At 42.5% G+C, this 70,237-nt stretch overlaps 3 protein-coding genes across 7 annotated transcripts; 1 reads left to right on the top strand and 2 right to left on the bottom strand.

The window, feature by feature from the left end:
- The first annotated feature begins 13,356 nt into the window (after positions 1-13,356).
- On the top strand, positions 13,357-40,388 carry bcl9 (BCL9 transcription coactivator). Of its 3 annotated transcripts, none has more exons than XM_023415878.2 (10): positions 13,357-13,513; positions 15,491-15,660; positions 29,715-30,189; positions 32,527-32,840; positions 33,505-33,612; positions 33,759-33,945; positions 34,670-34,766; positions 34,877-37,058; positions 37,562-37,834; positions 37,987-40,388. In XM_023415878.2, exons 3-10 carry the CDS (start codon positions 29,903-29,905, stop codon positions 39,024-39,026), a joined length of 4,488 nt encoding a protein of 1,495 aa, XP_023271646.1. In that variant the 5' UTR covers positions 13,357-13,513; positions 15,491-15,660; positions 29,715-29,902; the 3' UTR covers positions 39,027-40,388. The 3 variants fall into 3 exon arrangements, with proteins under 3 accessions (XP_023271646.1, XP_023271648.1, XP_023271647.1); XM_023415880.2 differs by lacking the exon at positions 13,357-13,513 and adding an exon at positions 13,596-13,891; XM_023415879.2 differs by lacking the exon at positions 13,357-13,513 and adding an exon at positions 13,596-13,895.
- A 330-nt stretch (positions 40,389-40,718) lies between these two features.
- acp6 (acid phosphatase 6, lysophosphatidic) lies at positions 40,719-49,134 on the bottom strand. The gene is made up of 11 exons (XM_023415881.2): positions 48,979-49,134; positions 47,758-47,983; positions 47,533-47,661; positions 44,232-44,362; positions 43,994-44,073; positions 43,816-43,903; positions 43,499-43,631; positions 42,715-42,815; positions 42,467-42,559; positions 42,207-42,372; positions 40,719-42,115 (listed from the first exon to the last, which is right to left on the bottom strand). Exons 2-11 carry the CDS (start codon positions 47,974-47,976, stop codon positions 41,981-41,983), a joined length of 1,275 nt encoding a protein of 424 aa, XP_023271649.1. The 5' UTR covers positions 47,977-47,983; positions 48,979-49,134; the 3' UTR covers positions 40,719-41,980.
- A 1,937-nt stretch (positions 49,135-51,071) lies between these two features.
- Positions 51,072-61,719, bottom strand: gja5a (gap junction protein, alpha 5a). Of its 3 annotated transcripts, none has more exons than XM_023415883.2 (2): positions 61,480-61,719; positions 51,072-54,294 (listed from the first exon to the last, which is right to left on the bottom strand). In XM_023415883.2, the coding sequence occupies exon 2, from the start codon at positions 54,267-54,269 to the stop codon at positions 53,130-53,132; it is 1,140 nt and encodes a 379-aa protein (XP_023271651.1). In that variant the 5' UTR covers positions 54,270-54,294; positions 61,480-61,719; the 3' UTR covers positions 51,072-53,129. The 3 variants fall into 3 exon arrangements, with proteins under 3 accessions (XP_023271651.1, XP_023271650.1, XP_087032628.1); XM_023415882.2 differs by having other exon boundaries at positions 51,072-54,366; positions 61,480-61,717; XM_087176502.1 differs by lacking the exon at positions 61,480-61,719 and adding an exon at positions 55,498-55,653 and having other exon boundaries at positions 51,072-54,366.
- Between the last annotated feature and the right edge of the window lie 8,518 nt (positions 61,720-70,237).

Below are 70,237 nucleotides of genomic sequence, written 5' to 3'. Positions count from 1 at the left end.
CCTCCACCCCCTTCCCCGACTCTCAAGAGAAAGAAAGCAAAAAAAAAAGGAAAAGAAGATGATGAAACCTGAAGTGGTCCTGCAGTGTGAATTGTGTGTGTGTGTGTGTGTGCAGATGCTCATATGTGCATCTGCATATTTGTCTGCCTGCGTCTCTGCATGCCAGTGTGAATAGCTTCTCCAATTTAATCTGTTTACTAACAATCTGTGTGTATCCTGTTTGTGCTATTTATGTGTGTCTGTTTCGAGCTCCGTCTGTGGGTGGGTTTTTTGCATGCAATTGTCCCTGTGTGTCTCAGTGTGGTCATGTTATGAGTTTTCTCCCCAGTAGGGGCTGTTATTGTCTTAAGAATGTGTGTGTGTGTGTGTGTGTGTGTGTGTGTGTGTGTGTGTGTGTGTGCGCGTGCGCGGGGGTCAGTCTCCAGTAGCCTGTTGCTTTCTGCTTCTGACTGCTCTCGGCTCTACATCAGGAGGAATGCAGACTGAAATGGATTCCTGCAGGATTCCTCTTCTCTGGCTTCATTATTCCCACTGCTGCTGCTGAACAAACACACAGAACACACACACACACACACACACACACACACACACACACACACACATACACACACACACACACACACACTCATTTTGGCTGGTTTGCTGACACACAAAGCGGAAGATCCTGCAATTTAAACTTACCCTGATTTTAATGATGAACACACGATGAGCAGTTTACTCCTTTTCTCTCCAAACTACTGAAACTTTCAGCTCTAAAATAACTGAACTTCCCATTATCTCCTTTCATTTTCTTCCCTTTCACTCACTCCCCCTATCTCTCTCACAAATGCACACACTTACACACTCTGCTGTTGGCAGTCACAGGGTTTTATTTCCTTGCTCATCCTTTGTTTGTGTGTGTGTGTGTGTGTGTGTGTGTGTGTGTGAGTGTGTGTGTGTGTGTGTGTGTGTGGAGAGGCAGTAAAGTTTGAGAACGTCCAGTCAGCAGCTACTGTAGAGCAGCAGCCTCTACATTACACAAGGAACTGAAAGCTCCTCTCATCCCTTCACCCCCGCTCATCATCTGTTTCCAGCGCTTGTGGTAAAAAAAAAAAAAAAAAGTAGAAAAAAAAAAAATGAAGGCAAGGCCAAGAAATGGGATGCAATTTTAAAATGAATTAGGCCGTGAATAATTTTCAGGATGTCAAAATGTATTGGGGTGAAGGCGTTTATGTAATTGGAGCACTTGGTTCACTGGTATACAGCTTAAGAGAGGAAATTCTTTATTAGGACTGGAATGCACCGCTCACACACAACCCATAATGAACACACACACACACACACACACGCAAATTCACATATTTATTTTGTACATACATGTGTCGGCGCACACCTACGCCAACACCTGAATGATGTGGTTGATGTACTCGACTGTGCTGACCTCATTTACATGTCCTCTTGAGGTGGTGTACTGTAAAGAGGAGAGGAGAGGAGAGGAGAAATGAGGAGATGAGAGGAGACTGGAAAAGAGGAGATGGGATAAGGGGGGAGGGAAGAAAGGAAAGGAAGAATAAAGGAGAGGAAAAAAAGAGGAGAGGAGAAGAAGGAGAGAGTATAGGAAAAGGTAGAGGAGAGGAGTGAACAAGGAAAGGAAAGGGGGGTGTTACTGATGAAAGAGATTAAAAGAAAGGAGAGGAAAAGGAAGGAGAGGAAAGAGGAGGAGTGAAAAGAAGGTTGAATGTTTAGCGAATAGGTGATGATGAAAAGAAAAAGGAGCTGCGCACATTAGGTAAAAATGAAGGTGAGGAAAGGCTAAAACAAGAGGGAGGGAAGGAAGAAGAAATAAGGCAGAGAAAGGAGAGAAAGAGGAGAGGTTAGGAGAGGAGAAGAGAAGGGATGATGAGAAGAAGAAGGGGTAAAAACGAAGGAGAGGAAAGGCTAAAGGAAGAGGGAGGGAAGGATGAGGAAACAAGGCAGGGAAAGAGGAAGCGAGGGAGGGCGTTTGGGGAGGAGAAAAAGATGGGGTGCAAAGGGTAGATGAAAGAGAGGGAAAGTTGAAAGGTAAAAGGGGCGGAGAAATGAATGAAAACTGTGGCGAAGCGAGGCAGGGATGGAGAGAGGGAGGGAGGGAGGGAGGGAGGGAGTGAAGGGAAGGGGAGGAGGGTTGATCTCTGGGGTTTGAAGCACATTAGTATTCATGGGGAAGAGGAGGCCACAGACAGCAGAGAAACAGAGGGACCAGACTGAGAGCAGCACACCACAAACACACACACACACACACACACACATATAAATACACTCACACTGCATGTAAGCAAGGGCTCACACATCTCTCTGTATACGTGCCCACACACACATTGCTTGTGTGTTATGTGGATTTAGATGCTACAGAGGGCCTAACCACTCCTTGTGCAGACACACACACACACACACACAGACACACACACACACACACACACAAAGCATGAGACAATTGCGCTCCATCTTGTCTAATATCTCCAGGTTGCACACATTAATGTGCAAACAGGCCCCGAAAATCCTCCCAGGAGATGGTTTAGTGGTTGAGGCCTCTGAAACCGCATGCACCCCTGCTGGCCTCAGATCGAATCCCGCTTCAGAAGCGTCTCTCCTGTGTTTTCACCGCTTCGCATCCCTTCCCCTCCCACCTACTCTGTCAATAAAAGAAGAACATACTGGAGGGCTGTAGATGACGCCTGCCTGCTTTGCTCTTCCTTTTTAAAAAAGAAGACCTTAAGCTACTGTGTACCTACAGACGCGGAGAGGAGCGGTGGAGTGCAGGTGACTCATTTCACTGTGGGAGAGAAGGGCTGGGCTGAGCTCTGGGGAGAGGGTGGAAGACAGAAAAGATTCCTATCGTGTTGGAGGCCACTTGCAAAACACCGCTGACAGTGGCAGGAGGAGAGCAAAGAGAGGGAAGAGGAGGTGGAGGGAGAAGCGGCAACACTCTCCGGGTGTTCTATTCTTAGTCTCTCTCCTTAGACTTTGGGTGTACGTGTGTGTGTATGTGTGTGTGTGTGTGTGTGTGTGTGTGTGTGAGCATGTGTGGGCGGGCAGGTGGCGTACAGCTGACAGTTGATTTGCTGTGACACCAGACACACTGGCTGCCTTGGACTCCCGTGGCCTAGATATCAGAGTCTCCTGGAAGCCCCTCACACTCGATTTCACACACACACACACACACGCACACACACGCACGCACACATGCATGGTCACACACAAACACAAACACAAACACAAACACAAACACACACACTTAATCACATGCACACGCTCATCTGTGTCACTCTCTTTTCTTTCTGTCTCTCTTTACCCCTCTCTTTCTCTTAGACCTACATATCATTTTCTGATTGGCAAGCAGGTGGTCTCTACTGAATGTTCTTAAAGGTTCTGGGAAAAAGAAAAAAACTTGGTACAGATAACACCAACAGTAAAGCAGCAAACGAGAAGAGCCAGAGAAAGAAAAAGGAGAAGCAGAAAAATTGTGACGAGAGAGATAAATACAGTGAGGAACAAGGAGAAGGGAGAAAAAAAGAGAAGGGGAGGACTGATAGAGTGCAGGAAGCTGATGGAGAGAGATGGAGTGAGAGGGAAGAAAAGAGTGAGATCCCATCATGTAAACAGTCTGAAGCACCGCATAGAGATGGAGGAGGCTGTTGCCATGGCGGCAGAGGCTGCATCCTTTTGTTAAAGATGTCACTCAGGGGGAATCAGGGCTAATGAGGAAGGACTTTGCGCCTGCGTGTGCGTGTGCACACGAGTGTTTAGTCAATGTGTATCTGAGCAACACGGTCTACTGGTATTCTGGAGTGTTGGTGCTGTAATGGTTTTCACTTGAGGAAATAAAAAAGAAAAAGGAAAGGGATGATAGTGGAAAATGGAGCTGAGAGCGGAAGAATGAGTGGGGAATTAAAAATAGAGGAGAGCTGAAGTCAAGCAGGGGTTAGGCAGTCCATATAGAGAAATGTCAATGTCATTGGCGAGGCAGTGAACTACAGATGAATGTGAGTGTGTGTGAGTGTGAGTGTGTCTGTGAGTGTGTGTGTGTGTGTGTGTGTGTGTGTGTGTGTGTGTGTGTGTGTGTGTGTGTGTGTGTGTGCACGCGCGTGTGCACGCGCGTGTTTGTGTGTGTCAGTGTGCCCGGCTGAACTCCATTGAGACTTGAGCAAGTGATGTGAACGTGTGGTTTTGGTGTGGCGCTGTGCTGCGTAGGTGGTTTGTTTTCTGTGTGCTCCTCATCTCGCTGCAAATTAGTGAAGAATCAAAGGGAAACAGGTTTCATTTAATCCCGCCCTCTCTGTCTCTCTCCGTCTCCCTTTCTTTTTCTCCTTCTCCTCTCTTGTCTCTCCGTCCTCGGCAAACAGCCTTGAGCCTCCCACAGAGTGAATGCAGACATCTGCCTGCACTTTCTCTCTCTCTCTTTCTTCTTTCTGTCTCTCCCTCTTTTCTGTCTTCGAATCAACACACAAACATGCACACACACACACACACAAACACACACACGCACACACACACACACACACACACGCACACACACACATCACACACACACACACACACACACACACACACACACATCCACACTGAGCATTTGTTTCGCTGTCAGCACCGTCATCAAAGAGAGTGAGAGAGGTCTTCGCGCCATTCTTCCATTCTACTCCATTTCCCCTCTCCTCACTCGTTTTTTCCCTTCTCTTCTCCTCTACCAACCCCCCCACCCACCCCCACCCTTTTTTTTCCTGATCTTCCTCTCTTCCCCTCTCTTCCTCTGCCTTTATAGACAGGGATAAATAATTTGATCTGGAGGGTTTTGAAATTCCACCACTCTGAGAGGCGTGACGTTAATCTTTTATTATCTGCTCTCTCATTCTTCCTCTCCCTTTCTCCTCCATTCCTTTTTCCTCCTTATCTCCCTAACAGACCCTCCCTCCCCTCTCCTGCCGTTCCCCCAGCCCCGTCCTTGCAGTATTCTAATGATTCATATTTCACATCCACTGCCTTTTCATTTAGCCTGTCTACACCGCTTCAGGGACAGCTACTCACGATCTTAATTGACTGAGGAGATAGACGGGCTGGGTAGGTGGCAGAGGCAGAGCCACCATCCAACCTCCCCCCAGTGTACACAAACAAACGTATGTATGTGTGAGGGTGAAACAGAGAAAGACATGCACACTCTCTCCACCATCCTCTCGTTTGAAACAAAAACGCATCAATGCACGGGCACAGCCATGCAGATTTGCACACTGTGGTAATTAAGCTGTCGATTTTTCTTGGGGTCAAGGGAGTGACGCAGGAGAGCAGAGAAGAAATGATGATGTGAGGGAAAGGATGCTCAGATGAGGAGCAATGACTCCCTCCCTTTCTCACCTCTCTCTCTCTCCATCTCTGCCTCTCTCCTCCTCTCTCTGTCTCTGTACCCCCCCCCTCCTCATCACCACCACCACCACCCACCACCTCTCAATGCACCCTCCCACAACCCATCTCTCTGTCTGTCTGTGCCTGTCTTTGATCTCAGCCTCTGTCCCACACTGCATATTAAGATGCCCGGGCCCCTGTTTGGTATTCTGAGGCGGGCACTAGGATGCCAGTCTCCATATCCTCTCCTCGCTTCTCTCTGAAAGAGAGCAAAAACCCCTCTGTCTGTCTCAAGATGCTTATCCCGCTAAATGGGTCTGAAATAGCTGGAGAACAGGGCGGGGGAGCGGTGGTGGCGGCAGGGTAGAGAAGAAGAGAGATGCATGGAGGGGGAGAGGGCGGTAGGGGGAAGTATTAGACACGCCACAGACGGGTGGTGGGAGAGGAGGGGAGGGGAGGGAGGCTGGGGGGAGTGGGGAGGGAAGGAAAGCGGGGTAAGAGAAGCAGAGTGATGGGGCTGATTTTTAGCTGAGAGGATAATTAAACGCTATTATCACAATGGGCCAGTAATACAGCCAGCTTGTACATAGAGAAGCCAGCCCTCCCATGTTTGCCTCACTAAAAGGAGGGAGGAAGGAATGAGGGAGGAGGGGGAGGAGAGGGAAGCACAGATTATAGGCGGAGGAAGAGCAATAGAAACAGAGAGATGGAGGGGAGAGAGGGAGAGATGGTAAAATAGGCAAACAGAATTAGAACGGGAGAGTGAGTGGGAGAGTTTCGTGGTGGGGTGAAATGCTCAGTGTTTGGGATTAGCATGACTCTCTCACCCACTCTCTCTCCCTCTCTCTCCATATATCGCCCTGTTTCTTTCTCTCCCTCTCCTTCTATAAGCCCTGGGGATGGCACAGCTTTAGTTAAACTGCTCTATTAAACGGCGCCTGCTGAGAAAATCAAATTATAACTTCCTTTAATCAGCGAGTATCAGTGGCCCACACAGGAGCAGCCAGCTCTGACAGCACACACAGAGAGAAAGAGGGAGAGAGAGAGGGAGAGAGAGAGAGAGAGGGAAGGAGACTGTGACTGTGAGACCTGAGGGAGGCCGATATGAACCTGTCTCCCGTCTGCTTTGGTTCCCATGGCAACAAGATAGAGTGAGGGTGAATATGGGTTGTGGAATGTCTGCATCTATCGTTTCCTCTCGGTAAGCATTCATACACAAAGATAGGAGAGGGGAAGAGAATACACTCACTTGAGTCAGGGTGTTCTTCTGTTCGGAAGTACACATTTACTACTATTGTCGTCTTCATCTGCCATCCCCTGTGAGACCTAAACCCTGGTGGAAAGTAACTAAATACATTTACTTAAATACCATGCTTAAGTATAATTTTGACCTGGGAGCCACTGCTACTTCACTGTAGGCTCCTGGTCCACAACAATTCAGAGGGAGGTGTACTTTTTCTTTTTACGTCACCACATTTATTCAGCTTCAGTGAGAAGTTACCTGGTAAATACATGGTAAGATTATAAAATGCACTGCATTTTTATAGATTAAACCATGGATCCCAACCTTTTTTTGGCTTGTGATGGAAAAAAAAGCAAGTTTTACTTGGAGACCCTTGTTATGTTTCCAACCCTTTCTCCTAGAAATTACCTTTACATAATACCAAACTGTTTTCCTGCTTACCTTGTGCTGACAAATGTGATCACTGCCTCCATGTTCACAGGCAACCTTTTGTGTTTGAGTGAATGAAGCACTATATTTCCGAACCGCACCGGAGTCACAGGGAGGTGGTTGGGGTGGTTGGGGTAGATGGAGGGCGTTAAAAAGCGCAGGGCTGTAACGCCAGAGATCAGGGCTCATATCCCGAGTCCCATCTGTGGTTTGGCTTAGGCAATAAAAGCACTTTGGTTTAGACCAGAGAAATATTGCGGTTTTGGATAAATGTTAACATTGTGTCTCGTGATTCCCGTCACTGTGGACCTTTTTGGCCCAGATCATCATCTTTCCTTAACCTTAACAAAGTGCTGTGAGTGCCAAAATATAACCACACACGCTGCTGTCAGTTACAAGAATTTTATATTTTACTTCAGTGTCAACATTTTTGCATTTTACCAGATACCAGGTTAATTAATAATATTATTTCATTATGTTAATAGAGAATATAATGTGATCTTACGTTTTCTTCTAAATGTAATTTCTAGCACTTCACGTTTCAGTTGTCTATGAGTTATAAGCAGTTCAACCGAAAAGACATTTCCACTGTAAACTTCTCAATGGGTTCATTTAACTGTTAGAGGCCTAAAGAAGATTATATTGTTAAATATTTTGCAAAACAGAAAAGTAGAAAAAAATTACTAATTTGTGTAAGAGACTTTGCTTTTTCCTTTCCTGCCCCATTAATCATCTCAGGACCCCTCAGATTTGTCCTGCGACCTTTCGGCTGGGCACGAGCCCTAGGTTGGGAACCACTGTACTAAACTACCGCACCATATGTATAGTTGTTGAAAGTAACTCCACCTCAAGCAGCTACAACAGTAAAGTCAGTATTAATAAATCAGTGTGTGCTTTTACTTTGATGCTTTACTTCTGCACTTGTACTTAGGTAGGATTTTGAAAGAACCAGAATACTTCTTACCGCTGGACCTGAGCTTAGTCTTTATTATCACTGTAAGGGCCTCAGCCATACGGGCATAATGGACTCTTGCAATCATAAATCCTTCTCGTTATGAGGCGATCTAATCGCTCTTGCCTCTGATTAGTCATTAACAGTCCAGTTAGTGAAATGGTGAGATGCAGGTGGGTGGGCAACTGCTTAGATCTCTGGGGTCTGCCTCGACTCGTTAATGATCGGTTAATTAACATTGTTTCAGTCCTCCAGCTTGTTTACACTCACCTGCCAGGGGGAAGAGTCAGAAAACACTGCTGCAGGGGACAGTAAACAAGAGGAGGAGGGAAAAAGACGGCTGGGCAAAAAGGAGGAAATGAGGTGGAATGATGTTGAATCTGCTAATTTAATTCATTACCGTCTTTATGTTTGAAATGTAACAGAGAAGGAGGCGTTGAGAAGAGAGTTGGACTGTTGGAGTGAGTGTGGAGGACACAATAGAAAAGATTTGGAATAGAATAGGCCAAGTGGTAGCATCTCAGTGCATGAGCCATCATTAGGGATCCGTGAGGCAGTGCTTGTCGCTGTTACTCATAGCAACACTGCATACCATGATAATAGGCTGACTGATGATTGGTCAGGCTGCCACACTCTGGCAAGTGACCTCACTGCTGTGTGAGTGAGCTCACTGTCTCAGTATTTCGATAACCCAGCCAGTCCTGGTGTTCTTCTCAGCATCGCCAACATACCTGTTAAGGAACAAACCCTAAGACGAGGAGTCTCTACTGCTGCAGGCCAACACAGGAGCCCTGAAAATACACAGCCCCAGTACTCTAACTCATCACACCTCCCAGTCTTCACACAGTCTGAGTCCAGCTGTGTGTCTGTTTTATAGTATTTCATCTATATCCTACATGTTAATTTGTCAGAGTTACTATCTTTATTCATAAAATGTATTACGCCTCCAACTCACCACCTCATCCTTCCTGTCTGTGTCTACAGTGTGTCTCCCCAGCATAAGACTGTTATCGAAGCTTTAAATAATGCAGATGGTAATATGATAAGTGAACAGTCAATGTTGGTGTCCCGCTTAAACACACGCTCACACATAGATGATGCATGCACACCCACACATGCAGGAGGCAAACGCGTACACACACAGCGCACATAACGTAATAAATAGAATTCCGTTCTTCCAGTTGTTTGAATGTAACATTGGGCAGAGTCTGGATTTTGTTTTCCCGTTTCCAAAGTATCCTGGGTTAGTCATGCCCGAGAGTTGCAGCGCTGGAGAGCCAGAACATCGACCTGAAGAGCTTTGCTAGTGTGCATGTCTAATGCAACTCAGTCTGGGAATACTGCCAGTCTACTGTTACTCCACCAGTGGGGTTTATCATACACACATGCACACACCCACACACTTACACACACACACATACAGATCTAGAGAGGGAGGGAGTGTGTATGTGCGTGCGTGTGTGTGTGTGTGTGAGAGACAGAGAGGCAGAGCTTTGTGGTGTGTCACTGATCTCTGCTAGCATGCACAAACATGTCCAACGTAGCCATGGCCTGCTTGTCAAAAGTCACAAATATGCGGCTCGCATCCCATGATTTTGTGTCCTGTGTACAGTGTGTCATCCTACAATGCTCATTGTCGTAAAAGGCTTCAACGTAGCTGATGCTCAACAGTCATTTACAATAAATGCACAGAGGTATATGGCATGTTAACACGCATGGACAGAAAGAAAGAAAGAAAGAAAGATAGAAAGAAAGAAAGAAAGAAAGAAAGAAAGAAAGAAAGAAAGAAAGAAAGAAAGAAAGAAAGAAAGAAAGAAAGAAAGAAAAAGTCTCTCATTAGGTACATAAAGATGTAGATTCCTGTGACATCACACGGATTTCAGTGTACAAACACAAGTGGATACTCGAGTGGAAATAATTAGTTGATCAACAATTTAGCTATTTGATTTATTGAGGCATTTCTAAGCAAGAAATGTCCCAAACTCATTGGCTCTATCTTCTAAATTGTCAGTATTTGCGGTATTTTCTTTGTCCTCTGTGATCGCAAACTGAATATATTTTGGTTTTGGACAATTGGTCTGACTAAACAAACTATTTATATATGTCAACTTGGGCTTTGGGATATTGTGATGGATAATTTACTCTATTTTCTGAAACTGTATGGAGAAAATGAATAATCAAGAGACAATAACTGGCATGTTTAATAAGTAATGAAAAATAATGGTAATAGTCACAGGCCTAAATGATACAAGTATTGAGCACAAAATATGCAGCCAAAACTTTTGAGCATGCCATCCCTCTCTTGCGTGTGCTCAGTCCCAAATCTGCTGTTGCGATGGGCCTTTTCCCAGCTACTTTGACACTTTGAAGATTGTGAGCAAAAGACGGCCTGTTGCTAACTCATGTCTAGTGACAAAACTCCTCATATAAAAGCTCAATAGATAAAGCACACTCACGATTCTGTCCTTGTATATCGAAACTATTATATGCACATAAAACTGTGCTCTCACCCTCAATACTGTTCTCAGTTTGCAAAAACATTTTCACTTTGAGAGTCTAAATCAGCTCTCACCAAGAGAGAAGCCCCCCCCACACACACTAACACACACACTCACACACACACAAAATCAGGGCAATTAATAATGTGCGCACTTAAACACCAATTCATTCAATCCCCAGTTGTCCTGATTATACATTTGGGTTAGAATTGAAATGTATCTTGATTAAATATTGAGGAGGACCACTCTCACATTGCATGTCCTTAATGTTTCACTCTTCCTCTGAGGCTTGTGATAGTCACTCTCTGAGCAGTGTGTGTGTGTGTGTGTGTGTGTGTGTGTGCTGTAACTGAACATAACGTCTATTTATCAAGTGGCATCAGTCTATTTTTATTAACGCCACGCTGCTCATCATGAACACTATTAAAACAACACTGTGCTGAATGACCTCGTCTTAAAGTGTCTGACAATTTCTGAAACTTTCCAAAACCATTGATCCAGTATTCATACCAACTTTACACCATGACAGGCCATCTGTGTGGAGGTGAGAAAGTACACTGGGTTTGAACTTCTCTGTCTAGCTATCTGTTTTCATTTGTCACGATATGTGTGAACAACAGAGTGCAACACTATGAATGTCTTTCAGGAGGGACTGTCTTAAATTGTGTGCATGAACTGACCCTACTGCACTATTCATTTGTGCTATTCACCCTCTGCAACAGTGATAACTGTTGTATAATGTCTTCTGAGGCTCTGAAAGGGACTTTGTAAAGTCTGAGAAAATAACTACTAATGATGTCATCAGGGTTATTTTGGGTTGCGCTAGAAAAATACAGATTTACAACAGAAAATTTGTTATGAACTGGAAACATTGATTTTAAAAGACATGGACATTTGCCAGGCATGGAAATTTTTTTATTAACGGGAAACCTGGAGTTTAAAAAACATAGGCATTTGGCAAGCACAGAGGATCTCATGAAAATTTGCTATTGGTTTGACTATGGGAAATGTAGTATCCAAGGTTTCTTTTTACTGTTTTTTATACAATGGGTTCTCTTACAGAAAAGCAGTACTAAATTGCTCTAGTAATTCTTTAATAAAGAGGTGTAGCCTAGTAAGTGCAGTAGCCTAACTAACCATAATTTTAATTTCATTTCTATTTATTAATCAACCAATGATTTTTTGATTCATTCATTAATACTTTGTTTCAGAAGATACTGAAAAATTCAAACAAAACAGTCCAAAACCTTAAAGAAAAACTATGAAATGCATGAAGTATTAAAGATATGAAAAGCTCAGTTATCTGGTTACATCTAATTTTCCTTTAAAAAATGTAACTGCCCAATCTAAGATGTCTTTTTCTTCACTGCAAAGTCCATTCTTGGTGTATGTTTATGTGTGCGTGTGTGTGTGCAAGTTGCATGTAATTTAAGGTGAAGAAGCTTTCCTCCTTCAGCCGATAAAAGCAGTGAAAACAGTTTTCTAATATCAAACTGCACAAGAAAGGTCAACCATCATATTAAGGTAACAATAGGCAAAACACAGTTTTGAATAGAGGGGGACTTAGAAGTATTCAGTTAACTGTTCCTATAAAAGAACAGCTGGAACTAGAGATAACTGCCATTTTTGATTGAAAAATAACATCCAGTGAATAAAAGATTATCAAAATACTTGTCAGTTGACTATTCAATCAACCATTCAACAATCACTAAGCACTCGTCCTGCTGTTTTAAGATGATTGGACTGATACCATATATGTATTATGAGAAAATGGGCCCCTGGGCACAGACAGGTAAAAGGCCATCCACCCCTTCTATATACAGTGATCCCAAGACTGAAAGTCATGAAGAGACACAAAAAAAACTGTCTTTTTGTAGTTATTTTGTCTCTTTAAGGTGTCCTTTGTGGTTGTTTTGAGTCTCTCTGTGATTGTTTTGGGTTTGTCTGTGGTCACCTGGTGTCTCTTAGTAGTCATTTTGTGTCGTTTTGTGGTCGTTTTGCACAATGTCTGTAGTTATTTTTTGTCCCTTTTGGTTGTTGTGTCTTTGTAGCTGTTTTGTGTGTTTGTGGTCATTATGAGTCCCTTTATGGTGGTTCTGGGTCTCTCTGTGAGCCTTTTGTGGTCGTTTTGCATCTCGTAGTTGTTTACATTGTGTCTCTTTGTAGTTGTTTTGTGTCTCTTTGAGGTCGTTTTGAGTGTCATATGGCCTTTTTAAAATCCTTTTGTCGTGGCTTTGTCTCTGTAGATATATTTGAGTCCATTTGTGGTCGATTTGCATGTGTATTTTTTTGCATCCCTCATGCTTGTTGTGGCTCTTTGGAGTCGTTTTGTGCTTGTTTGCAGTTGTTTTCTCTTTCTGGGGTTTTCATTGTCTCTTTGTGATCGTTTTACTTCTCTTGGAGATAATTTAGAATTCATTTTAGGCAATTTTGTGCTTTAGTAAGCTCTGTGACTTTTAAACAAGAAATATTAACTCTCAATTCATACAGATGCTGTGGCCTAGGGGTCTGAGAGGTCACGGGGCCCCTGGGCCTGTGCCTGGTAGGCCGGTTCCGTGGTCCATCCCTGGCTGATGCCGACGTATATCCTGTAAGAACTTGCACAAGTTTGATGCTTAACTACTCCCACGTTCTTTCACGTGGGGAAGTTCAATGTCACCAAAATTAAAATATGTGAATTTTAAACCACAGTTGAAATGTGTTTTTATATAATATGCAGTGTTTACCGTGTCACACGGAGGAGGACAGTGATGTCTCTCGGGTCGGTTGTCCGACAGTAACGTTCTCACTGGCACACAGACCTGACCTAGAATTGCTACTTAGAATTCGGGCTAAACCATTGCGCTGAAACCGAGGGGGGGGAAGAGACGACAGGAAATCTTAACTGGGATGTAATGGAGTAGGACCACTGGAAAGCTCGGGCGAAAGGGGGGAGACACATTTCTATTTTATAATGTTACCGTGATAATGTTGTGATTTGTTAGGTGTGCGGTATACAACCGTCGTTCGAGGAAAACGGGAATTAAGCTAACATTCCAGGTGAGTGCTCTTTTTTTCAAATCCAGGTGGAAAGTGTCGGTACCACAGCTCGCCTCCTGGCAACGGGCACACGCGGGTCCTCCTCCCGGGGACATCTCACTCCGGTATCCGTTCTTCTCTGCCTCTGTCCCCGAAGGCTGGCTAGCAAACCCACGTCGTGTCTGGCCTGGCAGACAGTGAGCACCCTTTCAACCGTAAATGCCGATTTTTCCAGCGTAACAAAAGCGGATTATTCACGATGTTTTCGGCATGGTGTAAAACCCGCGGAGAAATATTGGTTTTTACCCCATTATACTGGAGGACCGCCCGTGCTTCGTGAAAACGAAAAAAGGATACAATGCAGCATGCATGTTTTGCATTCTTCGGGAGTACCACACCGTTGGTATTGTATTTCCTTTATTAAAAATGTGCTTGATATGATTTATAAACGCGTAGCGAGATTATAGGCCTCGGCTGCTGATTGTGTCGGCCAGCCCTATCATCTGCCGAGCGATTTAATTGTTACATTGTTAACGGAGCTAGCAGAACTTGAAAATGAACGTTTGCCTAAGGAGGGCCTGAATTGTTTTATCAACAGACAAAGCCTTAAAATGAAGCTCATTTTCTATGTGGTTTTTGTGTGCTTGTGACCGACGTCGTTGTTCTCGCTCTCAGCCGCCGTCCAGTGCCTCCCTCTTCGGGGAAGACTTTGTTTGCGCTGGCCGAGGCTCCATGAATGCAAGTGCTGAAGTCCTCCCTTCCCCCCCAGTTCTCTGGCGAAACAGGAACAACTTCTTTTAGGAAAAAGAAAAAAAAGTTCCTGGAGTTTCAAGCGCCATGGAATTACTTTGTCCGCCAAGAGTTGTCCAGTGAGGCGCTGAGATTTCTGGGGGAAGTCTAGTCTGTGTAGTTGTGGAGTGCTTTACCTTTATTTGCAGAGTTTTAGCTCTGTAGATGTCTATTTTAGGACGACTTCCTCGAGTAGGCCCGTTTGTGAGAAACTTGTGTGGCATTGTGCTGTGTTACCTTGGCAAGACCAGAGAGCTAAACATGGCAAAGAATGTGTTCAGTCTTTTAGTTTCAGCAGTCTTGTATAACTTGACTTGTGTGTGGAAAAAAAATCCACAGGTACTGTAGTGTAAAAACGTTTAGTAAAAGACATCTGATACTTTGGAATTTTATGACTTTACTTTCCTAATGAATAGGGTCTTATCTTGTTGCCTTGCATGACTTTATTTAGCAAGTCATTTATTTGACTTAATTAAACATTTTGCATGGACTCCTGAAATTTACAATAAATATGTGCCCAGCATTACATTGGCTGGATGTTATGTCGTCTCAATTGTAAAGGGAAAATCTCAGCAGCTTTTGTGCTTGGTTGCAGTTTTCCTTTTAGTCCTTTAGCTGATGCTGTTATTGAGAGCGACTTGTGAGTTAGCAGGTAGGGGTTCACTGTCTTGTCCAAGGACAGTTTCGAAGGCATACATGCCAGTTGCTGAGATTGAACTGCAGACCTTCCTGTTACAGGACTCTGGTCTCTTCAATTGCTAGGCAACACTGCTGTCTGCCATGAACGTGCATCTGTTGCATAGTCTTGAGGCAGTTTCATATTTGTCTTTTCTATGCTCACTTCTTGTACCTTATTTCCTTTGCATTGTTGACATCTAAAAAAGTCACTTTTTAGCTCCCACAGTCGATAATTAGAGGAAGGAGGGAGTCCTCTATGGATGCAAAGAAACAAGGAAGCTCTTGACAGAGTATCATACGCTGTCTTGTAGTCCCTTATGTGCACATTGGTCGATAACTGAAGTATAAATGAGTGTCTGGGTTAAAAAGGCGAGTGTACACTGTTACTGTAGCCCCTAATGACCTAAGCTTTACACTGGTTATGTGTTTGCTACATGTTGGTCTTGTCAACATGAGCAACTGAGTGCTTTTTCTTGCCTTTTGCTTGTTTGTTTCACCCATTGAGCAAAGTTCTCTTTCTCTCCTATCCAGGTGTGAATGACTTGTGGCTGTAGGTAGGGTGTCGTGAGTGGGCCAGGTTGCTGCACAGCCTCCGTGGCTGACTGGGAGGAGTCGAGTGGAGAGCAGACATCAGTGCCCAGGGGACCTGAGGCCTGGTTCTCCATATGAGGCCCTGCTGAAAGGGCAGGGGGGCTTCTGAGGTAACCCAGCTCAACTCTGGCTCTTTCTTTTTTTTTTTGTTTCACACTTTATCACCCAGTTTGTTTTATGCATACATCCAAGACACACCGCATGTAAATACAGTTTGGTCATCCTCATTTCTTTCATTGCTTTTCTTCTCTGTAAATATAACTGTTGAAATGCTAAAAAGCAAATACTATAAGATATGGCAGGAACCTATGGGCTTTGTCTGAAATCACTCCATACTTACTATAATGTGCATGTTTTTTCATTGTCTCTGTGTGAAATTTATGCACCTCATTATTGCCCTTACAATTCCCACAATTTTCAGTCACGTGACACTATACCTGCTATAGATGATGGAAAATGGTGATGATTATTAAGTTTCTGAAATCTTGATTTTCACAGCTCACTTTAGAGTGAACTTACTGAGTTTCTACTTCCTTGGGAGTGGTGAATGAGTGAACAAAGGAGTGATTAGGAAACAGACGTTGTGTGGCAGTAAAGTATTTGTTTTCTCCATACTTAGTAATAAAAAAAGCCGAATGAAAAAGAATGGGACACCTATAATCTCCAGATTTTCCTCACTAGCATTTCATGCATTTTCAACTTTTGTTACAAGATAAAGCATAGCAGTAAACTGTTGCACTCAAAGACACACTGCAATAACTTGATAATTTAACACTGTTATGATGCAACAGGGTCAAGCCAAGCGTAGGCTCTTCCTATAACAATGGTCACTATCTCTTTGACATTTATCTGTAGAAGTGCCTACATTGATAGCTGCATTTTGATGAGAGAGGCCTTGAATTGTAGAGCGGTTACCCTGTACAACTGCTCTTGATGCTCAGGGAATCGGCTTTAGGGAAAGGACCTCAGAGCTGCGCTGCTCTGGACTATCAGTGCAATGTTTGGTCTTATGCTCTGATCTGCACATGCTGAGGACACAACACGGTCAGGGCGCTCTTCCTGAGAACGCTGTGCACACTGTTTATTTATCTGCTATCTAATCCGAAGTGTGTTAACCAAAAACCACAGTGAGGTGAAGGATGCAGGGAAATGGATATTGATGTAAAGCGGCAAAGGATTTATTTTCTCCTCTGTGTATTGGCCTCTCATGTTTCTGTGCATTTGTTTGCTTCATGGGTTTTCTAATTAAAACTCTCAAGGCTTGTGTTGTGTATGACATGGAGGGATGTGTTGGAGGGGCGGTTTGTCTCATCGTCTGTGTAGTGGGTGGCAGGGGGCTCCCCTCCCCATTCATACAGTAGATCATTTTTTTTCTGTTGCTTTAAATGTTTATTTTTTCACTGTAGACTCATGATATTTTTGTGATGGTTTGGTCCCAAACTAACTAATTTCCCATTTACCAGGTATAGGGATTAAGACATCCATTCACAATTAAGGAAATTAGTTCGTCCCCTGAATGACTCCCACAATAGTCAAGCCCCCAAAGTACAATAATTATTTAGTGTTCCCCAGGGAGCAGGAAAAATACTACTTTGTTTTTAACATGTTTATTTGTGTTTTTTTGTTTGTTTTTTTAACTTGATCTACCATCGTAGGTCTGTAAGATTACGAGACTTGTTTGGAAATGTAAGTGATGGTGAATTATGTCTGTAGTGCAATACAGCCATTATCCAATTGCTTGATATACCAGTACTGGGGCTTTCAGCTGCTGAATTGAAACACTTTAACATTCCTGAATTACTGTACATGAAATCATGATGTACAATTATGTACAGAACTATGTAATCCTATTTTAACATTCCCCACAGAACATGAAAATACATTTGTGTAATACAAAAAAATGACACTTCACAAATTGTCTTCATAGAGAATATTTAACTCTTTTTGTTGAAAAACAAGAAAGATTCCTAAGTTCCAAGAAATAAAAGTGTAGAAGTGTGGCTATTGATTCATTGATTTCTGCAAATATTTGTCTATTTTCCCCTCCAGCAGTCATAATGGGCATCTGTCATGCCTTTCCCGTCATTAGAAATAAGAAGTGATATGATCTGATACATCAGATCTGTATTGGTGCCTTTAGTGACTGATCCACATTAAATATTGGCCATGCTAGGAAGTGATTTTACATGGGAGAAGTAAGTTAGGGCCAATTACAAATAAAATGGGAGACAATAATACAGTAAAGTACAAGATTAAGATGAATGGATAATAGTGTGGTGGTATAATGCAAATATTTTCAGCAGCGTTCAATGAATAAGGCTCTTTTGTTTTAGGAGAACAACACCAGTTATTAAAAAACAAAACTACTGTTAAGTGCTTTAAATAGCTCAGATAACTGAAGTCAACTATCACTGTTACTATTATCTATTACTCATTTTAAAGTCATTCATACCACAGAGCCTTTTCAGCAAGTATAAGAACAAGTGCATCGGTTGTATTTAGTTTATTATTCGTTTGATCAATTTCTGCGCTGACCGTTACGGACCAGTCATCACTTAGAAACCTATTAAAGACAAAATAAAGATAGGACATCATTTAAAAACAAATCTAAGGACCAGCTCTGAGTAGTAAATCTCCACAGGCTAGTGTGCCTTTCCAGACAGTTACTGCTGTAAATATGAATATGTTTTTCTAATAGCTGCATTTCATATCTTTTTAGTGTAGGAGGTCTTGGTCTCATATGTGTTGATCTGTGGTGGGATTGTTGCCCACACAGGATCCTCAGGGATGTGTCTGGCTGAGTCAGAATGTACCTATCAATCTGCTTTCATGTTTCTTGGCTGTGATTGACAGTTATGGCACAGACGGGCTGCTCCTCCTGCTCCGAGGGGAGGGGTCCTCGCAAACAGAGCTGCTCTCAGGTGGAACCTGAGGGCCGCTGTGACCTGCAGTCACCTCAACTATTTTTGCTAAAAGCCGCCAGCTAGGATGCGATGCTCTCCAGCTAGTTGTTATTATTTAGCCTAGTTTAACACAGCACCACGACATAATGCTAACTAGCAAAGGTTCAAAAAGAGTAACACCTTTTAATGGTTTTCACAGGTGCAAAAGCACTGAATGGTGATGGCACTCAAGAATAATCCAAATCTGTCCACCGCATTGTGGCCTTTACACCTCCTGGAATTGAAAATTTATTTTTATTTTTATTGATTTATTTTTGTCCATGTGATTTATCCAACAGGAAGAAAACGAGATTCCTGATATTTTCCACTTTGTCAATTTACCATATAACTTGGTGCATGTGACACAATTCAAAGAGCTTGTTTTTAATTTGAAATCACTCTGCTAATTTTATGAGCCAGTGATAAGCATCACCCAACTGTGTCAAATCGTCATTATCAAGTGTTCTTTGACTCAAATGTCAGTGTAAATGAGAGGAAGCTTCTGGTATGTTAAATCCTTTATGTTCTTCGGTTGAGCTTCTGATTAGTGATGGTGTGTATGTGTCAGTGCTTTGTAGAACATCTTCTGTCATCTTTCACATTAGTTTGTGAGAAAATTGAAAAAGCTTTACAGAGCTGAATATTGTTTGTGGAGCTGAAATGATTCATAGTCTACTAATCAATTAGTCAATGTTGATAAAGTGTTAATTGTTGAAGTCATTTTTAAACAAAAATACCATAGCCTTCTCAGTATAAAATGAACTTTATTCATCTCATGGGGGGAAATCTGCATCATTACAGAAGCAGCAGGATGTAGACGAGGGTATGCATCAAGCGTAGTTAAGAGAGGGAAAACAAAAGCTTCTCATTGAAGATGTGCTGCTTTTCTTTGTCTTCTGTGATGATAAAATATCTTTTTGTTTTGCAGTCTTGCTGTAATGAAACATTTGAAGACACCTTCAGGAAATTGTAATAATCATTTTAACAGTTTTCTGACAATCTATTGACTAAATGATTCAATGATTGATAAAATAAACGGCTGATTGATCAGTAAAGAAAATAATCATTAGTTGGACCCTTATTAGTTTGTTCACTATCTGTTAAATACAAACTTTTATTCTATTAACTAGTGATCGATGGAATTTTGAAATATGAATGTAGGAGTGATTTATTCAGATATGGTGAGCAGTTCAAGAGAAGTTCAGTTTGAACTTTTGGGGCCATATCTTTGCGTAAATGCATTAATAGGCTGATGTCATTAAAAATGGGAAAAGCAGAATAACCTCCTGTGATTCCATGTGAATTCTTAATTCCAATACAGTCACTTCCATTGCTAGTCTTGTTGTCACACCATAGAAAGAGCCAAAATAAGCAAATTTTATTTTCACATTTGTCGTGGTTTGCTAACGAGTGAAACCAGATACAAGCATTAGCTGAATTTAATATTGTTTGGTAAATATTGGGTTAAATTTAGATACAAGCAATAGTAACTTGCTATAGTATAGTATAGTAACAAGCAATAAAACTACAAAACTATAGGAGGCTGATGTGTAACTTTTTTTTCACACTCAGCTGCTCCTAACTTTGGTCTGAACAATTCCACGTGAACATGTTACAAATTGCATGGTATGTGTCGTCATATCAGGACACCACAAAGGGTGGGACTCATCAGGGACCTAATAAAATATGTTGTTTCCTAGGATGCTAACTTCACATGAATTGGGATTTCTGAGCAATTCTATTGTGTTTTGAGGAATTGTAGTGTTTTCTGTTGGGTTGCATTTGATGTATTTAGTGGTATTCTGTATTTTATGTAGATGGATGCATGAAAAGTGGAGATGTGTAGCAAAAACTGTGTCACAACAGAGCATGCTACCATGTGTCTGGAGTCTCTCTGTTGGAGAGGCAAATCAACAGGTTCCTTCCTTTCTGCTTCTGCAGCATTTTGTTCTGGTGGTGTCTAGCTGGATGCACAAGCCTGTTGGTGTGCTGTACTACTATAGTTTTTGTTTACAAACCACTGTAGTCTTATCAAGATTCACATTATTTTTTTTTTTAGAATTGTGACATCCAAAATGGTGCAACACCTTGGATTTGAACTCAACTTACCTCAACCTGTTTTTTTTCTCTAACTATATGGTAATTTGAGCCACTGCCTGTGCTAATAAACAAAGGGAGGTGAATGTTTTTGGTGGTGCCTCAATTGATCAGTTTAACCCACCTTGAACATAATGAAAAAACAACTATATACCTCAAATATACAGTGTAATAAATGTAAATTCAAGAGTCATTTGAGAGCAGCTACCAGAGCTATACAACTATACAGAGACGTGACGATAGGGTGTGTAACAACATTATCATCTCCTCCTTCCTGAACAGATAAGGTGTTAAGAGTATGGAAGGAAGTTCATTGTGGCTCTAACACCAGGATTAATTGGCAGAATACATTTTACATGGGTTACATGGGCAATACGCTGTATGCTTTCAACATGTTACCCTGGGGGTAAGGGTCAGAACATCTTGTGTAAAGCATTCACAGAATCAGAGGGACCTAAAGGAGGCTCTGAGAAATGCAAAGAGCCCTCACTCATGGGAACATTAGATGCCATGAAGTAGCGCAATTTTCAGTGCATCTTTAACATTATTAGAACAGCTAAGTACTGCCGCATGTGGGTATTTCTATGTGCAATGGTATGTGTGGGTATATTGCTCTCTCCCTGTATATTTAATTGGGCAGGTCTTAGCCAGTGTGTTTAAAATTCCATGGAAATGACACACCAGTGCAAACTGGGGTAATTCAGGGACACAATCTGGCTCGTATTCTCTCCAGAGTGCTAATTTTGTTGTTTGATAGCAGAGAGGAGTCGGCACATGTATTGTATACTCTGAGTGTTCTGCTCTGAGTTAAATATATTTTTGTCTGTTGTTATGCCAGGTCAGTAGAGATGCCTGAGCTGTGTCACATGGTTTGACAGGTTGAGAAGCCAGTTGTTTGTTGCTTAGTGATTTTTTTTAATGTACTAAAAGAATCTTTTGGGAAGCACATGTTAACATTTCATTCCTTTCCTGCTTTATGCTCTAACTGCTCTAAATTGAGGTTTTGCACAACGTGGGTTGTGTCGACTGCTGCTTGAAATGTGGATATATAGTCTTTCTTTGTTGTTTGTTCTGAGGTTCAGTATGAAGACATTAATGACAAGTTTTTTACTTGCAGCAAGTGAGTAGTATATTGGCAAGTGGCTTGCATAAAGAGCCCTTTGACCAGCAAGCCAGAAACGCAAGTCTCCTTTACACTTCTCCTCAGTGGTCTGCATGGCCTCTGAAGGGCCTGGCCGTTGGGATTTCCCACAATGCTTTTGGCCACAGGGAGACGTCCTCCCAGCATGAGCAAGGGAGGAATGTGGCCCGAGTGTGGGAGCGACCGTCTGGATGGAAGGAGGGAGTCACGGACCAGAGAGCACGGTCAAGGGAAGGGAGGAAAGAAGGGGTCTGCAGAGAGGGCAGCAGAGTTTCTCTTAAGCAAATGGTGTTTCTGTTTGGTTTGTCATTTGATCCACAAATGAGAGAGACCTACTGTACGGTAGAGCTTTCCATATTTGCTCTGCTTGTATGCATTAACACTAGGAATGTGTTTTATTATATACTGGTAATATTACTTTAACTACCGTTAATTACAGCAGGCGCAATTAACACAACACAGCACTTCCACGTTTTAGCAGTTTTATTTTGAGTAGCTGCTAAGAAGCACCGTTCCAGATGTTGTCTGTTCATGGGTTCCACATATTGCTCCTGTAGAAAACCAACCTTAACCCATGTACATAAATTAATATTAAAAAGATCCAATCCAAAAGTGATCTGAAACAATTTAAACCCAGACCTGAGGATAATTAGGAGCGGATTTGAAATACGGTTCATCTGAACAGACCCAAATAGAGACCACCAACAGTTAATTGGTCGTGCAGCATGATGTGCCACCAATTAACAAGCAGCCGTAATCCAAAACAGTAGCAATATATAATTTGCCCCAGTGCGTCAGCTTTCTCTCACATCAAAAACACATTTTGGTCTGCAGTGTGACACACACCCCATAATCAGAGCTGATGGCAAATTTGCCAGGATCCATTCGTGTATCAGACATAGTCATTCACATACTTATTCTCCCTGGTCTGGGTAGGTTTTTGGGTCTAAGTTGGACCTGGCCCAGCATGGGTTTGTGGTCTGGTCTGTAGTCTGTTCTGAGTTGACCTTTGTGTTCTTTCTACCAGAGAAACCTGCTGCTTCACAGTAGGATGGTGAAGCAGAATCCTTTTCCAGCAGTAGCTACTGTGGGATGGCTTGCTATGCTAACATTAGCTAGTCGGCCTACTGAAGCGCAGCCTAAGTTGTAATGTTACGTGAAAGAGAGCATGATTTTGTGTGCCTGATGAGAAAGAATAAAATCTTAGATGGCACACATTAAGTAGGTGTTTGTCCTCATTGCTTGCATTACCCCTACTCGCGGAGGAGCACAACACCAATAACCTACTTGTTGCGTGCTTCTAGTGGCAAAAGTGTGGGCAGTGTGAATGGCTCATAAGAGCCCAGTGTAATCGTGCCATTGTCTGTCACGATTGCATTTTGTGTATCTTAACTTGTGTTTTTAAAATGATTTCAATTATTAACACCAAAAAGAAATAACAACACACTTGGAACATGAATGGATGTGTAAAAAACACATTGTCTGTATTTAGTTGTGTGTTAATTCAGACGTTGCAATAAACAGTTTACTGTTCAGTTTCACATCTAATGAAATGAGGGTAAAAAGTGTGAAATAATTGTTCTGTATTTGGCACTAATAGCAGTATTTTGGGACAGTGTGAAACGTCATGAAATACCCTAATATTTTTGGCCACAATAATCGTAGCATTTGATACTAGCACCCCTAATTTGCACCCACGCGTGTTGTGTCAGAGTAATAATGGCACATTGTTACCAGTTACCCAGTCTTTGTCTGTTAGTGAGTGAAAAGGTGTGTGTGTGTGTGTGTGTGTGTAAACAAGACACACCCACTTAACCAGAGATGCAGAGACAGGGGGCAGATGGACAGAGATGGAAGTGCGGGGTGAAGTGTGTGAGACGGAGATCAGAGCAGGCTGGAGTGCTGAGTGCCAGTCCTGCTGCTGGAGCTGGCCGCCACACATGGCACTGTGCCCAGGCTACGCCAGCAGATGTGTCAGTAGTGAGTCAGCTGTGTGTGTTTGTGTGTGTCTGAGACACAGACACCCACCCATACTCTCTCTGAAGAGATCAACTTGTGTAATAACCCCCCTTCCTCCTACGGGTAAATCTGTATCACACCCCTTTCCCATCCTCCTGTTTTCATTGCCTCTTCCATCATTGTGATGGACATGGCAAGGCTTCTGTCACCATGATATGATATGACCAAATGTGACATTACACACATGTCGCCTCCCCAGGGATGGAAGGGCATCGTCTGCCGACCAGAGGAAAGGATGAACAGAGGATGGTGGAGTGGTGATGGTTGTTGTAGAAATGGACAGACACACCAGCAGAGAGACAGCTGAGACTGGGGGTAACAGTGTGAGTGAAAGGGAAAGCGTAACACAGATTACAGTGAACAGAAGAGAAAATCTGGGCAGAGGAAGATGGAGATATGTAGCTATTGTGCTTTGGGAGTAGTTAAGAGTTTGGAGAATGTGGAAAGGTTTAAATGTTCATTGTAAATATCTGTGCAGCTTGGTTTCAGTAGAAACAGCAGCTCAGTCATACTTGTGTAAGTATCATTCCTGTCCACAGTAGATGTATTATGTCAAATGTTACGTCCGCCGCGTCACAGCTCTATCTTTAGTGACACTCGGCATTCCTCACATTCTGTGTGTGCCAAGCGAGTCATGAGTGCTATCTGCAGGGTGTGGCATGTTGGGATAGTGCTCTCAGGAAGTCACCTTGGCAGGTGAGCATGCAGATGTTTCCTCAGCTACGGTACTGTGGGATGTCCGAAATATACATATATATATATTTGCTTGTAGGGCAGTGGAAGTCTTGCTGCTTTAAGTAGAGTTAATACTTGCTCTGTTTGCAGTTAGCTTATGCTTCACTAGCAGCGAGGCAGGTATGTGAAGGAACTAGTTGTATAAGGGAACCTGTTCTGCTCAAGGAAGTGCTGTGCTATTGTACATGGTTTAATACTGCAGAATACATACTGGATCACATTAGCCTTTTGGTGGTTAATTATATAACTAAAATGTAGAGCTGAAAAGATTATTTGATGAATTAATCAGTCAGTTGACAGCTATTTTTAACAAATAACCATTATAGTTATTTTTTCCAAGGGAACCAGTTCCCCGGTTCGAGCTTCTCAGATTGGGGGGGATTTGGTGCTTCTTAGTTATATATGACAATAAAGTGAATATTCATCTGTTTTGAAAATTTCAAATGAAACAAATGAAATGAATACATCACCTCAGGCTGTTAGAAACCTTTCACTACTGTCTGACATTTTATAGACCATGCTTAATTGATTGAAAAAATAATTGGCAGATTAATTGATAATGACCTATTGTAAGTTTTCAGTAATGGTTTAGATTTAATAGATGTACATTTAAAGCTAGCCTTTGCAACTTAAGAATGAAGAAGTAGTGCATTAGTTTCCATATATATTAGTGCTTTTTTGGTAATTTCTAAACAATAAAATGCACCAGTCTCCAATGCAATACACTGTTGGTTTCTTTGTGTTGATTGTCTACAACCAGTCACTAATATTTTCTGACTTCAGCTCGATGTTACTATATAACTGATGTTACTGACTTGATGACTATTCTTTCAGAAAAGGTAGCTTCAGTTACATTAGATCAAAAACTCCTGCACACTGTCGATCATTTGTACCCACTTAATTTTCAATGTTTTGGTCCTCAGGCCTTCAACAAGTAAAATTTATAATTCATATCACAAGACGTAAAGACACAGAAGTACCTCGCAGGAAGAGTCGAATGTTCTCTCCAGCTTTTGGTCCTGTTACACTCACTTGCTCTCAAGACAATGACGGTGTTAAAGCGTTCACTCAGAAGGATTTGTGTGGAATTTCATTGTGCCATTTATCCCATTATTACCACCTGTGGCTTCTTTTCAAAAAAAAAGTTACTTGGCTTGCCTAAAGATTTGTAATTATTCCAGTCTTTCAAAGCAATTTAAAAAAAAAAAAAAAAAAATTGGTTTGACTTAGCCTTTGTAAGGCAACAGTGCTAAAATGACCTTAGTTTTGCATTTTCAGAACAGAATTTGAGGCATAATTTAAGACTAGAAGCGTACTTCAGACCTATCAGATTCTAAAATCCTTTCATTACGTCTCTTTTGCAAAGTTCTGACTTTAGATTTCATACGTGTTGATTTGATTTGAATGAATATTGGGTACAGGTAAATTGTGCCCTTGTGTAAGGTGATGGAAAGCCTTTTCTGTTTGAGAGAGCTGGCTGCCGCTTCTTCAGACTGCACGGTTCTTTGCTGATGGCGCTGAGTTTTTGTATATTCTTGCAGAAAACAGCAAGGAGGGGTGGAAATAATGCTTCTGATATTGCCCTAAACAAATAATGGGCTAAAGAAATTCTTGAGATGGAGGCCGAGCAGACGGAGAGCGGGTAGGGGAGCTAGAGAGCGAGAAAGAGAGAGCAATACTCCATTGTGACTGAACTGCAAAATGGGATTTGCATAAATAAGACTGAAACATCAGCAGGCCCTTTTACAGCCAACAGCAGGGCTGAGATGAGGGAAGAGAGATTGTGTGTGTGTGTGTGTGCGCACGTGAGCCCCCCCCCCCTTTAATGTTTTTTATTTTAAATAATGTCTTTGTAGCAGTGTTGTGTTGAAAATTTAATCAAGTGGACTAGGTTTGCAGAAAGGTTAAGGTGCCTCTCGTTGATCCCACTCCTTGCCAGTGGAGTATACCAGTGGATACTACACTGGTATAAATCCTCCCATCTCCCCCTCAGAGGAATTTGGGTGACGTAGCTGGGAAGGGTCTACTCTATACCCTGCACTCAGCCAGCGTACGATGACTGTTACATAAGCATGAAATGAAATGCTCCCTTTTAGTGCCACCCGCATTGGAAAAACCCAAATCTAATTGAATTGAACTATTTTCTGGCCTCTTTTCATGTGGAACCTCATATTTATATCAGAGGCAAAAAGCTCAATTTCAGAGCCTCATTATACTGTTTTCCCATTAACTTGCATGCACTGCAGCTCCTCGCGTGTGCTGTGATAGACGGTTCAACGTCTTTACTCGAGATACAGGAAGAGAAATCTCTGTGAATACCTCTACATTGCTTTGTTGTGTGTATGTGCGTGTGAGTGTGGCTGACTGCAGCGTACGTGCCAGATGTGTGTATGTGTGTCAGTGCATTCCTTGACAGTCATGTCAGCAAGGTATCCAATTAGTGTCTCATTAGCATGTGATTGGAGGGAACAGGTGATTGACAGGGCATGCTGTTAGTTTCTGTGTGCACGCACATACACATATTACATGCATTTGTGTATGATTGGGGTTTAAGTTTAGATAACAACCCTTGAGGGAATACATGCTAGTTGTGGCTGAATGATGTTGGAGGCTGGCTCTTTGACTCGGAGCGGAGAAAGTTCAGCAAAATGAACAGATTTCTTCATGGATTCTATCGGTGTCTCTGGACAGTTGTCCGCCACGTTGTTCACCTCGGTCAAGGCTCTCCTGTCCTCGCCTCACATTGGAGCAATCATCTCTCTCATTTAAGTCAGGACAGAAGAGTCTCTGTCCATCCACATCTGTCCACAGCTGGCCAGGAAACTAACATTTTAAATACACCTAGCAACCCCATGCTAAAGGGGTCTCTATGCTTCAAGCAAACTGCTTGCTGGTCTCTGAATAGAAGAGGCTGCATCTGACAATTTTTGTAACTTTCCAAAACTGACAGTCTTGCCCATTTCATACAAGAACTGGTTGGGTGCGCAGAGCCGAGAACGTTTTTTTCACTGCTATAACTACTTCCATCATTTTTGTATGTGCAAATGTGACTTTGAGGAAAAATTTGGGATTTGGGATTTTATTGGGGTCTCACCCTTCTCTATGACACCTGCCTTTGAGTTTGGCCATTGGAAACAGTTATAAACACTTCTGCCTTCAAAACAACAAAACTCTAAGTATGTGAACTGTAGCACCAGAGATTCTTAGTTTGTTTGGGAGAGAGCTACGCGCTTACAGTTATGTTTGTGATGACATCTTCATATTGCACTAACAGAGATTTGAGTGCATTTTTATTGTAAGTCGCTTTGGGCAAAAGCTTCCCCCACATGAATATGATGTAAATGTAATATATGATTATGATGTCTGCTTGCGCTTTGTCAAGTTTGTCCACACTGTCCGTTTGTGTTTCTGTGTCTTTGACAAAAGCTTAAACCCCTGCATGTTCTCATTGACGGTGTTTTGGTTCCGAGCGGCTCTCTGGCAGGTCTTTCCCCACTGTGACTTACACAAGCCAGTGCTTCACTTTGATGAGCAAACAACAGTCAACAGCAGAATCAGACTGCATCTCTGGTTTTGACACTCTTTCATCTCGACCTCCCTCATACATTGTCTTCCTTCCCACAATCCAAACTCTAGGAACAATAGAAAGGGTAGTAGTAAATGTTATATTCTTAATGTCAGATCTACAGTTTGAGCAAAAGCTCTTTAGTGAAATTTAAGTTCATTTCTGTGTGCTGTACATCAGGGCCGCAGAGTTACTCATGTATAATTGTGAGTTTCAGTTCTTCTTTCCACAGTTATATATCAGAGAATGCTGTATCGCAAAATAGAAACATGTCATTTCCCTTAGAATGGACTTCTTTCAAGCAGCTCAGCCAAATCACTAGATCAGCGATCAATAATCAGCACACTAAAGCCTCCACTTGTGACACATAGTGTGTTCTTTATATTTAAAGGTTTTAAAGTCTAATCAGTGTAATGTGGATACAAAAGGCTCCTAAGTTTTTCGCCCCTCTCTATTCTTGTATAGAAGCCAGCTTCTGCTCGTGAGCAGTAGTGATCTGTGGCCCCGAGAGTTGTAAATCACTTCTCCTGTAGACCAGTGAGAGACGAAAGTGACCCCCCCCCCTCCGTAACCCCCCAAACTCTCCACCTCCCTCTCCCCAGGGGAACTCTGGAGCCAGTTACAATGTTGAGTGTTTTTGGAAGAGCTCCTAAATATTTTCAGGATGACAATGTAATCTGACTGACTGGGCCGCTCTCTCGAACGGGATTCTCATGCAATTCTTGTGCTTACTCACTAAAACACACAAACAGAAACACACAGCGGTTGGTTGGTTTGGACCACAATACTACCTATCCCTGTCCACCACCACACTTCAATGTTTGCCACACGTACAAAGTAATCCTGGTATTTGTGTAGTTAACATGATACCCCACCCAAAATCATTATAGTTTCAAAGCCAATACCAACTTTGATATGTGAGAGGTTAAATAGTCATTATTTTGCATAAACACATAAAATAAACAAATATTCTTGACAGGAATCATTGAATTCCATTTTTTTTAAAGAAAAACCAAAATATTTACTGAGTGGGACGTTTTGCATAGGAAAAATGTTCCAGTATGTAATGGTGGCACTGTTTCTAGTTGACCTCATACATAAATATTTTGCTGCAGTTTCTTTTTAGTTATTGGCGAGCATATACACTGATATGGCAAATGTGCAATAAGCTAATATTGGCCAGTTTATTGCTCTAGCTCCATCAGAAGTTCAGTGGAAGGTTGAAAGGAGGCTGATGTAAACTGTCGGTTTTGTATTGTCAGTATGCTTAAAAACACAAAATGTGGCTCAATACACCGTTTACATTCTGCTGTTGGCTGTTGCTGCTGGTCACTTGTCATACTAAGCACACGTATGAACAGTCCAGGTGGAGATTATGCTGAAAGAGAGTTTGTGTGAACATTTGAAAGTGTATCATATGTGTTTTTCAAAGCAGATATTTTGACTGGTCATAGCAGGAAAAGCAGGTGCTACTAATAACATAAATAATGGCTGTGCTTTATTGAAGTGTCAAGTTTTTTATTTTATTATTAATGTACTGTGCCACCTGTCAGGCCTACACTGGTAGATTGATACTAAAACCATTTAGGGTGGGGTGTTGCTTTAAGTTTGACTCCCTTTTTCAGTTTTGTTAACTGTCCCTTTTCCTCTCTTTTCTCTCAACAGTGTGCCCAAGGGCCGTTGAAAGCCCCCTTGGGGGAGTTTCGTAAATATACACTGAACAAGAAAAGACTCCTGGACTATTGTTATTGTTTTTACACACTTTCGCACTCACACACACACACACACACACACACACACACACACACACACACACACACACACACACACACACAGACAAGGACATAGAGAGAATGTTGGAGGTCCAAGAGGAGAGGCCAGCGGCGGCAGGTACAGCAGCGACACATTTCACCAAGAAGGAGCGAGGGAAGAAAGAGCGAGAGGAGGCCAAGGACGGTCGGGGAAACCTCTCGAACATCGGGAATCCTGTTCCTGGCTCAAGGAACGTGCGCGCAAAAGCGCCGCTCACACACACAGGCAGTCCTCACCAGCTCATCACTCCACCCTGTTCCGTAGTCCTAGGAGCCCCATCAATGCACTCCAATAGGCTAAAGAACTCCCCGTCCACCAACACGCAGAGGTGAGGAGAAAACATGTGGGTCTAATGCAGTGATACAGTGCTGTGATGGTAATTATATGCTAGTGCGTGTATGACTGTTTTAACAGCCTATCAGCCAAACACTGATCTGAATGCTGATTGAAATTGTACATTTGATCCAGAATATCTATGAACAGCAGCATAGCATTTTTAACTGCACACCAAGCAGAAGTAAAATTTCACCCACATTATGTTGAACAGATTGTTCTTATTGTTCTGCACAGCATTGTTATTACCTGTAAGTGACACTAAATCAAGTTTTTATCCTTCATTGTTTTTATGTACTACTAACAGCTGATGACTGAACCACTTACTCGCATCTTTCCACATCAATAAAATATAAACAGACTTTATTGGGGAAACACAAGCTTCTGTCCCGTACATAAACCTGTTTCAAGTAATTAAAAAAATGATCACTCAAAATCAGAAATGAATAAACATTAGCCGCCACCGTTTATTAACAGTTGGGGAGAGGGAAAATACAAACACTCAACCCTTTGTTCAAAACAAAATGAAGTGAAATACCCAGGTCTCGCTCAGAAATCAGAAACACTGAGGCTACTTAACAAATGCATGTGCCCATTTTCTGGAAAAAAAGGTTCTTATGCAGTTCAGCCAAGTACAGATGCCAATTTAAGCCGTCTTGTGACTGATGCGATTGGTTGCAGAGTGATCAGTCCATCCCTCATTCTAGTGTTTGGTATGTTGTGAAAACTCTTGTATCTTAGTAGTTGCAAGGTGCATAGTGTGCTGAGTTTTGAATTTTGAAAAAGCTGATCAGGAGAAAGTTTACAGAACTCCAACCACGGCCCTTATACAGCATTTTTTTTTTGTCATATTTTATTAATCCCTGTGGGGAAATTTTTACCCATCCCAGCTATTTAAATACAGTGAGCAACCATTTCTAATGCCAGTGGTTTGGTCAGTAGCAGAAGGCTGTATATTACCTTACATGCATGTTATTAATTTTGGGTGGTGGGGGTTTGGGGGTCAAACGACCTGGAGGAAACCCGTGTAAATTAGAGGAGAACGTTCAGTCTCCACATACAAAGGGCCAAGGTTGAGACCTGCTTGTTTTAAAGTGACGGTGTCAATTGTGTAGTTCTCGTGCGGCCACGGAAAGTTGTCACCAAGTGTACGTGCTTTGTGATCAGTAGTGAAACCGAGTCCTGGCGATGTGTGGATGGACACAAACCTGAGCATGTTACTTTGGCCTTACCGGAGTGTTTTCGAAAGCAAGTGCTGGTCGGGTGTAATGCAGATCTAAGATCAGTTTCTCTGCTCCATTATTTTACCTGAAAGGTCTTGATGTGCGATCCAGAGCTGTTCTAGGGTCAGGGAGTACACTGTGCTTGGAAGTTTTCCCTGCTGACTCATGGTTCTGGAGCCTCGGGAAACGGCTGTCTGGACTGCCAAAATTCTGGCTTTGCCTTCTTTTTCTGCTAGCCGTGTTTCTGTGTGTACGCACATACAGTGTGCTAGGTTGCGGCTGTGCTTTTTGGACATGTTGGCATTTGTTTCATGCTACTTGTATGTGTGTGTGTGGGAGAGAGAGAGAGAGAGACAGAGAGACAGAGAAAGAGATTAGGGTGTGGTAAGGGAGTTCTCTGCCAGTTGGATGTGTCCTGCTTGCCTGAACTGAACTGCTCTCATAACTAGTAAGCAGCAGTGATTTGTTTATGGCCCATGTCTCTACAGTCTGTTCCTTTAGGTTTAACTGTGTGCATTGAATTCTCAGTACTGGTAACCTGATATTATGTTCATAGACATGTATGCCAACTGTTGGATGTCATAATGATATTTCATTCAGTCGCTGCAAAGAGAAAAAAGAGGCCAAAAAGAACAATAACACTTTCCTTTTGGTTCTCTCCCTTCCACTTCTCCCGGCTACCACATGGGGTAACAAGGGTACATGTTATAGTGGGGAGCTGGGGGATATCAGACTTCATGGATAGCCAGCTGCCTGAGTATGTTTCCACCCCCCTTGTCTGGATTGTGCCCAATTCCAGAGCGTGATTACTGGGTAACCTAACTTCAAGCCCCAGGCTTTTTGCTTGATATGCCCCATTTCCTCCTTGTTGTGTGTGTTTCATAAGTGGAAACAAGGTCACAAATATATGTAGGAATACAAAACATAACATTTTAGAACTGTGGCAGAATGTCATGTTGCATCTGAGGCATTTTTAAATTAATTATATTAACAATTTGAATGAGTTTTTTAGCACGGTTTATTGAAACATGCTATGTTTTTTGTTCTTCTCTGAATGCACAGTGTAAATGTATTAAGTATCCACTTTTTCTCCATCCTTTGTCCGTCAGCCCTAAACCTAAGACGGAGGCCATGGTACGATCACCTCCCGTCATGTCCCCCTCCACTGCCGCCCAGATGGACTCTAAAATGCCCAATCAGGGGAAACCAGGGAGCACTGGCAGCCAATCACAGCCCTCACCCTGTGATCCCAAGACCCTGGGCACTAAAGGGGCTCAGAATGTGGCAGGGGGCATGGGGCTGAAGAATGGCCAGGGCTTGACCTCTGGTCCAAGCTCCAAGGTTAAAGTCAAAAGGGAGAGAAGCACCTCAGTGGAGTCATTTGAACAGCCAGAGAGCGGCACACCCACCAGTGAAGAAAAAGGTAAGAACCACTCTAGCCAGTACTAATTATTAGCAGACTGTCTAATTCCAGCTGATAAGTGGGGTCAGAAATTGTCAAATAGTCTTTGTCAAGTTAGTTTTGAAGTTTGACAGTATGAATTTAAATCTCTGAGTCTATGTTAAATGTTTTGTTTTTTTAAATTCTTTTCAGATTGATTTAAATCGTTGAACTGGGCAAGGTGCATGAGTTTCTTCATGATGTGTTTAGGAGTATTTAGTGTACCTGTGCTTTCATACTTTGTTACTGAAGGTTATATAGAACTGCCCCATATAGAAAGAATAGCTACAGTGCTTAAACAATGTCATGTCTGCAATGCTTATGTCATAATCGTTCCTGTGCATCTAGTAGTTACACACATACAACTTCCTGTAGAGGCAGTTCTTGCCCTGATTAATGGAGGAAAAAGCACAGATAATTCCTGATTGCAGCACATGGTTGGTTGGTTGGTCGTATTCCCTTTGTGGTGTACCACTTCTTAAAAAAGTTCTGTACATATAGTTATTTATTTTCTCTTTGGTATACAACACAAGCCGCCCAGAGAGGGCAACAGTTGGCCCTGTTGCAAAATATACTTTATAGTTCCTCATTGTCACTCAAACCGATAGACCCAAGCTCACTGAGGGCTGTGTGTGTGTCTGTACAGACAGTAGCAGGGTGAAGAGGATGTGTGTGGCAGAGAGGAGGCAGCCGTATAGTGGAGCTGACTGGTGCTCTGGGGGAGAAAGTGACGAAGATGACAAAGGATTCTTCAGTAAGTGTGTTAACGTGTGCATCCAAGCATGTATAGCAGTCGCCCCACTGATCAACTTGACTTATGACGGCTCCTCAGTAAAACTACATTGCCCATAAGCCTGTGCTGGTCCTAAAGCCATGGTTTTTCCTGTTGTCTTCCTGTAGACTGTAACTCCAGTGATGTGAAGCCCCAGGACTCAGTCACACATTCTACCTCCAATGCTGGACTCAGTCGCTCCTCCACACCCTCCCACAATACACTGGGAGGCCAGGGCTCCACGACAGAACCTGCTAGTGGCCAGAAACCAGGCTCAAAACTTGTTTATGTCTTCACCACGGAGATGGCCAACAAGTAAGGAAGCTACATAATCATTAGTATTTACAGTTAAAGTTTATTGCTACAAGTTTTAAATACTAATGTGTTCAGACGGGCTAATTAAATCATCATCTCAATGTGTAGACCCTTTTTTTGTACCTAAGCAAAACATACACCCACAGAGAAACCCTTTGTGGAATTGTAGTTCAAAATTAAACGGAATTACTAACAATGTCAATTGCCTTAAGTATAACTCTGTGCCCCTGTCATCAGTGGTTGTTGTTGTCTTTGATGTTTGTTGCAGATGTTTGTGTGTATGCCACTAAGATACTTGCTTCCCATCTCTTCTCTTCCTTGCCCCAACTTTCCCAGTTATAGCCTAAATCCATTTTGTCTGTGTTCACAAGCATGTTTGTTTCGCAGTGGGAGCATATACTTGGCTTAGATTAACACTCTCCTTTGGGAATCAGAGATCAAAGCTGTGGATGTTCAGGGAAGGTGTGTGTGTATGCGCACAATAGTATGCCTAGTCTGTTGACCTTGGGATTACCTTCATGGTCCCATCTAGTACTCATTCATCTGGCCCACTGTATGCGCACACACACACACACACACACACACACACACACACACACACACACACACACACACACACACACACACACACATGCACGCACGCACGCGCTGACGCACACACACACACATTTGTACTTATTGTGTCTGATGAGTGATAGCTGACTGTCTGCCTTCTTGTCCTCAGGGCAGCTGATGCAGTTCTAACTGGCCATACAGAAAATATCATTGCCTTCCACATGAAAAACATCTCCAACAGCAAGGACAAAGCTCACCTCCTCCTGGTAAAGACACACAGAAGCTTTTTTTTTTGATAACACTCATAAGCTTACATACACCATCATCACCTGAGAGTGTCACAACTTAATCCTATCTCTGTTTCTCTCTGTTAAAGAACAATGCAGCAAGCGCTCTCCGAAATGACTCGAAGCCTCCCCAGCAGCCCCCATCCCATGCCCAAGATCAGAGCCACCAGCCTGGATCCAAGCCGTCCTTACCTGGCATGGCAGAGCCAGCCCCATCCCAGCCTTCAAACCAAGGGAGCCAATCGGTTGTTCTTCCACAGGAAGGGTCATCCGCTGCAGGCATGGAATCCAAAAATCTTCCTGGCAGTAGTCCCAGTAACACTACAGCTACAGTTGACCAAGCCCCTGTCACCCAACCTGAGGCAGGCCTCAACCCTCCAACAGCAGGTGAAGGAGGGCAGGGTGGAGGCTCTGGTGGAGCAGGTCTGACACCTCAGCAGCAGCAACAACAGCAGCAGCTGGCCCAGGAGCTGTTGAACATGGAGGCCAACACAGAGGGTCTGTCCCAAGAACAGTTGGAGCATCGGCAGCGCTCCCTGCAGACCTTGCGAGATATCCAGCGCATGCTTTTCCCTGACGACCGTGATGCCCCACCAGCTGGTCCCCCACAGACCCATGGTGGACCCCACGATGGAGGACCTGATGGTGCACCCCGGAGGTCTGAGCAGGGCCCCCTACAGGCTATGATGGCACAGTCGCAGAGCCTCGGGCCACCAGGTGGGCCAGGAGGCCCTCGTCCACAGGGTCCACCATTTGGCCCACCCCATGGTCCCAGGGACATGCCTCCATTTCCACAAGATGAAATGGGTCCACATATGGGGGGTCCAGGGGGCTGTGGAGAAGGAGATCAGATGACCCCAGAACAGGTGGCTTGGTTGAAGTTACAACAGGAGTTTTATGAGGAGAAGAGGAAGAAACAAGAAATGCAACACCGGCCACTTCCCCCAGATATGATGATGCACCCACATGGTCCACGTGGCATGATGCGAGGGCCCCCGCCTCCCTACCAGATGGGCCCAGGAGAGATGTGGGGAGGACCAGGTGGTCCACCAGAGCACTATCAGGAACGCATGGGCATGGGCCCTGGCCCCAGAGGTATGCCACCACATATGCAGAGGATGCCTGGGTTCTCTGGAATGATGAACCCTGAGATGGAGGGACCCCCAAGACCTGGAATGGGCTGGCCTGATGACATGCCTCCCCGGATGGGAGATGCACGCGGCTTCCCTGGAGGACCTGGGGGAATGTTTGCTGGTCCTGGGGGTCGTGGTGAGCGTTTCCCAAATCCTCAGTCAGTCCAAGAGGCAATGTTCCACCAAGGAATGGCTGGAGAGAAGGGCCTCCCTCCTGGGATGATGATGGACATGCAAAGGATGATGGGGCATCAAAGAGGTGGAATGGAACCTGGGAACGGAATGGGCATGTTTCCCAGAATGCCTGGTGACGGTCCTATGAGTCCATCATCTAGGCTCCAAGGAATGGGGGGTAGGGAAATGGGGCCTGAGTTTGGCATGGGTCCTGGCCCTGGGCCAGGACCTCATATGCACCCTTCCAAAATACGAGATCCTTCCATGAATATGAGTCCAGACGAGATGATGAGAATGAGAGCAGGTGGAGGACCTCCAATGGAGAACATGGGTCCACAAGGCAGGCCCATGCAGGGTCCTGTCTTCCCTGAGCAGACACAGCCAGGAGAGTTTCCTATGGGGCCTGGACGGCCCTTCCCAGGGGGTCCTGGAGGAATGAGGGGTCCACATGCAGAGCAAGCCTTTGGTCCAGAGCACAGATCTACACCAACAGGAGGTAATGGCCGTATTAACCACCTCCCCTCTGCTGGTGGCCCTTCACAAGGTCAGAGGGGCCGCAAGCCAGCAGATCTGAATGTCCAAGCAGGAGGCGGGAACTCTCCCAGTGTCAACCCACTTAAGTCCCCACCTCTGAGGCAAGTGCAGTCCCCCATGATGGGATCTCCCTCGGGAAACCTTAAATCCCCTCAGACACCGTCCCAGCTGGCTGGCATGCTCACTGGTCCCACAGGCCCCAATGCCCCTCCAGCTCCTCCAGCTTCAGCACCAATGAAGTCCCCGCACTCCATGATGGGATCAGCAGGTGCCTCTCCTGTTCATATGAGATCTCCCTCTCTTCCTAACCCCTCCCCAGGATGGGCCTCCTCACCAAAACCACCCATGCAGAGTCCTGGAGTACCACCTCAGGGTGGCAAGCCTCCCCTCAGTATCACCTCACCAAACATGATGGGGAATATGGAGCAAGGTACAACAAGCTTTTTTTCTCTTTTTTGTGTTCATCAGCACGTGTCTCGGCTTTTTCTTTCAATATTTAATTCTCCATTTTGCAGTGCATATCTATTAAAGTTCATTCAGTTACTATTGTCTTTTGTAAATAGTTATTGGTGAAAATTTTGGTATTCGTCTTGGTTATTGTAAAATATCGGACTGAAACTACCAGACTTTTAATCCCTTGAAATCAGAACAGGTCTGCAAAGCTGAAAATAAAATAGATATGGAGGCTGTCTATCATGTGCATCACTTGAGTGTTAACACATCTGTATCAAGGGTGGGGTTGAGTAGGTTATGGTCCAGTGGCTCCCTCTTGTGGCCACTGGACCATAACCTAGTGGGTTAAATAACACATATTTCAAAAGGTATCACTTTCACTCATCAGAGAAAAAAAAATCTGCTAGACAATGAAAAGTCTCCACTGCAAAGTTTTATCATCTTGTCACATCATATCTTTCTCGTCATGTCGTCCTCAAGGTGGTAATGGTCCTCCCTCAGCCCCTCCTTCATCAGGGGCTCCATCTGGCTCCATGTCGCTCCCAGGCAACGTCCCGTCTGGCAGTCCATACACCATACCCCCTGAGCCAACACTATCCCAGAACCCTCTCTCCATCATGATGTCACGCATGTCCAAGTTTGCAATGCCCAGCTCTACCCCACTCTACCACGATGCCATAAAGACCGTTGCCAGCTCCGATGACGACTCACCTCCGGCTCGCTCCCCTAACCTGCCCTCAGTGAATAATAATGGTAAGACATCTGAAGTGTTTTGTGTTTGTTGTTTAACTTTTTGTTTAAATTCCATTTAATTTGGATCATATTTATATTAATCTTCTTTTGATATGCTTTACATGAAGTTGTGCTTAATGTATCATAATATTCTTTTTCTCTTGCACGTACAGGTATGGCAATGAACCACCAAGGCAATCCACGTATGATGGGACCTGGAAATGCAGGACCCATGCCTGCCCTCAGCCCTCTGGGTATGAATCCAATGGGATCCCAGCCCCTCTCCCATGGCATGCCTCCGCAGATGCCCTCTCCCAATGCCCCTAATATGGGCCCAGGCATGATGCCTCATGGTATGATGATACCACCAAATCCACAAGATCCTGGTATGGCAAACCCTCAAATGATGCCCCAGGGACGCATGGGTTACCCTCACCGAAGCCAGGGATACCCCCTCACCCAGTCCCCTTCCCAGCAAGGCCCCTTCTCCCCACACAACGGTCCTGGTCCTCAAGGTTTCCCTGGCCATCCTATGGGCTTCCAGGGAGAAGGTGGACCTATGGGAGGACGGATGGGGAACATGCCTCATGGGGGAGGGGGTGATGGGGGTATGTGCAAGCCAAATACCCCTGGAGGGCCAGAGTTCAACAACATGCAAGGTGGATTCAGTGATGCAGACCTTCATGAGGTGATGAGGCCGGGAGCGTCCGGTATTCCTGAGTTTGACCTGTCCAGGATAATCCCATCAGAGAAGCCCAGCCAGACTCTGTCTTACTTCCCCCGAGGTGGAGGAGACAACCCTGGGGGGAAACCACCACACCCCTCTGGATTCCCCATGCAGGGCATGATGGGTGATGGCCCACCAAGGATGGGAATGTCCATGCAGGGGATGGGGGGGATGCCAGGGGGGCCTGGCGGGGGAATGGGCCCACAAGACATGCCAATGGGCAACCCTGGCCACAGCTCGATGCGGCCACCAGGATTCATGGGCCAAGGCATGATGGGCCCCCAGCATCGGATGATGTCCCCTGGGGGTCCGGGAGGGATGATGCAGGGGAGACAAATGGCCCACCCAGGCCCTGGTGGCTCACCTAACATGATGATGTCACTGCAGGGCATGGGCGGCCCCCCACAGCAGACAATGATGATGGGGGGTCAGATGAGGCCACGTGACATGGACATGGGATTCAGTCCGGGCCCTGGAATGTTCTAATCCAACAGAAACCTTGTATCTAGAATGTTCTTGGACAAAATGCAAGGCTGGAGTAAAGATCATGGCATTTAGAGAGTGTTCGGAAAACTCTGATGGACTCAAAGAAAGGAAGTATAATACGAAACAGTAATGTCCTGTGGGAACTATTCCAATGGAGACTCGGACAAGCCCAGATTGGAGTACTTTTGCCACAAGAACATTTAATTTTGACTCATGAACTTCAGAATGTATGGGATTGTTGTGCATCAATTTCGCAAAACTGTTCTTGTGTTTTTTGATTATCTGACTATAAAGATGACTTCATCGTCAAAGAGGAATCAACCTAACTAAAAGTCAGCGTGGAGATGCTACAGTATATGTCTACTTTTTTCAAATTTAAAAAAACAAATTTGTCATGAAAGTGGTATGGAACAAGAGAAAGGAAGAAGAAGAATTTGTGCTTTGTGAAGACTTTAGTGGAACTCCATCTTGTCTCTCGCTCCATTGTTTTGACTGTTTCTGTACAGTATATACGTGTGAGAGTGCGTATGCGTGCTTGACAGACTGTATGTTTGTGTGGTATGTATGTATGTGTCTGTATGTATAGGCATTCTATCAGTGACCTCTCAACTCCTCTTACCCAACTTTCATTGGGGGAGGAATGCCCCCTAAAAATACTGTACTGTTTACCATTGGTGGGCTATTCGAATTTTAGTCTATTTTAATTTCCTTTGTAACTCCAGTGTATAACAAACCAAACTATGACCTCATTAAGATAATAGTATTATTAAAAAAGCACAAACATGGACCGTCTGCAGAAAGCGTCTTCTTTCTCTATTTTTACCATTGAGAGCAACACATTAAGTGTGAGGATCCTGGCAGCTTTGCAGCACAATGATAATCTTCAGTCCATTTCAAGTTGTGGATGATATTTGACTTCGTGCTCCAAAACTTTCAGGACTCAACTTTCGCCAGCGTGAATAATACTGCTAATACCCAGATGTGCTATGTGTGTTCTTCTTGTTCCTGTTGTGTTCCTGTTTTGTTTCGACTCTCTTGTTGACTCTGGGTAATAATCATTCCCACAGCAATAAACCCCCAATGGTCAGCAGAATGGGACAGGAGTGGCCGAATGCCACAGCAGGTATGCCAGGTATTATAGAACTAGAGTTAGGTAGATCTGGTAAAATTTAGTAGGGCAGGTGTGGTGTCCAGAGTGAGACACACTGAAATGTAAACACGTACTGCTTACCATCCAGTTGACTTCCTCTCTTTTCTCTATTGTATAAGCTTGTCATGTGTTTCTCCATTGGCTTTGGTGCAGAATAGCCTACCAGGGCTGTGGTGATGGACTACAAATAAAAGATATTGTTTTGGTATATACATGTTGTCCATGTAGTGTGTGCGTGTGCATGTGTCCATGTGGCTCTTGGCTATTCACATCTAGTCAGTTATGCGGACTAGGTGATGTCTTTGTCATTATACACGTCAGACCAGCTTACCAACATTCAGCTAGAACAAGTCATACTAAGATGCAGCATTGCCAAGTTGACATTTTATCAGGAGGCACTTAAGTGAGAGCTATTTTCAGAGGACACCACACTTTCAAAATAGATGCAAGCACGTAGATGCATTTGAACTCCACTAAACGATTTACTTTGCTGGTAGGAATATTACAGAGCCCCTGACGTGACGAGCCAATAAAAGAGACAATGTTCATCAATTTATTTATTTATGCCTCATCAATCCAAACCAAATGTAATATTTTAGGGATTAGGTCATGGGAAAATCCGCTGATGAGGTATAATACGTGTTATTGTAACACAGTAAAAACTCAGGTCTATGTAATGGGCATGTATTCATGCATACATTATACTGTGGTCTGAAACTATCATCAAATCCCCACAAGAAGCCGATCTAAAAACACTCTTAAATGTACAGTTGCATCATAATTCCCTTCCTGCAGGTTCTACATGGTTATTAAGACTTCTATCTAAACACTAATGTACAATCCACTTTCTGCACCCCTTTGTTAATAAACATCAGATACAGTATATGAAACGCTTAGTATTCCCCTGAGGAATGAAATGACTGAATTGCACCAGCAATTATATACAGGCTGTTATGATGCCACATTGTCCATATAGTTCAGTGTAAGATTAAACTTTGATGACAAAGGATGATAATATTCTGTATTTTTCTTGACAACAAATCCAAAAACAAAACCAACAATGTTTATTCTACTAACAAGTATTGCCTATGCTGGCAAAGCATGATTTAGTTTATCCCTCTGTGTCATCCACGACTATTGTTGTCTAAAAACTATTATAACATGCAGAAACCACACAACTTCAATGGGTGACATGTCCCTTCATTACAGTGAGCATGGGCAAAATTTACTCTTCCCGACATTCAAGTAGTGTTTGTGAAAACTAGTCCAGTCATTTTAGGAAATTACTTTTTACAATTAAACTATGTATTTTTTGATTAGTTCTTAAAGATTTCTGAAGATAATAAGAGATCGACAAACATTTCTGGTTTTAGTCTTTTTAGATTTGTTGACAATAAGAGAAACAGAGTAACACCACCCTTCATCACTAAACAAAAAAGGCGCACCCAAAGGAAACCTATGCACATCTGATATCAGGCATACACTGAATAGCAAAATCATTATGCACATGCACTTGTTAATGTGCCATTACCATTAAATTAATTTAGCTATAGCTGGAACGTTTGACTGCAATGGCTACATGGTGATGAAGAATCATGCAATGAAAAGTCTGATGTGAACTAAAAGATCTCCAAAAGAGGCTGCAATCTGGGACTTTCCTCCAGTGTGGTCTGACAGTGAGGTATAATGACGGTGGTGACTGGATGGAGTGAAAACTGGACGTTAAAAAAAACATGATGAGTGAGTGTCGAGAGTGAATTGTCACAGGTAGCACTGTGTTCGGATGTGAAGGTCTGTTGAGGGTTCAGGGCTCTGTCAAACCCTCTGTGTTGTTACAAAGTGAATGATAGAGTTCAGAGCTCAGTGTGTATCCTGAGAGGGCCTGTTTAAACTCCTGCAGGGGGCAGTAGACTCCACTACAACCTGGAATAAGTTGATCCTGCAGAAAGACAAACATTTAGAATTAACCACAAAGAAAAAAATATGGCAACAGCTTATCAAGTAAATATAGACACATTCTCGCCCCCTACCTGGCCTATGTATGACACTTTGACGAAGGCTTCGTTGGTCTGCTGGTGTTGATGCAGCTCCAGAGTGATATCAGCTGCATACGGTGGCCATCTCATATCAAAAATCCCCAGTGCCATCAGACAGGGAATCAAAGAGGTGTCATGTGCAGAGTACAAAAACAACTTCCTGTTTGAGAGAGGATTTTAACAGCGGACCATTTAAAGACCAAATACAATCGAGTATGTTTAAGAATGGGTGTGCTCATCCTAAGCTGTCCAACCTTTTTGACTCTGATGATGTGTCCTGTAGTTTCTCATCAATGTTGGCTAACAATATGTGCAGGAGTGGTCCCACAGACAGCTGCAAGTTCTCCCTGCCAGAAGCACAGCAAAAGAATTACAGGTGGCCTGTTGAACTTGATACATAACTAGTAAATTCTCCTTATTGACACTGATAGAGGGTTATTGTTAAACCCTGAATCTACCATTTCCCAACACTCTGCCCTCTGCTGACTTTGTTTAATCTTACCTCTTGCTGGGTTCATAGATATGGCAGATCATGTCAACAGCTCTCTTTTCTACTTTATTCCTCCAGGTGTCCAGCACTGGTGGGCAGGGCAGGCCGTGTGTCTGTTTAATGTGCGGAAACAAGACGCAGTCAGTATCAGCTGTGAAGTGCTGAAGTGAAGTTTCTGCTCACTCTTTTCCAGCGTTGTCATCACATTATGACATATTTGCCATTTTCCCCTTCATCATAATTATTTTCCAAAAGGCTGTCTAGTAAACAGTGTCAATATTGAAGCGTCTAAACCATTTAAAATTTTCAAGTAGCTTTATTTTTTATTTAAGTGGATGATGGCTATAATGTGAAATGTGGTGCTTTAATCTGTCTGTGAATTTAAATAAGTTTGGCTAGTGAGGAGAAAGGAAATGGTGGGAAAAAAAAACAAAACATTGCTCAATTCCACAAGACTCAATAAAGACTCCCCTCGTGTCTTGTTTCAGATCTTGTGGACATTTCTAAGATGGTTATTTGAACATATAGAAAGATGACCCTCTGGTATTACCCTCCTCATTCATGAATTTCTCTCACTGACTGTTTTAAGATATCCTCAATTACGGCACGAGTAAATACAAAACTTAGTAAAATCTCTAGAAACTTTGTGAAGTCTGTTATGGAGTTTCATCTTACATAAGCTTGCTAGGTTGTGCTGCCTCAGGTAGAGCTAAGTCTTAATAATAATCATACATATTCTGATAGCTAGTGGTGAGACCTAATAAAAGTCATATGAATCATGACGTGGCAGTGTCACCTCTCTGGCAACCATGTCGTCCCTAATGAGGATGAAGTCGACGTGCTGGTGAGCAGCGATGCCCAACGCGTCCTGGATTCTCTGCAGGTCTGCTGCAATGTCTGGCAGAGTGGACGACTCTGCCCAGCGGTGGCTGCACAGAACACACACCGTGTCAGCCACGAAACACAGATAGACCACGACAACCTGTCAGAGGCATCTCAACTCTGCTTATAATTTTGCACAACACATTATTCAAGATTCCAGTTTTGGGTAGCGAATGCATAGGATGGTCCGGGCCTGACTGTGTTCCAGGTATGAAAATTTACTCTACGTACCTGCCAAGGATTTTGAGCAGCTTGCATCCATGATAGTTAGGATACAGGATTTCAGATTCTGCCTCCGTTGTTAATATATGCACAATTTCTACAGGTAGAACAGAAAATTACACAAACAGATGAGATGAGAACTAGAATAGAATAAATAACATCATACACATATGGGTTTCTACCCTACCTTTTTGTTTTTGCTGGAAGAGCCCTGCTATCAGGCACTTAGCAGATTCAATGGTCCTCACAATGTTAGTGGAGCGCACACTAAAAATGGAAAAAAAGAGGTCATGGAAGGCAGCCAACTTAAAAGTGGGAAAGCATTTAGGCTGATATCTTTTTTCCCTGCACTCATAAATCCAATGTATCAAAACCAGAGTACCGAATAGTGTTCGTTGCTACCCATCATGATGTGCGACACTTACTAGACCTCAGCTGGGCTAAAGGTGGGGTTGAGGAAGGGAATCTCCTCTACGTATCTCCTCCTTAGCCTCTTGCCCAGCTCATACAGCTGCTGCATGCCCACTGTGGTCAGCTGGCCGGGGAACGTGCCACCCTGCCAAACGTGACAAACAGGATTAAGTTTTACTCTCAGGTGTGCCTTGGCCTAACAGACACACATCTGTGATTGCATGCAGGGATTCAAAGTGAATGTGGTACAAGCATGGCAGGAGTCCAGACTGTAGGATTTAGTTTACAAAGCTGAATCTGGTGCAGTTAAACCTCCTTAGCAAAGCAGCTAACTCAGCACAGGAAACTAAGATTCCCATGGACACGGTGTCTGACAAATGGGACACAATATCTCACTGGGAAGCTCCACACACAGTTCAGCAGTATCACAGAGAGAAGGTGAATAAATGAACCCGGTTTAGTGCCGTATGTCATCTTTGTAATGAATCTTAGTGGCCACTAGAGGGGGAAAGCGAATAGAGTCAATGAATTAATATGGGCGTGAAGCCATGGGGTGCTTCACATCTTTTGAATCTATTCATCTAAACTCACTTCTTCCTGGCATTTTTCACAGCAGATATTAACTTGTCATAGCGAGAAAAGGGCGCTCAGAGAGCACAGACCTCTGCCATGCTGATATCAAACCAGACTTCAGGGGAAAAAAAAAAAAATCTAATTCATAGTAAATGATGCAGATCTGCCCCCAAATTTAATGGATTCTTCTCTGGCCAAGTTCGGTGCCACTCGGTTCAGCACTTTTTGTATAATCCTGTTGACAAATAAACCTCCTTGGCAAAGGTAACTAACATTATTGATGACTCTGTGGTCCCAGTGAGTGTCCAAGTAAACTATGCCAGATTGCACAATGTGAGGGATCTGGCGCAGGCACACCTAAATGAAATAGAATCGTTATGTTACTCATTACAGCTGTGCTTTTCCGGCTATGTGTCTAAATGTCTGCTTTGACAAACACCTACTGGCTTGTCATAATTACCTCCACCAAGGAGGTTACAGGTTGCCATTTTATCAATTTGCAGATGTTTCATTTCACATTTAAATCTCCACTGGAACACAATAAAGCAGGGGTGGGCAGACTTCGGCCCGTCGGGCATTTAAATTAATACTATAACTAATTTCATCGAGTGGTATTCATTTCACTATTTTTCCCTGCAAGGCGTGACCTTGTGGTTCCACTAGATGGCATGCTGCAAATACAACTGACCCTTTCTAATGAAGAGGCCAAGAGTCACTCATCTCTTCACCAGACCTGACCTTCACTTCTGCTGTTGCATTGAGCACAGAGCAATCACCGGCAAAATGAGCAAAGTCGACAGCGAGTGCCGGGTTTTTAAGAAAGGTTGGACGGCAAAATATTTTTATACTGAAGTCTGATCAAAGGCCATACGTCTGTTTTGTCGAGAAATCGCTGCGGTATTCAACGAAAACAATATCAGTATACACTTTTCCACCAAGCGTGCTAACGATGCTAGCAATTTGTCACCCCAAGAAAGGGCGAGTACAGCTTCGAGGTTAGCAGCCGCTTTACAGGCTCAGCAAAGATGTTTTTACCCGACAGTCTACAATTCAGGAGTCCAACACAAAGGCAAGTTATCTGCTGGCATATAAGTTAGTAAAGCGAGCAAGCCTTTCTCTGAAGGAATGTATGGTGAAGACAGCACGTGCTCCGTGTCCAGAGGAAACAAGCTTATCACGTGACTCGCCGAATAGAGTAAATTGACAAAGACTTGGTTTGTGGGTTAAAAAAAGAAAAGAAAACGGAGTCCTTTTAAATTTAATTCGTCAGCTCTGGATGAAAGCAGTGACATAAAGGACCCCGCACAGCTCCTATTTTTTTTTCCAGATGAATTAATGACAATTTTGAAATCACGCAGGAGTTTTTATCCATGGAGTCCATGAAAGGCAATACGAGAGGATCGGTGTCTGGTTGCATTGAGAGGCTGAAGCTACCTTGGTGTAAACTGGTAAATTGTCACCACAGATGGATCTCAAAATTTAACAAGAAAAAATGTCAAACTGCTGAAAACAATCCAGGAGAAGGTGAAATTAGAGAACCCTGAATTGGAGGTAATTTTCCTACATTGTATTATCCACCAGGAAGCCCAGTGCAAGGACAGTGATGCAGCTTGGCCATGTAGTGAAGCCAGTCGTAAAACTTGTGAACTTCATACCGGGACTTAATCATCGTCAATTCCTTGAAGAAACAGATGCTGTCCACCATGACTTACTTTAACACTAATGTCCGCTGGCTAAGTTTGAGGAAAGTGCGTCAGTGAGTGTGGGACCTCCAGAAGGGAGATTTTCCTGAGTTGAACGATGCAGACTAGCTTTTACGATTTTGCGTGTGCTGTGGACATTTTTGACACACCTGAACGAGTTGAACGTGAAGCTACAAGGGAAGGATGTATTTGTGCGTGAACTGCATTTGAACGTGAAAGCTTTAAAAGCCAAATTGACTTTGTTCTCAAGGCAAGTGATGAACAAAATGATTCGCTCCTTTCCCGACACTGGCGACGCTGGAAGAGGACAACCTGCACGGACAAGACTTTGAAAAGAGTCAAGAAAACAACACTGTTTCCATTAAATCAAGAACTCAGGGGTGAGTTTATTTTCATTACTTTTTGGTAAACAGATTTCACATTCATGCAATGTATGTTAGTTCATTTCCCCCCTCTACAGCCAGTGTGAGCCAAAATGTTTGCCCACCCCGCAATAAAGCATCAAAATTAAGTTTTTTTTGTTTGTTTACATGCATTCAGAAAGTATTCAAACCCCTAAATATTTTTCACACTTTATGTACAGTCTTATGTTTAAAAAAATACTGTGCCTTTCCAAATCATATTTAATCAGTTAAATTGACCATAGGTGGACTCAAATCAAGGTGTAGAAACATCTCAAAGAAGATCAAGAAAAGTGGGAGGCACCTGAGCTAAACTTAGTGTCACAGCAAAGGGTCTGAATACTTATGTGATATTTCAGTTCTTCCTTTTTAATAAATTGCAAACATTTCTAAAATTCTGTTTTCCCTTTCTCATTATGGAGTATTCAGTGTAGATTGATGAGTGAAATTTTTGTTGTTGTTATTGTTTTGGCATAAGGCTGCAACATAACAAAATGTGAAAAAACAGAGGAGGTCTGAATACCTTCCCACAAAGCCTCTTACCAGGAAGCAGCTACACAAGTTTCTGCACCTGAATCTGTTCCATCATTGCTTTTGCCGTCTGATTTAATTCAACAATACAAAACACACCTACTCACGGTCAGTATGTTTCTCCGATAGCTGTCTTCTACAGGAGCTGTGGGTCTGGGGCCACCATGTAGATCTGTCACTACATAGTTGATGTGGGTGTGTGCTGGAGGCTCCAAGAGCGTTGGCACCCACTGGACCTTAGATGAGACAAACAAGGAATTGTTACACAGTTGTTATTTACAGATATTATGTGGCACTGCTTTTAAAAGACACAAGCACAAAATGAGTTTTACCTCCATCACGTCAGGTATCGACTTTAGCGGGGTTCGAGCACCATGTCGGAACAGGACTTGGACCAGCTTTAGTTTGTAGGGAGAACTGAGATTTCTGTCAGCAGGGGTGCAGCTCGGAGCAACCTCGTCTGAACTTGTCTTTTTCTGTGACCACAGCATAGAGCCAAAAGCTATGGACACTGAACCTAAAACACCTGCTTTGGTCCAAAGACTCTTCATGGCTGTACTGTGAACAAAAAACAGATTCTCGTAGTGTGTCTGAATTAATTAAACAAGCCTCAGTGTTAATATTAAAAGGAAGACGTACATAATAATGTCAGCAATACTAACAGAATTAATAACTTTGCTGGTGGTGTTATGAAAGGCCCTGTCGGCCTCACTTTTGCCCAACAGTTTTGTGACACATCCACTCAAGCTTCCTCTGTGTCATGTAGTAACAGACTGCAATTATCGATTGCTTCAATTATCAATTCCGTATCAAATGGCTTGTTTTGTCCTTCCCAACAGTAAAGTCTCTAAAGTGTTTGTGTTTGATGTTTTGGATGTTTAATTTGGAGAAAAAAGCACTCAAACATCCAAATCAAACACCCAAAACATCAATAAAATGATGATATTGTCAAAATATCTGGTTGCATCTTTACATCAAGGACCACAATGGAAGTGGGTCTTGGACTTCTTCGTAGTTTTGTGTGATTTTATGTCCTCATTCTCACAATATAAAATAAACTAGTCAATCTTCCAAAAGACAAGGTCCCCCCATTTGAGATAATATCAATATCAATGACTTTACTTCCAAAATATGCCTTGTGGATCATAACATTTTCACATCAAACAATTCATGACCCCTTGTTAATGTTTTATCACTCATTTACTATTTTTTTCCTTTAATGTGTCACCTATCTGTGGCTCTCGTTTCCTCATTCTTTAAATATATTAGTTTCATAAAAACCTAGCTGTGCCACCAAACTGCTAAACACTACGAGATTGGGACTAGGCCCTGTTCACACAGCGGATGGAGTTTACCAACAAACTCTCTCAAACACAAACTCATTGCTAACAGAAAGCACGTAAAAACAACACTACTCGGCTCACTCTTTCAAAACTGGCTAGCCGCAACACAACATGATAACGTGAAGTTTAACCTTCGTGTCAATAATAAAACGGACTAACTGCACCATAGCAGAGAAGCTCGCTTTAGTGACAGGTGTAAGTACTACTTACTTTTTCGCAACGGCAAATAAAATGAAGTTCTTCTGATGCTCTCGATGGAAAACACCGTGTTCAGTTAAATAATGAATTCACTTCTCAATCGGCAGCTTTTACAACCGGTTAAAACCGACAGACATGTCGGGAACTGTAGGGCAACAGATGCAACTCTGCAATAGACGTGAACGTGAGACCGATAAAGACAAAACTACATTTCCCGAATTCTTTATTAAACGCTTGGGTTTCCTTGTCCTCCTCCTTCGTTTATAGGATTTTCGGTGGAGGAGATGTATCAAAACAATGCTGCTGACCTCTACACGACGTACGTGTATCTGCATATCGACGTGCCCCTAGTGACCGTGACCGACCACGAGGTATTAGAGCTGATTAATCAGACTTATAGAAAACTGGTGGACAATTATTTGGATAACCACTTCTTCATTTGGGTGATTTATTCTTTCGAAATACCTAAGAGTTTTTGGTTGCAGCTTTTTAAATGTGAGGATTTGCATCTTTATCTAAATATCTTATTGTTTTGGGACTGTTTAGATAAGTAGTCTGAAGGCGTTACTTTACCCTCCTGGAACTAGTGACTGCTATTTTTTTTAATTCTATTTTTGGCACTTTCTTACAAATGATAAATTCAGTGGTGAACCAAAATCATAATCTACTAAATAATCAATGATGAATAACTCATTATCTCATCATAGTTACATACAGATTTCAATTTATATCCAAATGTCATGATATGCTTAAACCTTATTACGCATTGATGTACCATCAGATTATAAAGTAGTGAGAAATAGCTCCTACTTGAAGAGCTGCAACATCACTCAATTTCATTGTGCTGGTACTTAACTTTGAGTAACGACAATATAGTTGAGTCTAATGTAATTGAATTAAAATGTTTCTCACTTTAATGCATTAATAATAATTATCCACTAATATGATATATAATACTACTATAGAAAAGGCCCCAAAGTTATAGGTTAGAGTGTTAATTGCTGTTCAGAGTCTGATATGCTGACTACCTGGTTATTTAATGCTGGTAATGTTATAGCGTGAGCGAACTCACGTGATCATTTTATTGTAAGTGACATCACGCAGCAAATCAGTAATTAGTAACCGTTAATAATATTTTATATTTGTGTGTTATTGAAAGAGTGAGTATTATTTACTGCATTATTCGGTTTGAATTTCTTTATGTTGATGAAGCTGTGGATAACGTTTGTTAGTCCATGAGAAGAGATCGGAGTTTATTTGCTCCTTATGTGATCGCTATGCTAATGAGCGCGAGGCTCATGCCGGCGAGGTTACACCCTCTTTTCACCTGTCTCGGCTCGTCCGATCCAAATGTGTCATATCGAGTTTAAACCGTGTTCATACAGGTATAACCTGTTGTTAGTAGTGTTAACTGTGTTTGTAATTGGGTTAAGGTACGAAGTGGTTAGTGTGAAGCCAGATATCTATACTAATGTTGAAGTTACGCCAACTCCGTGACCGGATGTAACTTGCCGGTAGTTTCAAAATACAACCATCCTGCGAGTCTTCAGCTGAAGGATTTAACACAAATTATAGATAGCAGGAAGTGTTATCCAAACATTACCAGCAACTTTATACATTGATAATGTAACAGAGAAACCTGTGTAATGAGTGATCTGGGAGAAGAAATGTAATTATAGCCATTTGATTATTTCTTGCATTGTTGTTCATGGTGTGTTGGTAATTGAGCATATAGGTAAACTAATGTATGCATATATATTTGTTGTACTTTATTCAGCTGTATATCTGTTATTCTTTCTTTAAAGAAACCACCATAATATTCAGCTGTTACTGCCTGTGCACTGGTATGTATGCCTCTGCTACAAACAGTAAAGTAGTAAAGTAAGTAAAGAAACAAGCAAACAGCATCTGCCTCTCTCAGCCTTTTATTCATCCATACTACACTCTGAAATGTCTCTCTGCATACTGAGTGGTTTTACTTTTGATATTGCAGTAGATTTAGCTAATTAGATTTAAATAATTTTTAGATTCACTTTCGATGAAGTAAATGATCTTAATATTTCTTCGGTCATGTGAGGAAATATACTCACCATACCACTTGGGTGCAAGTTCTTCTAATTTATTAACCCCTGTTGTCAGTCACTTTAAATAAATCTTATACATGTTTATGCAGCGTTGTACAAACCAAGAGAGCCAGAGAATGTGAGAGATGAATGTCTACCTCATTTTTTTAAACAAGAACAGGAACCCCTGACAGGACATGAACACATCACCTCAGCTTTGTCCATGGATGATTTACAGAGAATAAAACTTTTTTTTTTTTTATTGAACAGTAAGACAGATGTACGACTCTGGCTACTGCTGTTGGTTCATCTGTGATGAAGTGAGGGTAACTTTGCAGAGGAGAAAAAAAAACAATAAGAAAACAAACAAAAAGAACAAAAGGGCAGCATCTACTGTAGCTTCCAATTCAGTTTCAGCTTGTGAGGGATCAAGTTGGATACCAGCGCTCGGCTTCCTGGCAGAGCTTTTGTTTTGTGTAAATACTCCACGTCTTCTCCAGTCCGTCTCCTGCAGGCTCTTTCCAGTGACAACAGGCGGGAAAATGAAAGTAGCGATGGGATATTGATTTAAAAAAAAAAAAAAAAAAAAAAAAAAATACAAGAAACCTTTTGTCTATGCATGTTCTCTATCATCTTTGTCTTGACATCCACTTATAGTTGTACCCTCATCCCCATATTTACCACATGATTTAGTTTGTCTAATAAAATGTATACATATTTATATGTTGAAGTAGAAAACGGTGAAATCTAAGAACAATGCCAAAATACTTGAAGCACTTGAATTAATCACACACCATGATAACAACAGAGCAGACTATACGGTTGATGATTTATTAATTTGTGATGAGTTAGTGATGACATGTATCGCATAAAGGTCTGTGTGACAGAACCAACAACTGCAGTGAAAGTGCAGTAGGCTGAACAAGATGTCTGTTTTCTTGTAAGAATTATTGCTGTATAGATCTGTAGGATAAAACTTCAAACCACCATTTGCAAGGATGATCATTCACAAACGTTTTCATATACAAATCTTTCTATATACAGTAAGAACAGACAACAAAAATAAAATACATTCAAAGACTTCAATGGAAACACACATTGCATAGGGACAAATTCAGTATTTACACAATGGCTCCAGGAGTAAAACTGAAAAACATAAGTGCAATGTTGCCACCAAGTGGCTGGATCTGCTCATAACCACCATCCAAGCAGGACCTCTTCTTTTTCTCTTTCAATAGGAAAAGCCTCAAACAGGCTACATTCTGTCACCACCTCTCTACACCGCGGCTCCTGTCAAATAAAGTCTTACTGACACTTTTTCAGAAGATTAAGTTATTACTCTTGAGTTACATTTTATGTTTGTTGACCTGCAGTTCTGTGTACTGCAATCACATTAAGTCGACAAGTGGCTTCATTTAAAGTTACAATTTTACTGTGGCTTTTGGAAGAAAAAAAAAAAAGTGTTATGTTGAAATAGATGGTTTTTTGGGGTTTTTTTTACACTTGATAAGGCACTTTACCTTGATTCACTGCAAATGTGCAGCAAGCTTCACAGTTTATTGTATCTCTTAATTTTTTGCATCGGTAGAGTTGTGCTATTTAAAGTCATTGGCTAATCTATGTTTAGTTGAATAGTTGAGATTTCTTGGAATATTTTGCTTTATGATGAATGAATCAGCTCACACCAAGCACCATGCGTCACGTCATTCTCGTCCCTTTCCCTCACTTAGTTTTTTTTTTTTTTTTTTTAAGTAAAACATAAAATGTGCAATAGTCAGGTATCACACCCTGTTACCCTGCTCTCATTACAAAATTATTTTCCTTTTGCAGTTTGGTTGTCAGTTTTTCAAGCTCTTGGACGGACTGTTCACAGAGCTCACACACGTCAAGTTTACATGGTCCACTCACAGATATCAGTGTATATTTCTAATGTGGTCCATCTTCCATAGTCAAGTGTCAGGACTAAATGCCAGAGTCTGCGTTCTGAAATCTTCATTCAGGAATAACACTTAGTCTCGTATTTGTCTCTTGCTAAACTGATGTTTCTGTTGCTTCTCTTTGGTTCTTTAGGTCTGGCCCTCCCTCCTTCTGGCCATGGGCCTATACTGCCAGGTCATCTTGGCGAGCCCGGCTGCTGGTACCGCTGGTCTTGCTCAGGCGGCGTTTGTCCTTCATGTAGCCGGAGTGCATCAGAGGTGACGGGGAGCAGCTGTTAGGCAGCTCCGTGGGCGCCTGGTCGTATCTCATCCTCAGGAAGTCTTCCTCGTCCTCCAGGTTGTCGCAGCTGTGATGCAGCTCGGTGGCCATGTTGACTGAGTTCTGCTGCAGCGCCATCCTGGTGTTGAAGGGGTGAGAGGCCATGGAGGTCATGGGGTTCATGGAGCTTGGGGCCGCCAAGCACTGGCTGAAATCAGGAGGTGGGGTGCAGGCGGCTGAGGGCCGCGGTGGGCTGCTGGGTTCCAAAGCTGCAGACACGGACACGGTCACTGCTTTGTGGTTGTCCTTCTGCATCATCTTTTTGCGTACACACCCTCGGGCACTCTTCCAGCCAAGGTGGTAAAGCTCCAACACAGAGAGCAGTAGAGACACACCAGCCACCACCAGCATGAAGATGATGAAGACGTTCTTCTCCGTGGGCCGGGACATGTAGCAGTTGACTGGGTTGGGGCAGGGCCATGACTTGCACAGGTACAGCGCTTTGAGGAACACCCCATAGATCAGGTACTGCACTACGATGAACGTCACCTCCATCACAGTGCGGATCAAGATGCTCAGGATGTAAGTCTGCAGCAGCGCCCCTTTCAGACGAACACGGCCAGTCCCATCAGATGTCATCTCCTTCTGCTGGAGGTACTTCTTCTCCCCCTCCAGGTCCTCGCCACCCTCACCTCTTGCCTCCTTCTCTTCCTGCTCCTGCCTCCTCCGCTTCTCCTCCCTGCGCACTATGTGCATGGCATGGCCCATGTAGATGAGGGATGGTGTGGAGACAAAAACAATCTGCAGCACCCAGTAACGGATGTGTGCGATGGGGAAGGCGCTGTCATAACATACATTAGTGCAACCAGGCTGCTGGGTGTCGCACAGGAAATCGCTCTGCTCGTCGCCCCACGAGGACTCAGCCGCTGTGCCCAGCACCAGGATGCGAAAGATGAAGAGGATGGTGAGCCACACCTTCCCCACCGAGGTGGAGTGTTCCTGGACCTCCTCTAGGAAATTCCCCAGGAGACTCCAGTCCCCCATCACTGCTCACAGGCCGAACACACACCTGAGACACAAAGATAGAGGGTGGAGGGGAAGGGCGAAAGAAGGGTGCAGTAGAGGTGAAAAGTTGAAGTCACTGAGGCGGAGAGGATCGACAGAGCAGCAGAGAAGGGCAAAAGGTGGTAAAAAAAGATAAATACAGACAATCAGTCATAGACAGCTGTAGGTCCTCTATATTCCTGCCGATGGAATGACCTCAGTGTGTTTGTGTGTGGCATCATACGTATAAAAATAGCTTCTCTGCCTGTGAATTGCTTGAGGACTGGACACTGTGGCATGAGAACGACTATTTTCCCATGAGAGAGAGAGAGACAGAGAGAGAGGGAGGGAGGAAGAGGAAGTTCAGGAGTCATGCAAAAGTAAATAATGAGGTTTTTATTATATGGTATTATGCGTGTTTTTATTCTCTCTCGTGCTATTCCAGATTATACTTGACAGAGAGACAGAGGGTAACCTGCTGTCACGGGGCAAATCAAAGCTGGGAGACTTTGTCCTTTTAATGCTGTGACCCGGCGTGAGCTACATTGTCTCCATCTTGCCTATAGCACATAACCAGCGGCCGTCACTCACATCAACAGAGCAGCAGCTTTGATGTCCACTGCTCTGCCTCTCTGCAATGATGAAACCATCACAAATCCTACAACCTCAAACTATCTCGAAGCGTCAATCAGATTTCTTCATCTAGCCACTGTGTGTGTGTGTGTGTGTGTTTTCTCATTTGGACTCCAGCATTAGTAAGATTTTGGGAAAGACCCAAACATGGCAGTGGCAGGCTGGCGAGTCTCAGCTGAGAATGACCCTATAAGGCGGTTCACCAGACAGCTTTATGGGTGCTGTAAATGACCCCCATCATCGAGGGGTTAAGAAAACCCATCAAACACCATCAAGGGGAGACCTGCGACATCTACATGCACTATGTTGGTCTGCCTGCGTCCAGCTTTTACTATGCAACTACAGATGAAAGACAGGATGACATAAGGAAGGAGGACTGAAAGTAACAGTTTGACAGGTTTTTCCGACACGTCACACGTCTGAAATTATTGCCCTAGTTGGCAAGGTTATAGAAAACATATACATTCCTCAATAGCTGTGTGTTAAGACAAACTGTTACTTTAATGGGGTGCCAGGTAGGAAAGGATATACAGTATAATCACTACAATCACAGAGCGTGAAAACAGCCAAACAGGGACTTGATGTTCTCTCTTACCACCCCTCATCTCCCTCCAAGTGTAATCCGTAAGCGGTTGCTTCCATTTCCCCACAGAGACAAGTTACTGCTACTGCTTAGTCCACTGTGCAGGGCTCTGAATTTCCTGGCTGACACTGGTTGTGTGTGAGAGAGAGATGGTCTAAATGACCATGACCATCTGTCTCTCCCCCTCCCTCAGTGTCTCCATGAAGTATATATATGGCAATAAGATGGAAAATCAGAGCGTGGTGCTCTTTATCTGTAAAGCGTGGAGAGGCAGGAAGCAAAACACCCCCACGACAACACGTGGGAGAGGAAATGTTCAGACTCCCTCCACGCCCAAGGCTGATAGGCCAATGCATAGCGTAGGAAAGTCTGCGCTCTGATACTTATTTTCCAGCATGCACCTAATACCCGCTGACGTCAGACAGGTCACAGTCTGAGACCAGTTGGATCATTAGTTAGTGGAGCGGGTCCCCGTCCCACTGAGGGAACTGGCTCAGAGCCTTGACTGGATAAAGCTGATGATGATCTTTACTGGAATTAAATCACAAACAGACTGGGAGATGGAGGAGGAAGGGTGAGAGTCCAGCCAGCGCAATAGCAGGAGGCACACGTTAAAACAACCATGTTTTTATCAAATGATAGTGACAACAGATTTTCTTCACCTGTGCAGGTCCTGGTAACAATACATGTCCCTCTGGACTAATTCAGAGTTAACATTTGTGATAGTTTCTTACCGCCTGCAGTATCATGACATACTCCTAAATCTTAACTAAGTGAAAAATACAGTCTTTAAAACCAAAGTGATCTAGATGGGAGATTGTTGATGGTTAGTTTAATCTATAAACAATAAAACATTTCTTTCTCAAGTGTAGTGGATGTAAAGTATAAAGTGACATAGAAAATACTTTTAATTATATTTGTGATGTGGTTTGTTAGTCTGGGCACATATATAGAAGAAAACATACATCACACACACTACTGTTCATACCCAGTGGTGGGAGTGAAAGCTTTCCTTTTCGGAGTGAAGCAGACAAACTGGAATTCAGATCTGCCAGGGAAAGACATCGGTTTAGTCTCTGTCTCCTTCCCTCGACTACCTCCTCCTGTTGTCAGAGGAAGCAATCTCAAACTATGATTTCCGAAGGACAAAAGGATCAAGGTATTAAAAGGAGTGGGGGGGGGGGGGGGGGGTTACAGCTGAGCTATTCCAGTCAACTTCTCTGCTCTAAAAGCGTCTTTTACCATCGCTGGCTCTCGATGATACCCATGCTCCTGTTGGCTTTCTGTAAGCCTGGCAATAACCTGGGATTTACTGAGATACATTGTGCCCTTTGCTGAGCGCTCTGGTTTGCCTGTAGACCATCATGGCTGTCATATTTGTTTATAATCTCTGTGGCAGAGTGAAGGAGAAGTAATGGACAATCTGGTTATGAGGCATTCACAACGGTGAACTGCACAAATGGAATATAATGCACCTCTCAGTTATTTCTCTTGACGTTGATTAAAGCATCAGGGATGATCTCATTAGTGTATGTGTGTTTGCGTGTCCAGGTGTGTGTGTGTGTGCCTGTGTGTTGGTGAGTTTAAATTTCTGTGGAAACAAAGCGTATGATTGGTGTTTCAGATCTATTACAATAAACTAAGCGAGAGACTAGACTCTGTATGGACTATAACCAAGAGCAGCAGTCATTTCCCCCACTTCAGGGTCTGAACGTGGCTGTATTCGAATCTCCAGTCAGATGTGCAGGCACCAACACTGAGCGGGTCTGGACAGCGGCCAGGCAGCTCCGAGAGGTGAAGAGAGAAAGAGCAGCTTCTAAACTGCATCAGTGCGAGGTGACGGCTGCTGCTGTGACTCGCTGCAGAGCAACAGGAATAAAGGCTGTGTGTTTCCTCTACCCCGTAACACAGCAATAAATCCTCCGGGCCTGTTGGACCAGCCTCTGTTTTACCTTAGAGGGCAGTGACTCTAGTCCAATCAGAATCGGATGAGACAGCACCTCAGGCTGGAGAAACCCCCAGTGTGAAGCTTTATAGGACCATGAAGCTAGGTTTTTATTGCTGTACGGAGCCACGTAGAGCAGTGGTTTCACCTTTGTGAATCAGGAAAATGTGTAACTTTTAATTGTGATAACAACGAGTTTAGTTTCTAACTCTCAGAATAGAAAGAACATAAAATTAAAAGGTGCAGATGAGGAAAAAAATTTTAACTGTCTCTTCTTGTCTTTGCATCCATGTCCCAACCCTGGCTGCGTCCTCTCAGCCTGCAGTGTATCCACAGACCAGCATCAACAGGGGGCAGGGTTGATTTAAACATTCCTTCAGTGATCTGCACCTTTCAGCACTAAACCATGTTTGACAGACCCGGATCCTCATAGAGAACCAGGATACACTGCCTGCTCCACGCTGTCCTCATAAACATACAGGTAATTAGATGGTGGGGTATACATTTTCTTGGCCTGCTTCCCTTTAATGGGGCATGTTTAGACTAACATCAGTGAAAGAAAAAAGTATTTACACTGTGTTGTGCACTAAGTACAATTGTGTTATTATGTGTGTCTGAGAGGATTTGCTGGAGATAGAGTAGATTTTTCTGTAATCTCACGCAGGATCTCAACACGCCAGCTTAAAAAGCACATTACCTGACAAACTAATGTATTGTTTTCATTAGAAAGAAACACAGTGAAGAAACTCATTTGTTTCCTAGAAAAAGGTCTACAGTATTTGACATATTCTAGAGGGAAATATTTGGCCACACAGACTCACACTGAGGGGCCCAAAGTTGGATTCTCAAAATATTTCAGAGAGCCAAATTTGGTCTGAGGAGATGTTAGAGTAGACCACCTTAACAACTACATGTTTGTATTATTAGCTCTGGTTCAGAAAAAAAAAAGTATTTTTGTTGTGCATTGACAATAACTAATGTAACGCCTGATAAATTTCTAAATCATCTGTGCTCACCTGCATCTTTGTTAAACACTGCCAATGAAAAAACACCTTCTTCTTCTAACCCTAGTCTAAAAAACGCACATATTCATATTTTGCCGACCCAGTAATGACAAAGACAACAATTATACATCACTGGTACCTTTTGTTTGCTACATCTCATTGCTTTAATCCATTTTAATAACGCTCAGTAAGGACAAATTTCACAGCCATCACCACTTTCCATATCATCACGTCGGGTGGAGTTTTTTAAGCACAAGAAGGGATAACAATCTCACGATGTTCATCTATAAAACTGTTAATGCCTCCAAACCACCTTCTGTGTTCTTCTCTCATTTAAACACCATAACTACAGCACACAAACTACTCTTTTTGATATTTGATGTTTCCGTTACTCTCGTTTTTTTATTAATAATTGTTTTTATTGTTACTTGATTGTCGGTTGTATGAATTTAGGAGCTGTTTCTTGTATGCTGGTTGTGTAAAGTTACTAAGGCTCATATTAAATAACCTCAAACAAAGAGTCGATGCCAGGACCTGTATAACAAAAATACATTTGCCAGTAACAGTTAGTATTGCAGTACTGTGACAGCTCAGCAGCGTTTCAGTGAAACAGCCGCAGCGGAGCACGAGGAAAATGTCAAACCAAACCACACAACTGCTCTGCGCTTGCACATTTATACACAGGTTTCGTCATTCGCAGATGAAATCAACAGACCTGCACACAAGATGCCAAACATACCCAGGCTGCAGTTATTCAGCTCAGTGATGGTTATTTTTACTCTCTGATGGATTCATGCTGTTTTATGATGCGACTGAGGTGTAATAGAGAGATTAATACAGAGAAATAAGGCTTATTTATTTTATTAGAAATAACCACTTGCGCCTATGTGTCAAAGTTCAAGTGTTATATTTGAAACACAGCTTTTGAACTTGAACTTTTAACACGTAGAGAGAGTCAGTCCCAGTATGCACTGCAGCAGCTGCCGGGGTCGAGTGCGCGTCCCTCCCATGAGTGCCAGGATTATGATCAAGGATGAGTATGTTTAAGTTTAGCCGTATTGGTTTGGTCGAGGGGTGAGTTAGGGATAGTGTGACCTACAAAGTGGATCTGATGCGGGATGAGGGGGAGAAAACTTCCCGCTCATGTGAGTCACCTGTTGTCAGCACTTACAGGCCAGCATGGATCTAGGCTGCCATATATCAGTCACACCAGCAGAAGCCAGCGGGCCGATGCGCTGCCTGCTACCTTACATGGCTGTCTGGCTCTTCATCTGCCCACTACTGTACACAGACCCACAGCCCTGTTATGATCCATTGTTTAGCTGCATATGGCATTACATTGGAACTGTCAGGCCAGACAGCTGCGAGGTGTTTCATAGAGGAAAATTCTCACTAACACAATCCTGATTGAAATCCCTGGATTGTTGCTGTTTCATTGTGGCGAAGGATTAGATTTTTGGCTTGCTCTTATCTTTTTATTACATTTATTTTTGTTATGGTTTTTATCTTTTGTAGTCTATCTTAATAGTTAGTGTTGTAAACTCATTCTTGGCAATGGGTTGGATTAGTGACTCTGTAATCTAATCTCTTGTTTTGCCTGTTATATTTTATTCCACTGGGACATCAAGTCTTTTTTCATGACAGTGCAGGGAGTTTGTTTTCACCCTAATATAGCAATGCTGATTATTCTTCAGTGTTGATGTGTCTTCAGAGTCAAATAGATAAACTCACGTTCACACGTGCAGGTTGAATAACTTGATATTACCTTGTGTATGGGTGTAACAAATTGACCCACTGACTTTTTTTTTAATATGTTGTCTTGAATCACATCAAGTTATAAATGTGTTTTCTGAAGAATGCATCATGGCTTGAAAGACAGTGGTGGATAATAACTATGTCGAAGGCATTTATACTTGACTATACTTTACTTATATATTCTATATTAATATTATTCTGTATTATTATTTACATGCTAGAGAGATTTTTCTTATTCCACTACATTTGTAAGATGACTACATATATATCTTTTAATTGTTAGTCAGAAAATAATCCACTCAATAGGTTGGCAAAGGTAAAATAGATCGAATCAGCTCCACTACAGCCAGCTATAACATGAATTGTCTCTTTCATAATAAACCAGCAACATAGTATATAATCATGTTTTACCCACAGATAGTGTATCCTTTTTTTTATACTTGCAGCACATTTTGCTGATAACACTTCTCCTGCTACTGCTTCTTTGCTTTTTAGTGAAGTAACATTATGAAGGCAAGATTTTACTTGTGAAGAAGCATTTTTACACTGTGATATTGATACTTTTACTTGAGCAAAGAATCTGAATAGTTCATCCACCACTGTCGAGACACTGTGTGACAAAAGTGCCTTTTTATATTATTATTTTTTTTAGTTGATTGATTATTAGATTGACTAATAGATATTAAGCTGTGTGTTAGTTCAGATTCGTGACTAACAGCATTCATTTCTGCTTTTGTCAGAACCAAAAAGGCTTAATATTTAATACATTTCATCAATAATAGTAGACACACCTTAAGTGTAATTTTTTTAGCAATGGTTACTTAACAGATAAGTAGCAAATGTCTTAACTCCTATGTTTTTAGTCAGGAAGCGATTCCTAAAAGTTTTCATTCAGGATGTACACGTTGCTGGTGACTCTGTGGTTTACTGTCTCCAGTGCTGCACTTTGTTTGAATGTATTTGTCTCTTCTGAGAGTTATGGGGAGAGAGGAGAAAGAGAAAGACAGAGTGAAGAAAGATGAAAGGAGTGAGAGCGAGTACGGTGACAGGTGTACCTGCCCGAGACGACAGGGACGATACTAACACACACCAGGCCTCCATCGTCCCAGCTCTCGGAGATATCCTCTCTTCCTTAGAGACCGCGTCGCTAAGCCTGATTCCACTACTGTAGTTTTCAAGTAGGATGCTCACAGTGTTTACCCAAATGTGTCTGCATCCTTTTAGTTTTTCATCTTATCAGTAAGAGCTGTTTTGTGATAACCTGTTAGATCTGATCATCTGGTGGCTTACCTGCTGTTCTGCTTGAGGACAGTTGTCTGGAAGGCTGCTTCTAAAGAAGAAGAGGCTCCTTGTCTGAGCCCGGGTGAGACGAGTCTTCCTTTGGACAAGTGGCAGGCTCAGTGTGAAGGTGGGACCACCTTCCTCTTTTGAACATCAGCAGGAGGTACCTCTCAATAGCTGCGTCGGAGCTCACGCTTGTCCCAACACCACTGTTAGTCCACACGGGGGGCACGAGAAGAAAAAGCAGGGGCGTCACGAGAGTCACCCCCCATGGCCCTCCCTTCTGTCTCTCCTCCTCCATCTCCTCCTCCTCCTCTCCCCCACCTCCCCTTTCTTCTTACATCCCTAGTGCTCTATTTTTTGCTGGGAAGCATTCTCCAGCAACAGAGGGGGAAGTGGAATTGTTTTCTGGGATCAATGGCAAATCCACTCAGAGTAAACTTCCAGAGTGCTCTTATTTACTGAGAGCTCCTTTCCACTCACAGCTCTGTTGTCTCTGCTGTGTTCAGCGCCAGCCGCGGGGAAATTCCTACAAAAGCAAGATGTAAAAGAAAGTTTACAAAGTATTTAATTCAGTAACTGATTCTCTTTCTTTCTGTATGATTTTTCAAAAAGTTGATGTGTTAACTGAAGTTCTGATCTTTTTATTCTGAATTAATCAAACAAATCATTAATCAGACTGATGAATGAATAAAATAAACCCCTTAATAATACAATAACATTTTTAATTTTCAGATGCTAAAAATATAGACCAGTAAAGACAGTAAAAAAGAAAGTGATAAAGTCAGATACTACATTAAAGGCTTTGCTGGAAATAACGTACCTACTTCGTTCACGATTTCTTCTCTCTGGTTTCACTCTGTCTCCTCTCAGAGCTTGTGCTGGTCTGAAACCACTTGCTGAAGTTTGGGAGTCACAACCAAAAGCAAAAGAGATCGTCGTTCTTCTCTTTCCTTCCTTCCTCCTCCTTTCCTCTCCCGCTGTATGTGGTGTGAGTTTCAGCCCAGGATTATCTCCCAGCTCCCGCAGCCTGCCTGCAGAGACACGCCATTATTATATAATGGGAATCTTTTAGGTTTGATTCCCCCTTGCTGAAGGCATTCAAATGCCTGTAATTATGCGGGGAGGGCACACAGACATACAAACATATTTTCACTAACAAATGTCCTTCCTTTGTCATCATTCTTTGACTCTTGGCCGAGCATCATATTTTTCTTGTCCTCGAGGTGTGTCAAATTCCTTCCCTGGAAGAACGATACCATACTTATGTGTTTATGGTAATAAAATATGAAGCCAGAGACGAGACGGTTAGCTTAGCTTGCTCCAGCAAGAACTGCTTCCGGTCAAGAGATAGTCTGGCACGTAACACCCCGTAAAACCTTAAGGTTTTTACACTTTGATTTTTGTATGCATCAAACAAATGAGATGTAAAGCTCTACTTGCAGCTTGTAGAGGTGTTGGTGGATGGATTTTGTAACTTTTGGACAAAGCTAGGTTTACCCTTTCTCCATCTTTGTGTTAAGCTAACAGGCTATCGGCTTTAGCATCATTTTCACTATACAGACATGAGAGTGGTGTCATTGTTCTCATGCGACTCCTGGCAAGCAAGCGAATAAGCATATTTCCCAAAATTTCAAACTACTCCTTTAATTTCTATTCATCATTTGAGAAATGAATTGTTTGTTTAATGCAAGAGACACCCAACATTTTTGTTGCTGTTCATTGACTTCATTGATTTTCTCTGTTCTGCCAATGTCACGGCCTAATCTATGATCTAAATGGCTAAATTCTCTTCTCCAACAACTGCGTCTTTGACCACGAACTAGGGAAAATGTTTTTGCATGTATAAATATCAGGGGAAGTCAAGTAATAAAGATCTCATGACAAACCCTGCAAGATCTCTGGCCTGGAGCAATGACCCTGTAACCTCATCTCTGCTGTATCCCTTCCAAAATATTTCATCTTTTTTATGTCTTTCAGATTCAGGCATTTTATTATCCCAAGTGGGAAACTTGATAACTTGATTTGCAGTCAAGGATACACACAAAAAAACAGATAAAAACAAGTATAGTAACACTGTAAAACACCAAACACTATAAAAAACAGTACACCATAAAAACACCAGAAACTAAAAGCACAGAACACTTTAAAATTACAATTAACGTGCAAATTCAGCAGGTTTACTGGACACGGGATGAAGGAGACAAAGACAAAACAAAACCTTCCTCCCATGCAAAGCCTCTTTGCAAGGAGCGTGTTACTGTGCTCTCTGTTACTGCTACCTCAAGTTGGACTGATGTTAAGACTGAAACATTGTTTTCCCCTCTGCATCTTGAAAAATGCGCTGGTCATGAGTTCACTGTGATTTCTGTGGTTCCTTAAACAAAAGCCCATGGAGCGTCTAACATTCCCTCAGGCCTCAGTCAGTCATTTGAAGGGGATGGAAAAGCTGTTGCAAGTTCCTAATTATGGAGCTTTCCTGAGTTTAAAGGCTACCCTGACGTTTCCATTGTGCTGCTCATCAGGATGGATTTAGAAGTGGAACAACATTCACACAAAATAACAGAAAAGAAGTGATGTTCCACGACTTCACTTAATCTCATCACTTACAGCTTCTCAGCAGTGCCAGGATGAGGTATGAATGTGTGTGTGTGTGTGTGTGTGTGTGTGCATGTGTGCGTAAAAGAGTGATCAAGTGCAAGAGAAGGACTGCATGTGTTTATATGTGCCTCTGTGTTTGATTGTAGTGTATGTGTACTTGAGTGTTTTATGAAAAAAAACCCTACGCTGCCAGGATGCATTAGTGTAACCCCTCCCAATCCACCCACCGGCCTGACCCTTGCCTGCTCGTGACACGAACCCGTTTCAGCCCTGCCTCGCTCAAGTCCGAGGGAAGCCAGGCTTGATGGACATGTGCTCTTGAACGGCCATCACAACCTCACGTACACCCTTCAACTCATTGCTATAATCCACTGGTGGCCGCTTAAATCACGGTCAGAGAATATGACGGTAAAATGAACTTCAGGGTGGGAAAGGTTGAAAATAGAAACTCAAGGTTGTTGCAGCTGAGGCGAACACATGAATTACATGCACAAACTGTTACTCACTTGTATATGTCAGCATGAACCTTGCCTGCATTTACAAAAGTGATCCATTGCACTGGCATGTTGTTTTGCCACAGACTTCCTGTCAATCAGGCCCATTTACCGCACTTTGCACTGACTGGTGACGTGGTCGTCGGTCCAAAGCATCCTGTCGCTGCATTTGAATCATTCTCGGCCTTCGTGCCATTTTTCCATTTTTTCCCCATTTTCTTTGCTCTTCTTCCTTCACACATTCGTCTTCTTGTAACTTTTTTTCTTTTCCCCTTTGAATACATATTTGTTTGTTGTTTCAATGAAATGCTAATATGCACTTAAAAATAGAAAAACAATAAATCGTAAGAGAGCAACATGCATGGTCACAGGCGGTAAATGATCAGCCCTGCTGTTTGCTCATTATAGGGCGACAAAGCCTTGAGCCAACAGGTGAGGGAGTGTGAAAAGCCAACATGGCAGACGGTCAGTCAGTTCTCATGTATTTTAGACTTCTGTCACTCACGGCTCCATCTGTTTCCAACACTGTTTGTGTCTACACATTTAGACTGATGCTATTCTTACCAGCTGCACTCTGACCCTGACTGGAATGCTGCCCCAGACTGGAGGCATTGATTCTGACTAGGTTATGGATGCATACACTATATGGGTCACACATGCATTATTATGTGTGTCACGGATGGCTGTTTCCCTCTTTTTTCTTTTTTTTCTTTTACTTGTGAGGGCCTTTCTTTCCATCAGCCCCATATGTGTGTGTCTGCTTGAGAAAATGTAAGCACGACAATGTACCAAATATTAAGAATTAAACATAAATACCTATAACACATTAGCCAACATTAGCCACCAACATTTACTGGCAAAAGCAAAACTAGAAAAACATCTGAATTTACTGAGTCGAGCAAAGATTTGTTTTTTCGCCCCATGAATTCTACATGAACGTTCAACCAAATTTAAGGGATCCATATCAGAAATAATTATGCCAGCTATGTCTGAGTCAAGATTTATGCTGTGAAAAAGGCCTCAAATATCCAGTATCAGCGGAGCTGTTGTTAAAACCCCTCTATCAATGTTTTTATTTTGAAAGTTTTCATAAGATAACTGTCTGTTTATTTGTGCAGAGTCATTAACTGATGTTTTTTAAAAAAAAAAAGAAAGCAAACAAAACTTGTGCAGTGAACCTTGTCAGTTCCTCCTCCGCCCTACTATGAACAAGGTTATCAAGATGTGGACAGAGTCAGAGGAAACACGGACCCTTAATGCCATTTTTTCCCCTGTAGAGTTAAAACATCCCAGTGAGCAGCCGCAGAGAAGGAGCGGACTAACAAACACAGGAAGGGGGAGACCCCTCAACCAAGACAACCACCTAACTCAGACATGAGGACAGACGGGTGCGGTGTGTGTGTGTGTGTGTGTGTGTGTGTGTGTGTGTGTGAAAAGATTGACTTTGTCCCGTATGTTTTATGTGTGTATGATGACTGAAGACAGACGAGGGGTGTATGTGTGTTCATATGCGCACCATACATCCCTGAAAACAAACAAAGAATGAAAAGACGGTATTGTTCATCAGGTTCAGTAGATGCGCGACATGTATAGTCACCAGCCAAGGGCAACGAAAAAGCCATTCAGGCTTTCAATTCAGCCTCTTCCTCTCTGTTGAACCCTCATCTGGAATTATCTTAAATCAAATAAATAAAACTCAAAGGGCAATTTTGCAGCCGATTTGACAAACCAAATAAAATCATGAATGGTTGTTTCTTATTTTTTTGGTGCTTAGCATGTTTTCTGTCTTATACACTTTGCCATGGCAATGTTTTATGACTTCCTGTTTGTCCTGGTCATTGTTAAGGTGGCTCTGCTTCATTTGAGGAAACAACATTAAATCATAAATCATTTCTCTTACCCTCTCTAATGTGTGAGAAACTCTTGTGAGTGTTTGACGGTGGATGGTTGACTGTGTGTGCCGTCACTCCGATCCGTAGATAACATTGTGTTTGGCGGCTGGCTGACTGAGGGGACCCGGAGGCATGAAATCATCCTGTATTGGGACATGTGTTCCCCTGATAGAGACACAGAAGGTGCCAGCCCTTCAGGCAACTCTTCCTGTCCTGAGCGATACATACACCCACAGTATTCCCTCTTACACTGCGTTTCCCAGCACCTTAGTCACCCTTCGTGCCCTTTTATCTAAAATCTCATTCCTTTCAACCTCCTTTTGTTTCCTAGAGGTTTATGATATTAACAACTGGCTGATTCCCAGGGCCGGTGGCCTGACCGCCATCACGTAATCAAATTGAATGTTGTAGAAAGGTTGTGGATGAGTTTTTATAGTATTGAATGAGTGTGTGTATTATAGTGTGTTATATTATGCTACTATGTCTGCGACAGTAGGAAAGGGTATGACAAGATGAATTTTTCTATATTATTTTTTATTATTATTACTATTATAGTACTTTGAGTAGACTAACTTGTGTTTACGTTGAATGTATGTTAAATTATTCTGAAATCTTGTGTCGCTTATTGTAGTTTTGGTTGATATTTGTTTAATTTATGGAATATGTCACTGTTAATATTATTTGTACCTGGTGAGAATGTGGAGCTTGTTAAGTAGGAAGTGAATGAAATTGTGCTCAGACATAAACGAGCTCTGGCCTGTTCAAGACGCTAACTTTGGTTCCACAGTTCTTTTCTTTTATGTTGGCTACGATTTCCCCGTAGGCCTGGTGACGGTAACATACAGGCACCATACATGGCACAATACAGGTAAGTTTTCTTTGTGTTCTTTCACAACGACTGTGTGATAGGGGATTTCTCAGGCCTGTCAGGTCTAGCGTTACTATGGTGATTAATTGGCTCCTACTGGAGCCTTTTTATTTCTACACATCCACTGGGGTCACATTAATACAGGTGTGTGAGATTTTGAAGAACAGGAAAAACACCCTTCATTCCTACTCTGGGGTGTTCAGGCATTATTCCAAAGTTTTTAACACTATTTAGATTTTTTGCACTTAGCTGCTTGTAATTATGCTTAAAACGATAAGACATGAACTCAGCATTACACGACTTTCTGGTTTGGTCTCACTGTTTAATATTCATTTCCAATCATTTTAAAGGGCGAAATGATCCAATCTATAATAGAGGAGAATCATGAGAATACAAATCAGTCATAAGGCATAATGCGTTAGAGGAAAGTCATGGTCAGACTGTGGGAACGTTGGTGTACCAAACTAGACGAAATAACACAACACATACACAGGAGTCTAGGGACAGGATTTTTTTTTTTGTTAATTTCTCCAACGTCATCCCAACAGTGCAACATTCATCCAAAACTTCAGTTTCTCTCATCCAGTCACACACAGCACTTACATCCTCTCTCCATTAACGCCTTCTGTCTGCCCTACACCCACCCCTTCTCCATTGTGTGCATGTCGATTCTCTTCTCCCTCCCATGGTGCCCGGCGTTACACGGAGAGGAAGCTGCCTTTCCACTTCCTTCTTCAATAGTGAGAACAATTCATGCCTCGTCTCTCACCTCTGTCTCTCCCTGTCTCTCTCTCACAGCCCCAGACTTCATGAAGCTGCCAGGTTAGCTGGTTTCCTGATAAAGGGGACTGGTCCTATAAAATGCCAAAGAATCTAATTACAGGCCTCAGACTGTCTGGGACATACACATCCAATAAGACAAAGGGGGAAAAAAGCAGTCCTGGGAAAGAAATGCAAATTGCAATCAACTGCAGCTATATCATAGTGTTCTAATGTGTTAGACCATAATGTGTGAAGTTTTTGTTCTTCTTTGTCTCTATTTTGTTCTGTAGATCTGGCAGAGGCATACACAACTAACTAAATAATAAATAAACTAATAATTATGATAAACTTAATTTAAAACAATTTTCTGAACAGAAGTTTCATAGAAAATTAAGTTCCTTTACATCATAAAAACAGACAACAATAACATGATGAAAAACTGAATTAAAACAGAATAAGCTTCAAAACAAAGGATGTTAGATATGAAAATGTATAAAATATGTGCATCAAAATTGAATTAAGGGTCAGTCTGGTTTCTGAAGTGATTAAAAAGGCAACAGTTCCAGTATCTTAGTATCAGTCACTCCTGGTTTTGAGAATTCATCGGGTCGTAGTGACTGATGACTGGTAACTAATCTAAAATGTCAATTCTCTTTGAGGTTCTATGCTACTTTCTTCTTCCTTATTTATAAGTGTAATACTAATGTAATGATAACAATATGCTCTGCATGAGTGCTAGAGCCTCAAAACTGACACAAAGTACTGCGGAGTCCTTCTCCAGCACAGCTAATGTTGGACATCAGACCACACACAGGTGGCAGCAATACACAAGCACTGAATCCATTAGTCAGCAACATACAGTACATCTGTAAAAACCATTACACCATTAGAAGTAAATAACTCATATACTATTAGTTGTGAGCACTTCAACCTAAGACTCCTAAATGGGTTAAACTCCCGAGAGTTTCACAAGACAAATGCAAAACTTCAGAAAAAATAAAAAATGTTTTTGGTTGTGGGATTTTTTTCACATCTTTTATAACTTGTTTATAATTTCCTGAACTCTCAGTTTTACCAACAAATATAAAAATACATTGTATTATAACGGCTGTACGTAACCTGGAATTAATGCGCGCTTCATAAGTGTTAGGGTTAGTTAGTACACTAAACTGTTGGATTTATGGAGATTATGACAAAAACAACAATGTGGGACGCTATACCCCATTTTGACATGTGGGGCTGCTCTCACCAATTCTGAGACTGTACTAAAGAAGTTCTCTTCGGCCAGGATTTTTGTTATAACTTGAAGTTTATGTTTCAATCTTTCTACCTGTTTACCAAATTTCCCTGGTGGAACATCACAAACATTTGAGATCCTCCACCCAAAACATGCACAAGACAATAATGGCCCCTTTAACAACCGAGTCCCCTCACAGACACAGGAGGGTGGTGTGCGCTGGTGTTGTAACAGGACATGGAAAGGGAAGTCTTAGGCACAAATGAAGGTAGTGAGTCCAAACAGTTCAGTCTTCTCACCATTTAAACACACTGCTCTCGATTGTAATCTTACCAGCCAATCTGTATTTACCTCTCCAACAAACTGTCATACAATAGCCGGTGAAAAATATTTAAGGAGGAACATACTATAATTTTTAAACTCTACTTTTCCTTCATAGTGACGCATTTTAGTTTCTTAGCTCGCAAAATTTTATGTATGTGAGTGTTTTTCAGTGCCAGTTCCTGTAGTAAAGTGTGTTTGGCACGCCTGCTTATGCATTTCCAGGCTCTAAATGACCCTGTCCCGTGAGACTGTTGTCTGTGTAAGCAGTTGAGCACATGAAGGACAGCAGGCTGGTCCAAATTCAACAAGTCTGACCTCCCAAACACAATGGTCAAAGTCCAAGTCCAGCTGTGCGACAAGAACTCAGCCCTCAAAAACACAATGCTATGGCCCAGGACCAGATGTGACGTTGTGTGATGTTGTGAGGCCTGTGGGTGTGTGTGCGTTCATGTAGCTTATATATGTATGTTTCTTCGTAAGCATATATTCAAATTCATTCTGTCTGACTGGCATACATATCTGTCTCAGTTTTGAGATCACTGGATCAAGATTTTAGTCTACAGCTTTTATCAGTCCTCTCATCAGTTTC

This window comes from Seriola lalandi, unplaced genomic scaffold, assembly GCF_002814215.2.
Source record: "Seriola lalandi dorsalis isolate HSWRI2012SDOR001 ecotype SW California unplaced genomic scaffold, Sedor1 jcf7180002054559, whole genome shotgun sequence".
Taxonomy (NCBI): domain Eukaryota; kingdom Metazoa; phylum Chordata; class Actinopteri; order Carangiformes; family Carangidae; genus Seriola; species Seriola lalandi.
Note: the sequence above shows the minus strand (reverse complement) of the source record. Positions and strands in the feature narration are given on the sequence as shown.

What these genes read in the sequence shown, in the direction of transcription:
- bcl9 (XM_023415878.2), top strand. Translation starts at nt 29,903, where the DNA reads ATGTTGGAGGTCCAAGAGGAGAGGCCAGCGGCGGCAGGTACAGCAGCG. An exon ending in ACAAAGCTCACCTCCTCCTG is followed by an intron (nt 34,767 to 34,876) that starts GTAAAGACACAC and finishes TCTCTGTTAAAG; the next exon opens with AACAATGCAGCAAGCGCTCT. An exon ending in GCCCTCAGTGAATAATAATG is followed by an intron (nt 37,835 to 37,986) that starts GTAAGACATCTG and finishes TTGCACGTACAG; the next exon opens with GTATGGCAATGAACCACCAA.
- acp6 (XM_023415881.2), bottom strand. Translation starts at nt 47,976, where the DNA reads ATGAAGAGTCTTTGGACCAAAGCAGGTGTTTTAGGTTCAGTGTCCATA. An exon ending in TTTAGCCCAGCTGAGGTCTA is followed by an intron (nt 44,074 to 44,231) that starts GTAAGTGTCGCA and finishes TTCCATTTTTAG; the next exon opens with TGTGCGCTCCACTAACATTG. An exon ending in CTGCTCAAAATCCTTGGCAG is followed by an intron (nt 43,632 to 43,815) that starts GTACGTAGAGTA and finishes TGTTCTGTGCAG; the next exon opens with CCACCGCTGGGCAGAGTCGT.
- gja5a (XM_023415883.2), bottom strand. Translation starts at nt 54,269, where the DNA reads ATGGGGGACTGGAGTCTCCTGGGGAATTTCCTAGAGGAGGTCCAGGAA.